The sequence below is a fragment of the Salminus brasiliensis genome, chromosome 13 (genome assembly GCF_030463535.1).
Source record: "Salminus brasiliensis chromosome 13, fSalBra1.hap2, whole genome shotgun sequence".
In the NCBI taxonomy this organism is placed as follows: domain Eukaryota; kingdom Metazoa; phylum Chordata; class Actinopteri; order Characiformes; family Bryconidae; genus Salminus; species Salminus brasiliensis.
Window position 1 is genome coordinate 25,380,754 of NC_132890.1, and position 72,089 is coordinate 25,452,842.

Sequence of the window (72,089 nt, forward strand, 5' to 3'; positions counted from 1 at the left end):
CCCATTAATTATCAACGTTTTCCAGTGTTACTGTTTGTCCTTCCTTGGGAGTCTTCCAAAATTTCAACATTTTAAATTGTATTTTAAAATATTGCTGCAAATGTTACAAAATGTCTGTAAAATCATTGCTGACACAGCTGTGCAAATGTACACACACACACAGCTTACTGCCAATAGAATAGGACTCCCTGGAGCAGATGAACATGAACGTATTGACACCTTGCATTGCCTAACGCCAAGCACACACTAGATGGGTATAAAGCTCTCCAGCACTGAGCTGTGGAGCAGTGGAAATGTGTTCTCTTGAATGATGGTGCTCCATCCAATACTTTCAGAATGAGTTGGGATTAGGTGGGGTGGTGATCATCCAACATCCTGACCTCACTAACACACTTGTTGCTGCATGCAATTAAATTCTCATAGCAGTGCTCCAAAATAGAATAGGGAACAGGGGAGTGAGTTACTTCAATGAAAGCAAGATATTTTTATACACTTGATTTTGAAATAAAAAAAAATCGAATTAAATGAGCAGATGTCCCAATACCTTTGTCCCTTTCGTGTATATTAAGCACTATCTGCTCCAGTGTTTCTCAGTCAAGCACTTCACAGTTTTGTTTTCCCAACTCAAACTGACCCAGCCAACTTGTTGGGCTCATATGGCGGAAACGTGCGCTAAGTGGATTCCAGGTGGGTATGGGCTCTGAGTGGGTTTGTACATGTGTTGTTACTGGGAATGTTCTGAACTTATGAACTAAATGAGCTTATTGAAGATCAAAAAGCAATGTGTTAATTCTGCTGGATTTAAATGGGTGTTTCTGTTTAACTTGTGTGTAAATTTGAAGAATCTTCCATAGCTTTCAGCCAAGTCAAGTTTGTTTATATAATTCTTTTATCAACAGCCATTTTTACAAACATATTGCTCCACATATGCACTGCAGAGACTCAAGACTGTACTTGGACTCGTATAAAAAACATTGTTCATGTGAACTTGTCTGCACTGATTATCTAAAAATGTAAAGCTGTACATTTCTTTAGCACACAGCGGAAATTATGAGAAGTGAAAGTTCTCTCTTTGAACAGTTTTTGATGAGTTCAGAAAAAAACAATAACTCTTGTCCTGTTTTCGTCTTCTTCGGTTTGATGTAGACTATATTCATGGTCAACATTTCATCACTAATTTATCAACTCACCCTTGACATGTTCCATCTGTAACCTTACGTCAGCAGTGTGGTGGTTCTCTTCACTAATTTACCAAACATGGTCAGTCTCCAGTCATCACTCCCACAGTCTGAGTGATAACAGCAAGGACAAACTCATGCCTTTCTTCTGAATCAGAAAGAAAAACCTGGCCGTCACTTCTGAGACTCTGCTCTGGCCTTTGTTTTACATAGCTGTAGATATCAGATATCTCTTAGTGGAGTGGGAATTTTTTGGCCGTTTCATGCTCATTCATGAAACCACACAATTATAGCTCATAACCACCTAATATCCATAATGGAAAAAGTGGATAAAACCCATTGTAAGTATCGTCCAAATAAGCTTTTGCAATCATATTCTATCTGAGCTTCTAGGCACCAGATAAAAGAAGAATGCAACAAGCAAAAACTGAAGCCAACCAAAATCACCAAGGATTCTCTTGATCAACAACTGATCCTTTGAAAATCTGCTGAAATATGCAGAAACCATCTTCATCATCTCTCTGTCTGAAGTGTTTAAAAACCCATGTGCCATCTACTGAAGTCATTAAATTACCCATGAGGCCAAGTTTCCCAGACGGTCTCCACATGGTGTAGCAGTGAGTCACCAGGTTTACTGTATGCTCTCCCACAAATTGGCCTCAACCGTGTCTTCATTGCACTTCCACAAAGCTGTAGGAGAGCCACAATGAGAAGTAATGGTCATGGTTTTTCACCAGTCTTGCTATTTGTTTAATCCCACAGGTGCAGTTTAAGATACTGTTATACTTCTACCACTTTAGACACAAGGAAAATCCATTTAATTCAGTTTAATCCAGTTTAGTTCAGTTTAATTCACAAGGAGAATGGTTTAGCCTGAGGTTCCCAAGCCAGATATACAAGCGAAAAGCAAGTTTTCTACCATCGACTGTGAATATTAAAAATCTATATTATCCGAAAGATCTTTGACTTATTGATAAATTATTAGACAGGCAGAGTCTGACATCTGCCTAAAAAAAATGCTTGGACTTTAAGTCAAGACAGACTCTCAATTTTTGAGATATTTATAACAGATAAATTTACATTCAACTGGGAGACACATGGTTTGAGGTTATCCACATCTTCCAATACAGTCCATCCCAACTCAAATGCAACAGCAGAAACAGAAAAGGGCAAGAATCTATTAATCAAAATGACCAACACTGTCCTTTATTTAACAGACAATAGTACATTTAGCTAATGTACTAACGTTCTAATGCTAATGTCTACAGAAAAGAAATGCTGACAACTTCTTTTAGCTAATTTTGGAAACAAAAATGTGTCACTTCCCCTTTTTTTAAAAACTTTTGTTTCATTTAACACACTTGGTGTATCAGATTCTGAAGCTGAGGTCAGCCACATAAGAGTATGTAGTTACTGAATGTGGGGTTTTTTTAAAGCTTTGCTTGTGTCTGTAGTAAATCAATGAGTAAGCTGTTGTGTATTCAGTGGCTCCACAGCAAATACAGTCCAATGCTGTTGTGACATTAGTCACAAGCTGTTATAGTCACCACTATGTGTCAGCCATGTAGACAGGCTGACAATCCAACACCACATGAAGTAAATCTCTAGTTTACTTGCTTATTTAACTGCCTATGACATTTTCCCAAGCGGATTCACTGAGGACAGGCTGTGAATATAGGGAAATACGGCAGCTGTAAGCAAATTAAGAAAAGCTATCCAAGAGGACATGACTAATGATGTTGTGACATTACCTCCAGTTTGTTGACTAGGCCTCAAAGCTACAGCTAGAGGTTCTGACAGTTACAGGCTTTGCTGGCTGTTTTAACTGTCACACTATAGAGCAGAATTTAAGAATGACTGCAAATCTGCCCAGATAATAAGCATAGTTTCTGGCAAGGTACTGCACATATGGCAGTGACTTTCTTAGCACCAACTGGCTTTAAAGGGCTTCAGAACATGGAAACTGACATACCGTGAACCTCAAAGAATGTTGTCTCCTTCTTCAAAAGAAAATCTGGCATAACCAATATAGGGCAGGACAAATGGGTCAGTCCCAAACCCCCAAAACTGTTACATGACAATCTTGACTTGTTATATTTACCTGCAAAAAAGAATACATAAACACCACCCACTGCCAATTTCCACAGTCAAAGCGGGCAAAATAGTAAAATGCAATGGTGACATCTGGAGAACATGGGGTTAAAAATACTGGAGCACAGCACATCACCTCCAGACTTGTTATGGGAATATGCTGCTTTGCCTGTATCAGCTGAAGGGGAGCTCAGACTCAGCACATGGCAAAGCAAAAGCTGCAGGGTCAAAAGGGGATCCATGCTAGACTAAAAGCTGACAATAGCCTTTTAATGTCTCTTCTCTCTATTGTCCATTTGCTTGAGCCAAACACACATCAGAAGGGAAAATACTGGCTTGTGTTGTTTACTGGTAAGACCTGAGGAAAGCCAAACCTGGGAAGTGAGTAGGTGCAAGACTAAAGGCTAACTGGCTACAATTTCTTCAGCTTGCTAACACCACATTGCATGGAAAGGACACAACGAGAGGATAGCAACAATATCCGGTAAGACTCCTGGAATAATTACAGTGTTTTTGTTACAGAGTTAAAACTATGCTATAAAATGTGGGTTCTGTGAGCCATCGCAGTGCTGTAAACCAGCCAATAAAAGCAGAACTTTTTTTCCCACAAGCCCTCTGTAAAAAGAGAAATAAGCTTGTTTCATTCTAAGGCAAAATAACAGGGTTGTAAATAGATGTGTAACATTAAAGAACAGCTTAAAATGCTAAATAAATGCATTCTTTGGCGACTTTGATAAGTCCATGTAGGCTTTACAGCATAGCATTAGCCTTTGCAGCATGCTATGTACAAAGAGTGTGAGATACTGTTCCTTTAAACTTCGGCATCACTTCATGTGAAACCCGAACAGTGAATTAACAGATTGTGGGGGTGGTGGTTGAAAGAGCTAAGGCTCCTATGACAAGGAAATGACATACAGATGAGGGTTTGGACATGTCTTTGAGGCCTACGATTAAAAAAAAAGCTCTATTACACTGCAAAGGCAGAAATACGAATAGTCATTGCTTAAATTTAAATAAACACTGTATTTAGTTTCATTGTTGACTTCCCTCTGTACTGCAGATTATGATTTATGTGTGACAGTCACACTTTTTGGACATGGGAAAGTATTGGGACACCTACACATGACATCCCATTCTAAACACATAGGCATTCATTTGGAACAACTCTGCTTGTAAAAGCAGACTGCATAAATTCAATGATTAATTTTCCAATACTTTTGTCTATATGGTGTGTCATGAAGTTTAATGTTTGTGAACACCAGCAGGAACAGTAGTATGGTGTTACTATCAACCCTTGCTGTCTAGCTATCTGTCAGATTCTGTTACACCCCTAAAGCTTGATGTCTTGATCTCCATCATAGACCCGTCTGGACCCTCCTCTTTCCACTTAGTCACTCATTCCATATTTTCATCCTAAGAGAGTCTGTTCATATGTATATTCATTTATGTCATGTGCTCTATCTTGCCATTTTATCCTAATTTTCAGATCTAATGAATTCTAGGTATTTATTTTATAAATGTATTATTAATTCTCAATGTTACAAACCTGACACCATAAGGGACAATTGGACCCCTAGTTGGCATATTATGCCCCCTTCAGCTATTTTGTCCTGAAATGCCTTGTCTTAACAGCAAGTCATGCAGGCAACCAACAACGGTGGAGTTAAGCTGTTCATACCAGCTGTGAGCAACAGAGCACAGCAAGCTGAGCACAGTTTAGGACGAATGAGTTGAGTCGCATGGCTGGAGGCTCAAAGCAGAGTTTTTTGGGGGGACCCCCATCTGACAGTCTCTTACAGTAACTGCATCCCTTTTTTAGGCACAATGTAATCCTCTGATTTATCCACCAAGAGTTGAAAAACGCAGATGACTGCACTATGGTGTAGATCAGCAACTTTTAGTCCATTCCATGATTCTGTTGCATCATTCTGGACACATCTACCATACCTTTCTATTTATTTATAGCCCTCTAATATCCAATCAAATATTTTAATTCTGAGACATTGCACAGAAATGATAATAAAATCTGATGTGATGAGATTTTATTATAGTTTAATACATAAACTAAAATATTGATATATTATATAATATTTAAATATTATATATAATATTTAAATATTATATATATATAATGTGAAGAGCTACACGTTCTAGCTCTAGACAAATCAAAGGCGTCCAGCAAATGGGGGAGGGTGGCTACAAGTTTGTGATGAGGCCAGACACAGAGGAAAGGAATGCCTCTGCCCGAGAAAGGGTAGAAAGAGTGAAAGGAGGAAGGAGAGGAGGAGACATGGGTAGAGAGGAGGAGGAGGGAGCAGATGTTGCATGTGTGTGTGTGTGTCCCGTGTGTACGCGTGGCTGTGGTTCAGACTGTTGAATGAGAGGGCCTTGTGCAGCTTCAGTCTGGTTGCTTGCTTTCTCTCCAGTGGAGCACATGTCCAACAAGAGTGTGTGTGCACACGTGTGAAAGCGTTGACAACCGGCCAAGGCACCCCGCAGCTTGCTGAGCGGCCGGGGCAGAACACACACCAAAAGGCATTCGTTATAGTCGGTAAAAGCCCCCTTTGTCGCCAGGGACGCTTGCTTTACTTTTCTTTACTGCAATGAGTTTCTGGAGGCTCTGGAGAGCCTGGCGTCTCCATTCCCTCTGCCAGCTTCTCCTGCTGCTGCTGCTGGTGCTGCTGCTGTGGCTGAGCCCCCAGCAGGTAGATGCCCACCCACAATGCTTAGACTACAAGCCTCCGTTCCAGCCTCAGGAGCCGCTGGTCTTCTGTAAGGAGTATGCCAAGTTTGGCTGCTGCGACTTGGACAGGGACAACCAGATTTCCCAGCAATTCTACCACATTATGGAATACTTTGATCACTCCGGATACATGGCCTGTGGGAAGTACATCCGAAGCATTCTGTGCCAGGTAAGAAGCCTTGGAACCAGCCTGTCAGTGCTGTCATTAAACAGAAGCACATGACTGCTCATGCTGGATTTTTTTGGCACCAAGTGATTTGAGTGTTGAGTCCAGTGGGTTGGTCCTCCTAAAGCAAAAGCTGTGCCATGTGTAAAGATACTGAGGTTTTAGGAGATGAGTTCAGCCAAAGACTTTTACCAAATATTAAAATACTTATTAATACTGTTCTTATAGTCATATGCCCAAAAATAATGGCATGTTAAATGCGTGTTATGCTCTTATTTTATTGCATGCCAATAGCAATAGCTTGATACCTTGTGTGTTTCACTCGAGGTGATGTTTACAATGAAGAGGTTACATCATATAAGTATGAGGGAGGTGCCTATGTGTGCTGCTCAAATGGTGGAACATTTCAGGTCATGGTTTTCGTATTAGGTTGACCAATCAGGACGTTGGTCTTTATCTTATACACACTGGAAGGAATGTTCTTGGTTATGCATTATCTTGCTTAAGCATACGATAAAGGGCATGGTCACCTAAAAGTCTAAAAGACTAAATATGCCTTGCTTTGTCTACTCAGGCAGAACAAGACTGGGTCAAACTAATTTGCTGCACAAGGACAGTTAATATCTTAATTCTAAGGTATGCACGACTGATATGTGATTCATGATATTGTTTATAGAGAAGTCAGGCTCTTGGCAAATAAATGCATGAACATTTAGAACCAAAGTGTATCATTATGTGAAACCACAAGCTTTCTGTGAACATTGAGTCATGGCTGTCTCATACCTACACTGCCTTGGAAAGTTTAGATCCAAACTATATAGGACCAAAATGACTATTGCAATGGCACATGTTAATTAGCTTTACTTTACTCCTAGACTTATCTGGTGTTGAATGCCCTGAAACTAGATTGTGTGGTTGGGCAAGGGAAAGCCTGCATCCCTCCACCACTTGGAAAGGAAGCTTTGCTCAATGATAGCCTTTGTTTGGACATCTATCTCAGCTACAGAGAGCTGCTTGTGGACCTGGGGAGAAGAAAAACATCCTTTTCCCTTCCAATCAGGGACAGGATATTCCATATTCCCAGAGAGAGATTGTGGCACCGAGCAAAAGAAATAATTAAATACATGAATTACAAAAAAAATCAAAAGTGAAATAGGACATAGACATCAAGAAAAACTGGAACAGTGAATATGCTCTAATGAGATAGCAGCTATGAGTTAATAATGGATTTGAGCAACTGGGGCAGTGTTGAATTCCATATCCCTACTATCTTCTGCAAGATGCTGAAAATTTCTCAGATAACTTTTACCAAGGTCTCAGACCTGGATTAGCTTGTATGGACTAAAGCTCCTCAGGATGATAACTCCTCAAACCTTGGCCCAGCAATAAGCAGCAATAGCAGTTGCCTAGCTCTGATCATTTACATAATGGATCCCCACAAAGCAGGCTATAAGAAGTGTTTTTTAAGGAACTGTTTCCTCGGGTCATAATTTGCAGTTAACAGGAATGTGGAACCAAGACAATTATCTGAAAGAGCAAGAAAAGCTAATCAAAACAGTTGACTGCAGAGGACCTTTCAGTTTAGCAGACTCTGGTGTGGTGATGCACTGCTCTACTGTGCAACAATACCTACACAGATTTGACCTTAATGGACATTAACAAACAATTATATAATGTATAACAAACAAGTATACAAGCAAGTATATAATGAATGAATAAGAATGAATAAGAATATAAATTATTTTTTAATAAAATAGTTATTAGTAGTTATTATATAGTAATTATATAGTGTTATTAGTTATTATATAGTACATGTTAAAACATTGTTTACTGTTTTTGTTATTCCTGTTTAGCCTGCAGCAGTATAGTCCCATCCACTCACCCTGAAGTTATACTGTAAGTAGCACTTCAGCCTGGACTGCTTTTTAAATGAGGCGTAACCTAGGCAGCAAATTAGAAGAGGCTCTTTGAATAATCTTGAATAATATTCTTACAGCAATCTCATAATAGGAAGTACTTGATATTGAGTAGATTTAATATGCGTTCACTTGCCAATACATCATTTCTGCAGATGCCAGGCCAGTGTGTAGAGGCAACTATACATACGTCACTGTGGTGGGCCGGTATACTCTGTGTCAGTCAACAGAAAGTAGCTGATGGGTTTTAGAGCCCCAGTGGAATGCGCCAAATGGGGTGCCTGAGTGTTTGGGGCAAGAACCATCTGTTTTCAATCTGAGCTGAAGCCAAGTGGATTCTGACAGATCAGAAATCTCAATTACCTCCAGAGCTTCTCAATTACAGACTGTCTGTGAAATCTAAACACACAAGATAGAAAGAAAAGAGAGAGAGGGACCTGTGGAGGTTAAAACTGAAGAAAAAAAACAGGGGAATAAACAGAGAGATTGAAGAGAACACAGTATTGAGAAGTCGGAGATGGGCCGTTGATTAGATGATTGTCTGGTCTCTCAGATAGCACTGAAGGCCATTTTAAAACAGTGGTGTTAGTTGAAATGAGGGCAATGCTCTGGTTTCATCGCCCTTCAAGTGCCTCTTTCTGTTTATTCCAGCTAACTGAATTACAGAGCTGTAGAACAATGGATTTGGAAAAGAAGGGGGTCAGAAAGTATATAGTTGCTTTGTGGAAAACGTTGTGGAAACTTTACATTCTTTCACCAAGGTTTTAGCTCTTACGTTTTTCCACATGAAATCAAGGTGTCATTTATTCCTCAGCAGAACCTCAGCAGCTCAACTAGTCTGACTGTGAAAACAGGCCAAACACTACTACCGTCTGGCAGATCTTTGAGCAGAAAAGTCATTCAGTTCAGTCCAGTTCTTTAACACTTCTTCCCTCTTCAATATTTTCACCCAAATGTACTAAGGCCAAGACATTACATAACTCCCCATATGAGTTGTGGCTCAACAAGCGCCAGACGTTTATGTACACCTCAAATAAGCCTCTTAATGGGTTCATGTTTAGTTTGAATTGTGTTCAGAAGAAAGCAGACCAGCATTATTCCACTATAAACTGGCCATGTATCAAACTGTTTAAAATACTGCCAACTTGGGCACCAGCACATCCAAACTGCTTCAATTTTCTTTTATTTGTACAAAGTCATTATAGTAGTCATTTGGGATGATTTCCGGCCTGGGCAGCAGATGTACTGAGACTGTCGCGGAGAACAGCCCAGTGTAAATGGGTGTAGAGTTGTGGTTGAGAGGTAATAAAGGCTTGGACCAGCCAAAGTGCCCAAGAGCTGCTGTATTTTTAGCCCCAAATATCCTTCACCAGCTGCTGGACTAAATGCTGGGAACTTGACTTGAAAGAGAACGTGCAGAATAGCACGTTTACTGAAGGAAGGAGGGAGAAAAAAAAGCTTTCAGAGAGAGAGAGAGAGAGAGAGAGCGTGCGAGAGAGAAAAAGTGAATGTATTTTATATATATCAAAGGCATCATAATCTGTATTAAGAGGTGGAAATGTTCTCCAGAAATTCAGTGGATTCTGCCCACCTGTGTGTCTAAAGCCAAATGCCAAGGTGGCGATGTTGTGACAGACCCTGTCCTTTCAAAGGGGTTATGCTTACAAAGTGGTCTCGAGCGTGTCTCCTGGAGAGCTACATCGCTGCAGGTTTCAACTTAACCCAAATCTAACATACCTCTTTCAGCTAATCAAGAACTAACCAAGAAGTTCCTGACTTTCTGAGTTCTATCATATGGGGTGGATAAAAAGATAAGAAGGGTCTTCGAGGGTCTTAGAGTTGGAGGCCACTGTTTTATGCCAATTTATGGGTTCTTCCTACAGCCTTAACCTTATGTATGTGGAGGTTATGTAAACTTCTTATGTCATTTTCTTTATAGGTTCTTTATAGAACGAATACGTGCACCTTTATCCTTTATCCTTTAGAATACGGCTCTCCAGGAGCAGGGTTGGAAACAACTAAAGAGCTATAACGTGTGGATAAAATGTGGTAAAAGGTGCAAAAAGGCTTTTTAGACAATAGACGAATCATGTTTCGTTCCTGAAAGGTCCTGGAGATGAAAGGTTCTTTAAAGAACTATTTTTTCATGAGATGTGTGAGTCTGAAGAACATATTTAAATTGTCAGTATGTACTTTTCCCCTTGAACTGTACATCCAAGCCTTATTTCAAACACAAGTTGTTATGTGGATGACATTAAAATTGCAACCGATGTCATGAAAGTCTTATATGTGGGCGCCATGCAGTCTTACGAATGCTGCCCCACATTAAAATAGCCAATGTTCTCTCCTGCAGGAATGTTCTCCGTATGCAGCTCACCTGTACGATGCTGAGGACGCCAACACCCCCATGCGGGAGCTCCCTGGACTGTGTCGCGGCTACTGCAACGATTTCTGGCATCAGTGTCGGTATAGCCTCAGCCTGCTGACCAACAACAACATCACTGAAACAATTGAGGAAAACCGAGAAAAGTTCTGCGACTACCTGGAACTAAAAGATCCAGAATACTGCTATCCAAATGTCCTGGCCAGTGATGAGCTGAACGCAAACCTGGGTAACGTTCAAGCTGATCCTAAAGGCTGCCTTCAGCTTTGTCTACAGGAGGTAGCTAATGGTCTTCGTAACCCTGTAGCGATGATACATGCAGACGATGGCACACACCGGTTCTTTGTAGCAGAGCAGCTGGGGTACGTGTGGGTATACCTGTCGAATGGCTCCAGGGTTGACAGGCCCTTCCTGAACCTTACCAAGGCTGTGCTGACCTCACCCTGGGCTGGGGATGAGAGAGGCTTTCTCTGTATTGCTCTTCACCCCAGGTTCAGTGTGGTAAAGAAGGCCTACGTCTATTACTCAGTGTCCGTCAACAAACAGGAGAGGATAAGGATCAGCGAGTTTACTCTGTCCGACATGGACATGAACATGCTGGATCACTCTTCCGAGAGGTGAGCTTGTGGGATTTTGCCATTTATTAACATGAAGAAAAGTACAAAAATGGGGTACCTAAATGATGCAAAAGTCTAAGCTAAGCCCAAGAGAGCATATCTGGCCCTCTACCCTCTCCCATCAATCAGGGCAGTTCTAGACTTTGCGGGACATCAGAGTTAGAATTTCCTTTCAAGAATTTTAAGCTGTCAGTCAATGACGCTGAATTAGCAACAGATCTAAGAGATGCATTTAAGCACATTGGGGTGGTCGTAGCTTTGGTCGTAACTAAATTGAGGAGTAAACTGGGTAAAAAAAAAGATGTCTGCTACTATTGTACATTTTATAGACAACAGAATGTCATGGAGTGTCAGAAGTCCCCTCAAAAGTCAATTTGAGGTTAGACCTGCTTAAAACCTGCCATGGTACCATATGTAATTATATAGGCATACAGTTTGCCTGGTGCTAATTGTTTAACATTAGCCCTGTAGCTTCAGTGCAAAACTAAAGAAGTAGACCTTTGACACCCAACGTATCTTGTTACTAATGAAGGTACTGTATCTACACCCAGCGCAAGGCATGCCATGATGCTCATTGCTATCTTACACCCCGTCAACAGTCTATTTAAATGCATTCTGCCTATGTCGTTCAAATAGCAACGGTGCTTGCGAAAGCAGGGTCTTTGGTGTTTTTGTTAGGTGTTTATTCAGTCAAGGATAAGCTGCTTTCTTACTGTTGATAGCAATTCAATGATAAAGTGTTTGTTTTGGGTAACAGGACACTTTTGGAAGTTGTGGAACCAGCATCAAACCACAATGGAGGCCAGCTGCTGTTTGGATTGGACGGATACCTTTACATCTTTATAGGAGATGGAGGCAGAGCAGGAGATCCATTTGGCCAGTTTGGGAATTCTCAAAATAAGTAGGTAAAACTATCTTCAACAGCTGTAGAAAAGACCAACTTTTCTAATGAATAAATAAACAAAGAAAAACATGTGGGCTGAGACAGTCACGCTAATAAACAGTGTTTTAGACTCATAGTCCTACACAGATCTATGCGTGACCAATGCTCATTAGTCAAATTAGGCTTAAATGGCTGTCAAAAAGTAGAGAGGACAGTGCCTAATGTCTTAGAAAATGAGTCGGCTGGTTGATGATGACCTTAGATAATGAGTGGAACTGGAGTTTAAGCAGCTCCATCCATTTTAATAGCATCAGCCACATCCTTCTGTGTGTACCATATTGTTGTGTGTCGCACAAAAACTGTATCTCCAAAATAGTAACTTTACATGAGTAGGAACAAGCCTTCTTAACTTCCAATTGAAGCAAATGTAAAATGCTCCCTTTAGAGCATTTCTATTAGTCTATTCATCATGAAATTAGAACACAACATAAAAACTGCCAGATTCAAAGTATGTCAAAAAAAAGAAGCATACCATTGGCACAAAAATAAGCTATGTATTACTCTAGCTGGTTGGCTTCTATGGCATTTTGAAAACATTTACCCTTAGGAACCAGCGTAGGTTCACTCAGACAGAGGCTCAGCATCAAAATATTAGCATTGGCTGTATTACCTCACCTTTCCTTTCTGGCAGGGACAAACCTAGCAGCGCCCAGCGAATCTACAGAGGGGCACAGTGCCACTCTGAAACTCACAACAGCTCACAGTTCTGACTTAACAGTTCAGACGTAGAAGTAGGCCCTCCATACCCACACATTATAGGCTATGGCTTTAGAGCCTTAGTGCCAGGATAGAGAAGTAAATGACCAGCCCACTGGATGAAGTCCAGGACTGTTATATGGAGACTACATGTTAAATGTCTCATTGTGGCGCACAGTGACTGCTTCAAGGATACAACAAGGTATTGAAGTCACAATGTGCTCCTATGGAAAGATATAGCTAGAGATCCTAGAAGTCCTAGAGATTCATTTTCTATGGCTTATTACAGTGCATGATGTGCAAAAGGGGAAATTCATTAAATAATAAGTAATAATTTCTTACAAATTATATATATATACTATATTAACCATGTTTACATGACTTGACCCCAGCCCATTCATGGTTCTTTCAAAGGTCTGTGATTTAAAAAAAAAAAGTATATAAGGTATTACTGTCTTAATACAGTAAATATACTGTAAGTCCACCCGCCGTCATAGTTTTGCCAAAGCAAAAAGGGGGTCTTTGTCATTTTTGAGGTAATTCACATGCACAACTGGTCAAAAGTTTCAGGACACCCTCTAATTTTCCAGTTTTTATTGGCATTTAAGCACTTCAAGTCCAGTGAATAACCTAAAATGGCGAGTCTACTGGCCTCAAATTGTTTAAAGGTAAGCTAAGTAAACTGTCATGGTCTCTGAGGAAATAAAATAAATAAAATAAACTAAAAACTGAAAACTAATGTACATTATTTTAAAAAAGGAGCATTTGAGTCATTGGTTAACAACATACAGCTGGTCTGTAGCAATGGAAGTAAATTAAGCTTTGAAAATTGATGCAAACAATTTGTATGAAAGCAATGTTGGAACAGCACTCTCTACCGCAGCATTTACACAAGATTGCACATTCAGACTGCTCTCATCACATCTGGAAAAGGACACTTATAACTTATAAGTGTAGCCTTTTCCTTTAGAGAGAAATAAGGCCAGAGTGTGGCGAGTACAGTTTCCTACACCATCGAAAGACTCGTGGAAACTGGAGAAAACTAAAGAGGTCTGGTACAGGAAGAGGTCTGACAGACTCAAATCCATCATAGTATCAGAAGACCAGTTTAAGATTGCTTGTGTGAAAGGCAGCTCACGTGACAACATCTTGTAGCACAGCTGAACACTAGACTAAGTCTGAGTTTCAACTGAGAAAAGAAGTTGGAGCTGCAGGTTTGGCAGGAGGAGTGGCAGTAAGAAAATCATTGCTAAGATGGGAAAACAAAAAAGCATGCTTGCTTGGGCCGTGCAAAACTGCCAGTGGACTACTGACAAAACTGGCGATGTTCTAAAACTTTTGACCATTAGTGTATACTGCAGTAAAGGAAAACATTTGTGGTTGTAAATCATGTGAACCTTATTCCTGTGTCTCAGGTTATTGTCTTGCTGCATCTAGAGATTTTTGTAGGTATTTGAATGTGAGCCCTTAAGATGCTCCAGTTCACTTAAGAATCCATCCTGCCGTGTCTGGTTGTGGTCAGCGTAGGTCATTCCCCAGCTTTTTTATGACAGCAGCAACCGCACTGATAACAGGAACAGTAAAAGCCTGTACGGCTAGAGGAAAGGTCAATAAGAACACAACAGCATACAGTGATGTGAAAACGTTTTCACGCCAGATGTACCAGGCCTTCCAAAGATTCTACCTTCGACTCATCAGTCCACAGAATATTACCCCAAAATTCTAGATGCTTTTTGGCAAACCCATGGATGCCACTGTTGTCCAGTGCCTTTCCTTTTGTAGAATCGTGTACATTGTCGATGCATTGTCGTGCATTGGTGAATTTTTGGTAGGCCGGCCACTCTTGGGAAGGTTCACCACTGTTCCAAGTGTTCTCCTTTTGTGGATAATGACTCTCACTGTGGTTAGCTGGAGCCCCAGAGTCTTAGCAATGGCTTTGTAACTCTTTCCAGACTGGTAGATTTCATTTGTATTCAATCTGTAGCTGCATCATGTGCTCCCTTTTGAGACCTTCGAGCCTACCTCACATTGCCAAAAAGGTTCTATTTAAGTGCTGTTTAGATTCAACAAGTCTGTCAGTAATCATGCCTGAGTGTGGTTAAGCCATGGGTAGACTACAGAACTTTGATTATAAAATGACTGGGTATCTCACACTTCCTGACTGAGGTTTGCTGATTTTTACAATAATGCCCTTGCGCACACTAAACGACTAGTGATCATCAATGACCTGACTTTAACCAGTTGCTGGACCAAATCAAACATGCCCCAAAACGTGTGTGCTTCGCGTTACCTAGGAGATGCAGATTCATGCCACCATTTGCACTGACCCAAAACGAAAGACAGGTAAAAATGCCTTAGGGTGAGGTTGTGGATGGGAGGATGGAGTTAGCATGGTCTAAACAGACTGAACATGGAGTTGGAGATGAGTAGCACAGCACATATTGGAGGCTACCCTACTTGCACTTGCAAACCTGCCTCCGAACCCCAATCGTTACAGCATCCCTCACACACAGAGATGTATAGAAAGGAAGTAGAAGTCTTCTACTACTGTACTTAAGTGATAAAATGCTGTATCTGTATCTACTGGAGTATTATTGTTTTCTCGTACGTCCACTTTTTTCACTACATATTTTGGATGAGTTTAATACTTTTCTCTGTTACATTTTTAATGTGCTGCATCGTTACTCCTTTTATGAAGCCGCCTCAACATTAAGCAGATCAAACACTTCAAGCCGCTGCTAGAGTGAGAACACTAACACTAAAGCTTTGTTAGTTTATTTAGAGATTGAAAGAACCACCAGAAGAAACACCATCTTCACCACCTTCAAATACTCGTATGTGGCCTAATGGCCTGAGATCTTTTAGCTGTAGTTTAGTTTACCGAGAGTTAAGCTCAGTATTTTAAGCTGCTCTCCTCACATGTGAAATACTTGTATGTGGCAGGTTGAGTAAATTCTGTTTAGTCTTTCTTTTGGGCAAGTTTGTTTAGAGAAATAATTGAAGACTCCATGTTCAAGTACTCTGTCTTGTAGATTCCTGTCCTTGTACTACAGCCAAAGGAATTCAAACTTTTGATGGCTTTCTGTAATGACTACATAACACAATACTTGTACCTTTACTTGCAATACTTTTAGTACTACTCAAGTCTGGGTGTCTAGTACTTTATACATGTCTGCTCACACACTCCGAATACTGGAACATCTGCAGACTACAGCCAACCAGCTCAGACTCTGCGAATCAGGGCTAAAATTGCATAGTGTAACCTTGACTTCAGTGAAATTGAACCCAGTTCATCTTCAATAAAAGTTCAATTGTGTTTACTGGTGTTGCCTTTGTCTTGGATGATCTGAAACCTTTAATTGTGTAAAAATTGCATGCTGTGTGTTTTTCTCCCTTTCACAAACCATCACTGCGTGGTCATTCCCCCTAGGCTACTTCCCTATGGGTGTTCACTTCAGTGAAATTGAACCCAGTTCATCTTCAATAAATGTTCAATTGTGTTTACTTGAGTTGCCTTTGTCTTGGATAATCTGAAACCTTTAATTGTGTAAAAATTGAAGAAATTTGGAAGGTGGAAAATACTTTTTAACCTGGCAGAAATTTGACATTTTACTCTTTTGTAATTTGTGTCCTGATCACGACATTTGGTTCTGGGCACAGGCATGGAATGCCATTTGTTTTTATAAGTATAAACAACTGAAAAAAGAAAAGGCAAGATACAAGTTTGAGAGGCCTCTTCAGAGAGTGCACTCATACCATGGTTAATATTGACATAGGGCATTGTGGGCTGTAAGCAAGCATGTGTGATGAGCGAGTGAAAGAGAGAAGGGAGAGAGAGGTGCGATTTGAATAATTTCAATGCTAAAGCTCGCAACCATTGTATTTCCCTTGCATTCATGGTTCGTCTTTGTATTATAGATGGGTTTTAATGCCTGGTTATGTTTTGCAGGTCTACTCTACTAGGAAAAGTTCTACGAGTTGATGTGAATGACAATGAAGACAGTGTGCCCTACTCCATTCCACCGGATAACCCTTTCATCGCAGAGAAAGACGCAAGGCCAGAGGTCTACGCCTATGGAGTCAGAAACATGTGGCGGTGCTCCATCGACAGAGGAGATCCAATCACCGGTGTGGGGCGGGGTCGCATGTTCTGTGGTGATGTCGGTCAGAACAAGTTTGAGGAAGTTGACCTCATTGAAAAAGGTGGCAACTATGGATGGAGGGCAAAAGAGGGGTTCTCTTGTTACGACAAGAAACTCTGTCTAAACTCTTCGCTCGGTAAGCCAGCCTTTCCAGCTCTGCTTCTACAGCAGATGTTCTTAACTGTGTGTGTTTGGTGTTTCTGGGTTCTGCTGAGTGAGTTCCAGAGCTTCAGCTGTTCCAGATTTAGTAGCTGAACAGGTACAGGAGCTGTAGCTTGACATGTATACCCTTACGTACCTCCAGTAGAACTATGAGTATTAGAGCTAGCCCTTCAGTACAGTAGAGTACTGTACAGCTCTATGATAATTTCTGCCAGCATTCCCATTGTCACATACTCTAGAGACGTGTAGTGTTGACTTTAGAGTTACTTTCTCAATGCTGTTAGTGTTAGAAAGTAACAGTGACCGGTATTGATGATGATTTTAATTAGTTTAGGTTCCACCCACACCCCTCTCACCTTTCCCATTGGCTGCTGTCAACACCTATTTGCATGCTGGGTGTGTCTTTCTCCCTCTCACTAACCATCACTGTGTGGTCATTCCCCCTAGGCTACTTCCCTATGGGTGTTCATATAAGCAAGGTACCACTTTCCCTGTAGGCTGCATGCAAGTGTCTATCCAGGTGTCACTATTTCAGGGTTAAACCATCAACTTCATTCATTTGAAATCAAAACATTTTTTAATGGTTCAGCATTGCATCAGGACATTATAAGCACCGGCTGTATTTCAAATGCTGTACTTAGACAATATTACACAAACATTATACTATATTCTGTATTTGATACCCCTTAGTTAGTAGCTAATTTCGTGCCTTAGGTCTTCTGTCCAGCTCCTGGAGTCCTAATCAATAGTAAAGGTCACTTGGCTGTATCTACCTACAGTGGATATCACAGGAAAACATAATTCTGGTTGGACAAAATTCCTTGAGCTTTCTTTTTAGATGTGTATTCATTAGTTTCCAGAAACTTTTAGTGCTAAAGAAATCATAACTGCCTAGTTTAGTAAGGCCCTATGTGTCTTGAGTCCACATTAAGATGTTTGCCATCTTTACCCTTTTTCCCAGATGATGTCCTGCCCATTTTCGCTTATCCACATAAGCTGGGGAAATCAGTAACAGGTGGCTACATCTACAGGGGCTGTGAGATGCCAAATCTTAATGGTCTCTACATCTTTGGAGATTTCATGAGCGGGTAGAGTGGCCACATTTACTTTATTACATTTCTTTTTCATTTTCTATAATGATAAACAAATGATGAACTATACATCAAGAGTCCAGCCCTGGAGGGTCAAAGTACACCAAAACTTCAATTAAAATTCAATTCAGCAGTTAATTACCAGATGTCGGTATGTTTAATGAGGGCTTTGTATGGTTAACTCTGGCCTTACAGGACTGAAACTGATGACTCCTGGCAATGTTATGACAATATTGGACCAATCCAGTTGTATGTTGGTCTTAAAATGTTTCTCTTACAACTTTCTGATCCACAGGCGACTCATGTCTCTAAAAGAGGACCCAGACACTGGAAATTGGGACTACACAGAGATTTGCATGGGAAAAGACAAGACCTGCCGCTTTCCCAGGCTAATTAACAGCTACTACAAGTATATTATATCCTTTGGTGAAGACGAGGCAGGTAACCTTGAGAAGTAGCTGTGTGTGTCTAGGTGAAAACCGATTCCTGAACTAAAACCGAATCACTGAATCTGAATCTTTTTGTTTAAGAAGATGTCCCCATACCTACATTACCTCACTTTCTTCCCATACATTAAAATGTCTTAATGAAAATGGCATAATTAATTTTTAATTAGTGCTTTTATTATTGTAGTAAGATGGTAATGACAAGAAAGTAATAGTTAAACAGTCATGATTTAGTGGTAAGCATAGATGACTTCCAAACAGTTGACATGGGTTTGAACCCTAGTCAACACATTCCCTATGGGGGCAGCTATGGCCTAGAGAAGTTTAGAGAAGCAACTTTAGGACCAAAAGGTCAGCGGTTTGATCTCATCTGGCAGGAAGTGGGAACGAGGGGAGTGAAGGAACAGTGCTTTCTTGTTTCTCAACATTTCTTGTTCCACCACATGGCCGTGGTGCTGAGGTGGCTGCCCTGTGCAATGGCAACATAGTGAGATCTTAACTCTTGGACTTCTGGTCCATTAAATATTTACAAGAATCATGCACACATCAACAGCAAACCTCATCATAACTCCTCTTTCATTATGCCTCTTCCTCTGTTTTCTGTCTCTGGTTTAGGTGAGTTGTACTTTCTAGCTACGGGAGTGCCGAGTGCATCCGCCAGAGCAGGAGTGATGTATAAAATAGTGGATCCATCCAGGTACCTACAAACCTACAGCTGTTAGCAGCAACATGCCTTCTGGAACAATAATGCTAATCATGGTGTGCATAATGTGTCACAGTCTTCCTAAGAGCAAGTTTTTTTGCATAAAATGTGATTAGATTTCAGACATGTTCTGCTTTTAGAGGTGTTAATGCTTGTGGGGTGCATACACAACCAATACTCAGAGGACTGGAGCAGTTTTAACCAGCAAGCAGTTTAATATTGCATGATAAGTGCCATCAGCCTCATTTTTATAATGGTGATGTAATAACAAGAGTGTTTGCAAAGCTAACTTTAGCGACTATTGAACAAGTGGCATCTTTGACACAGCTTTTCGTGTCATTTAGGAGAGCACCTCCAGGCAAATGCAGCAAAAAGCCCTCCCCGGTTCAAGTCAAAGGCAAACTGATTCATTTCTACCCTAGGGAGGGTAAGAGATACTGTAAACAAACACAAACCACATCCTCTTCTCATAGGCAACTTTGGTGTTACATGAGTGGTATGAATGCTGCTATGGAATTCATGTGTTGGTCTTTCTTTCCCAGAGTTTGTGATTAACAAGAAGCCCACAACGACTGCTCCTCCAAAAACCAAGGCAACCACTAAACCTGGTTTAACCACAAGTCAAGCCAAAGCAAGAGCCACACGAAAGCCTCCCACCGCAGCTCCAAGGACCCCTACGCAAACACCAAACTCAAGAGCCCATACACCTACTCCAAAGCCCAAGGCATCTAATCCAAAGCCTCAGATTCCAACACCAAAGCCAACCTCCAGACCAGGAACAACAAACCCTGCGGTTCCCAGGAGACTGCAGACACCAGCTGCTACTGTGCATCCACATCTGGGCCAGACCACAACCACAAGGCCAGGATATGTCACCACTTTGCGGATAAAATCAAGCCAGACTCCTGCCCCATCCCACATGACTAGACCCCCAACCACACCTCGCAGGGCCACTCCACCAAACACGTTCCGGCCATCCACCAACAGGCCCCGCGGCCCAAGCAACACCCATCTGGACTGGGCTCACTCAGTGACCACCCCCAGGCCGGTATTCTGGACCACAGCTTCTAAGCCCACCTCAAAGACACAGCAACCCAATTTCACGCTCCCTAAATCTGATGATAAGCCTCAAGAAGTCACAGAGGGCAAGTCTGACCAGCCAGGGGACAACTCCCCTAAAAAGGAGCGAGGCAAGGGCAGGAAAAGAGTGAAAGGGGGCCGGAGAAGATCCAGGGCTGGGCAGGTTAGGCTTGTCAGCGCTGATAACCGTTCGGATCGCGGTCGAGTAGAAATCTTTTTTAAAGGCGAGTGGGGCACAGTGTGTGACGACCTGTTCAACCTTAAAGCGGCAGCTGTTGTCTGTCGGCAGCTAGGCTTCCCCAGAGCCGTTCGCGTGGCCAAGCGGGCCGAAATGGGCCCAGGGGCCAGCAACCTCAGCATCCTGCTGGACGATGTGGAATGTGAGGGGACGGAAAGGACACTACTGCACTGCAAACATGCTAAAATAGGCAAGCATAACTGCTTGCATGAAGAGGACGTTGGGGTTGAGTGCGGCCAAGAGGAGAGCGTTGTTGAGTGACAATTCTGCCAGAGCTGCATTTTTATACACTCTTAAAAATTTAGGTGCTTCCTCAATTCCTTGTGTGATCCCATAATAGAACCACTTTTAGTTCCATAAACCAAAATCCAAAAATGTTTGTATTAGAAATGTGTGAGGGTGAAGAACCTTTTAAACATATAAAGAATCACTCATATATTAACACTTTATGGAACCAAAAGTGGTTCTTCGATGGCATCACTCAAAGAACCGCTTGAAGCACCTATATTTTTAAGAGTGTAACTGGAAAATCTGAGGCAATGACAGAATAAGAAGAGCACCAATCAATGCTATTTCTGACTCTTCTGCTTTGTTAATCAATGATGACATAATTCAGCACCATCCGTCTCTATTTTGCTGGAAGCTGTTGGCTTCAGGGCTTCAGTTTTCAGCAATTTAAAGGGACAAAGTTAGATAGTATTACTGAGGAAGAGCAGTAATCCAGTTGTAATGCTGTTGATAGATCACAGTTCTAGGGGAGACGTTGATCGTCTCGGACTAAGACAACGCTCACATGTCTTGGGCTTTAGTGAACCTCAAGCAAAATTGCTTTTTCAGAAAAATCAGTTTATTAAGTTTGCAAAATGTTTGAACTTTCAGTGTTGTCTTTTGGGTAACGGGTAACTTCTCTATTGGTTTGTGGATACCTCAGCTATACCTACACTCCTTCCACACTCACATACAGACTTGTGCAATAGTTTGGGCAGCCCTGTTGGAGCAGAGTGCAAATCAATCTTCATGGTCAAAAGACACGAGTTGACTGATGTCCAAAAGGTATGAGGGTAGTGTCCTGGGTGAAACCTTGGGGGATGTTCTAGAGACGACATAGTGAAGATGCACTGAGATTGGCCTAGTCTCATCTCTTCCAACTGCATACCACTGATGCCCCACGGGCCACTGATGCCAGAGAGGAACGACAACTCTGGTGAGTGATACAGAGAATATGATGTGCCACAGAGGACCAGTTAACCTTTATAATTAACACCTTCCATCACCTAATACAGTCCGTGCAATGTTTAGTTAGTGTCTTTCAATTACATGAACTATGTAAACTGAAAAAGAACTGTTGGTCACATCCTCTACAGAGACACACTTCTGCAGGTTCTAAAGCATTACTGTTTATTAACTCTTTATTAGCTTAATATAGCATATTGCAAAAACCAATATTAAATGTGAGTGTGAGCGAAAGTAACGACACATTAAATACAATATATATATTTTTTTGTCTTATACATGTTAAGTATTCTGAAGAGGATTTGTTCACTTATTTACATAAAAAATCAACATTAATTGTGTCATTTGACCAGAGGCACCTAAACTTTTGCATAATGCTGTACACACAATACAACACATCTTACACATATACTACCTTTCCTCAAATGTTTTCTCACATGCTTTCTAAGCCTATGCCAGTATGTTGAAAGAATTGCTTGTAATGAAATTCTTGCATGATTTCCATGAAGATTATATTTACAAATCAATATTTATAGGTTTAGCTTCAGAAATGTAGCATATGAAGATACTAATTACAAACAGGAAAGAATTTCACTTGATATGTCTATAATTTTTTATTATGTTTTCTACATCGTGTCACAATTTCATGATGAACGGACCAATAGAAATGCTCCAAAATCTTTTCACATTAACTTATATTGAAAGTTTTAAAGGCAATCTGGTGCAAGTCACTTTCAGAAAAACCCTTCAGATCTATAGATTTCTGGCGATTCTCCTTTATGTTGTGCTCACAATTTTATAATGAATAGAATAGCTGGAACAAATGATCCCTATGTTGACCTTCACTGAAAGTTAAGAAGGTTTTTTTCTGCTCCTGTAAAGCTGCCACTTTGGAGATGGAGAAGTTTTTTTGCGTGACAGTGATGACAGAACACAGAACCTATAGCATTGAAAAAGAACCTAAAATGAAGATGTTTACCACCATTAATGACACTGACACAGAGGGTGGAAAACACTTGAGTAATTATACTTCGCCACTGTATTATTTTAAAAGTATTGTTGTGGAAGATTTTACATAATTTATTGTTTAAATTATTGGCAAATATAAAAAAAAAACAAGGTTTTTACTCTGTACATTTTGTAGACATTCAAAGTAGTCCTACATCATACAAATGATAATAGAATCTGTTAAGTTCCTGCACTATTATAGGTATTCCTACCTTGTGCCCAGGGATTCAGGCTAGGTTCTGGACCCAGTGTGACTCTGATCTGGAAGAAGAGGATGAGATGAATAGATGGATATTATTATCAGTGCTAACTGAAGATGTCTTTGTGGGCTAACTGGCTCAGCTCATAAGTAATAATAGTAGTAATAATAATAATAATAATAATAATAATAATAACTCAGTACATTTACATACCACATTTCCTTTTTACTTTTACCTACTTGATACTTTTTTACTTTCACTTCAGTCTGTTTTTACAGTGTCCAAGAAGGGCAAAACACAGTAATCTTAGAAAACACAATTACTAAAAAAAAAAATGACCAGCATTGAAACAAATTTACAACCAGCGTACCAGACGGAAATGGTAGGCATAGTGCACTGGAAGTGCGTGTAGCCTTTGTGTCAGTCAAACTGTTTTGCGGGTGTAAAGTTAATAGAGCTTATGGAAATTGTTTTGGCCGGTTGGTGTGCTTTTGTTTGTCATGTGTAGAAGTCTATTTTAAAAAGAGCTGTTGCACCAACTCACTCCACTCAAACAGTCTTCAGTGTGTTAAATAAAATGCAGCTCATGCCTTCGGAGATGCTCTGATGTTTGCTGTGAAGTAAAATTCAAGAGTACTAGATATTCATAAAAATAAAATAAAAAATCTGAAGACTTCTCACATGACAAACAAAGTGTGCCAATCAGCTAAAATGATTTCCAGGGAATGGATAAAGCATGGTTTAACACTACCATTACAAACTCTCATTCACTTGAACTCCTGGAAGTATTTAGTGCTGTTAAAAGTGCTGAATTATGTTTTTGGTGCTGATAAAAATGTTTTTCCTTTTGGAATTTCGTTTTCTAAGATGTTAATGTGTTTCGCTCTTCTCAGCCATTATAGTTTTTGGCTTTATACTTTTTATTGCATAGAATTTTGACACAGTGCCCATACATTTACTCACGTCTCCACCCCTGTTTTCCACCCCTGCTGATGTTTTTTTTTCATGTCATTAATTAAAAGCAGATCTAAACTATATATCCAGGCAGGTTCATAAAAAGCCCTGAAGTTAAGCCTGAAGAGTCTCCAGAGGTTCTGTCTGGCATTACCTCTACATCAGTGTCAATGAGGCTTTTGTACAATGCTGCCATCTTCTGTTCTGCAACATTGTGCACATGTTCATACACAGTACAGAGTACTAGTTCCTCTAGAGTAGAACTAGCAGAGTTTTACACCGCTTTTGGTCTTTCAGTTTTCCATTTCTACAGAACTCTGTATGCAGCTTGGGTGGACACTGAAGCCACCCATAATACTGTAATGCTGTAATGTTATGATATGTAGGCAGAGGTTGGTCAATGATTAATAAGTCGAGGGACTTTGACAGCCCCACCCATAAGTAAGATGAGTATGCATTGCTACTTGTATTATCGATATTTTTGGAATTAATATTGGATGTTTATAATTGTAATAATTAATTTGTTTTGGGTTTATATATGGAATGAAAATAATGATATTGCTCAAATGCTGGCCATTCTTTGTTATAATGTAAAAACTGAAAGTTTCAATAAAGGGAAGACTTTAATTGTGTGAACATTTGTATATTAGAATTGTTTATTTATAATATATATATATATATATATATATATATATATATATATATATATATATATATATATATATATATTAACTGTTCCTAATCTTGCTCTTGGAATCCCTGGATTGCACGTTAGGGATCTGGATCAGGAATCCATGGCCTAATAATATAAATAGTTATAATCAGGAAACTTTTAATAAGGTTAAAATGGGTGTGAAAGCACAGAATACTGAACAGTTCGAATAAACAACCCGTGATCACTGATATGAGTATTATAAATAACTATAACTGTAAAGCTCTAGCTGAGGTTAAAAGGGGAAAGTCTGCCATATGAGAGGCGCAGGATATACGCCCTTCTGCTCCGTTAATGGAACGCCCAGTTTCGTCTTCTGATTGGTCAGAGCGTCCCCTAGACCCGCCTCTTTTGCAATTCTGCGTTTTGTGATTGGCTACGTTGCCGGCATACGTGTGCGTAAGCGGTGTTCACTTGGTGTAGAGGAATCAGAGCCGGTAGCTGCGCGAAAATAGTCTCCGCAGATCTGCGGGAATTTTTATTAGATTCCCAGAGTCGTCCCGAGAAAGTTTAGTGTACATTTGGTGAGGATGGAGTACTCGAATCAGAGTGGGTTCAGACAGCGTAAGTTACGTACGTCATTCTGTTATTTGTGGTCAACACTTTCGGTTCAGCCTTGGTGAATAGCTGCCGCTAATGGAGCTGCTAGTGTTAGCTAGCTAGCATGTTGCTAACGGGCTAGCGGGGCACACAAGGAGCAGGGTGGGCTCTCATCAGACCAGGCTGCATGACTGGAATAGTGTCAAATAAACCCTTTAAAGCTTGTGACCTCCATACTGACCTGTAAACGCTGTAGCACTAGCTATAGCTAAACTGGACCTAGAACGTGGTTCTAATAAGTGCTGGTCCAGTGCTGATGATTAGCTCAGTTAAGCTCTTTATTAGCTAGCTAGCTAACTGCCAGCTGGCTGACAACCTAGCTAGCTGACTACATTAACTAACCAGCTTACTGTCTACCTAACCCCACATACCCTATGTCCAAAAGTATTCAGACACCCCTAGTCATTAGTAACGTGTCACATTTTGTTCACTTGTGTACACACAACTGTAATCTCCATAGAAAGGCACTTCCAAACCAAAGGGCCTTTCTGGAGTGGAAGTACATAACTCTTAAGTTGACCATGCCTAGGACCAAGTGCCATCTAGATGGTCATCTGAGATGAAAATCCAGTACCTCTGGGATGAGCTGGAGGATGGGTATAAAGCATTGGGCTGGGGAACTGCCTTCTCTGAGGTGATGGAGCTCCATTCGGTATCTCTTGAATGAGCTGGAGGATGAGTGGAAAGCATCAGGCTATAGAACCATGTTTTCTGAAGTGATGGAGATACATCCAGTACCTCTGGGATGAGCTGGAGGATGGGTATAAAGCATTGGGCAATGGAACTGCCTTCCCTTGAGGTGATGGGTGTGCCATCCAGTACGTCTAGGATGAGTTGGAAAGCATCGGGCTGTAGAACCATATTGTCTGAAGTGATGGAGATACATCCAGTACCTCTTGGATGAGTTGGTGGATGGGTATAAAGCATCGGCTATGGGCATCGGGAACCATTGGGCAATGGAACTGCCTTCTCTTGAGGTGATGGGCGTGCCATCCTGTACCTCTAGGATGAGCTGGAGGATGAGTGTAAAGCATCAGGCTATAGAACCATGTTTTCTGAAGTGATGGAGATACATCCAGTACCTCTAAGATGAGTTGGAGGATGAGTGTAAAGCATCAGGCTATAGAACCATATTATCTGAAGTGATGGAGATACATCCAGTACCTCTTGGATGAGTTGGTGGATGGGTATAAAGCATTGGGCAATGGAACTGCCTTCCCTTGAGGTGATGGGCGTGCCATCCTGTACCTCTAGGATGAGTTGGAGGATGAGTATAAAGCATCAGGCTATAGAACTGTGTTGTCTGATATGATGGAGATACATCCAGTACCTCTAAGATGAGTTGGAGGATGAGTGTAAAGCATCAGGCTATAGAACCATATTGTCTGAAGTGATGGAGATACATCCAGTACCTCTTGGATTAGTTGGTGAATGGGTATAAAGCATTGGGCTATGGAACTGCCTTCTCTTGATGGGATGCAGCCCTGCCCAGTACCTCTGGGATGAACCGGAGGGGCTATTCATCCAGCATCAGTACCTGACCTCACGATTGCTTTTGTGATTCACTACAGTCAGATCCTCACAGTTATGTTTGGAAAAAAGGGACAGAAAAGGAGGGACAAACTCTAAACGCTAAAATTTTATTAGCCTTGATTTCAGAAGAAACATTGGATGAGCAGGTGTCTACAAACTTTTGGACATGTGTACCTAACTGCCTACTAACTAAGTAAAGAGGCTGTTATTGAGTCTCTCAGATGTAGAGTTACTGTTGGCTGCAGATGCTACTAACTACTGTCATTATAGCTTAGCCTTGTTCTTGCATCAACTTGTATTAGCTAGTAGGTTAATGTTAGAGATGTTACGTCTTCATATCGGCCGCCTGTATTATTGTTGTTCTTGTTGTTTTGTGCATTTTTGAGTTATGTTTGAGCTTGTAAGCTCAGAGCATATTTGCTGTATACATATTTGTCCCCCCAAAAAGGGTCTGAGCTAAGTAGTGATGTTATTTACTAGCAGCTTGAAGAACTTCAGTTTGAAGCTCAGTTGAACTGATCCATGGGGTGTTGGGTTCAAAGTGATGGTCAGGTCTTTTAGACCATGATTCTGTCTTAGGTAGGAATTTGTTTGATAGACTGTGACTAACAGTATTTGACTTTACACTGATCAATTGCTTTACAGAACCCAGTGTCCGGATGAGGGGCAATGCTATGGACTCCAGTGAACCCGGTCAGCTCTTTGATGACACTAGTGCAGGACATAACTCTGGGCATGGTGGTGTGGACAAAGGACCAACAGCCTATGCAGGACAGACCCTCCTTTCAGACCCCATGTCCAACCTTGCCATGGCCTACGGGAGCAGTCTTGCCAGCCAGGGCAAAGAAATGATGGATAAAAATGTAAGTGGCCTTTCTTAAGCAAAAAGGCAGAGAGTGTTAAAGCAGCATTTTCCAACTCTTATCTGTAGGCTACCATCAATTTGCACACATACAGTTTCAGCATCTGCACATTGGTTCCAATTGTAAGTGTGTTTGGACTCCTTTAAGAGGCACACGATTGTAGCACATCATCAAAGTACATGTGATTTCCATGCCTGTTAGTCAAAGGAGCTGTTTTGAGCTTTATTTTTGCTAGAGGCAAGTCCTTGTCACATTTGTTTGGGACTACTCTTGTAATGCCGATGCAACACACAGTTTTTCTATCTTGGAAAGAAATCTTGTAACTAAGGACAGACATGATCATCAGATTTTTTTTGTACTAAATCTGTGTCTGAATTCACAGCTTGACCGCTTCATCCCAATCTCCAAACTGAAGTATTACTTTGCTGTGGACACGGTTTACGTTGGCAAGAAACTTGGACTGCTTGTATTCCCCTATATGCATGAGGTAAGAATACTAGTTGCTACTTAAATTATGGATGCCTTTTCCTTTAGTTACGTCTACACTCCGCTATAAAAACATACAGTGTTCCCTGGAATTCTTATGTGTCTCTTTATCCTCTACATCGTTTGTTCTGTGGTAATACAGAAACCAGGGCTTGAACTTTCTGAGGATCAAATAGATTCATTACCACTCTGTATTGAAATATTATTTAACACTTTGTAAAAATTCTTTATGCACCTTATCCCTTCTCCTTTATGTGCTTTCTGTTCTCATGGAGTATATGGTACTTTTTTGTTCTGGGAATGCCCAAGGTACACAATCACCCCCTTTCTTTTTCTTGTTTTATATTATATTGTATGTTCTTGCTAATAATGATAAATAAATAAATAAATAAATAAATCCTTCCGGTTGGGCTCTTCTGGCTGGGCTCTTCCAACACAGCTTACTTGGTGTGTCTTTGTGAATTGCAGTTTCTAGGTTGATAATTGCCTCATATCTTACTTTCGCTTTGTGTTGTCACAGAACTGGGAGGTGAGCTACCAGCAGGACACTCCAGTAGCTCCACGCTTTGATGTCAATGCTCCAGACCTGTACATTCCTGGTATGCAAAGTCAAGTATGATAGTGGTTTGAGACATACCTAATGGTTGTTGTACTGTTGGCTACTATTGAGTCATTCTTAGAAATTGGTGCCTTTTGTAAAGATAAAAAACTAAAAAAGCAATTCAAGCTTATAACAGATGGTATGGAGTTGAATGTAACTGTTGAATATTTTATGTGGAAAAATTATTAACTAATAATTTTAGGAAGGGAGTGATTGGAATTATTGACGTTGAGATTGATCTGAAGGTAAAATATTTTAATATGTAGAGAAGATAATTTTACCTCTATTCAAACAATGCGTTTCATTTCTCAAAGTGATGTCCTAAAGATCAAAGGTCAACTTTTTTAAAACTTCTACAAGTCTACTTACCTCAGTACCTTAGGGACTTAAAGGGCACCAAGTCCTGAAAACTACCACCCTACTACTACTACCAACTGTAGTAATAATAATAATAATCATAATCTTGATGTTTACAAATTATTTATTTACTATTTATTTTAAACCTTATGCATGTTTAGCTGAGGGTAGTGTATTTGTCAGTATGTCCAGCCTGCTCTACACTAGCGTGTACAGAATGTATGGAATGTATTCCCCTTTCTGCTACCCAACCGTTTTCCCTATTTGTGTCTTCAAGCTATGGCTTTTATCACATATATCCTGGTGGCAGGATTGGCCTTGGGCACACAGAACCGGTAAGATGGGTGTTCTGCTGTCTCCTGCACTCCTGTGTTAGCTGCTTGTGTACAATATCTGTCTAGAGTCTAGCAGCTCAGTTCTAAAACCCTACTATAGCACAAGATGCTTTTTTTTTTTGCTTAGACTCACATTTTTAATATATATTTTAATTTGCTACAAAACAATATTTTTGCCTGTAAATTTGCATGATATGAGTTTAAATAATCCACATAATGGGCTAGTGGTGTGACAGCTACTTCTGCATACACAAGTGGTTTTGTAGTGGTGTTGGTAGGTTTGATTTGTTAACTAACAAAGTCCTTACCTAGCATTCAAACTGTCTCTATGTCTACTTGCCTCTGTGTCCAGGTTTTCTCCAGAGATCTTAGGCATGCAAGCTAGTTCGGCGCTGGTGTGGCTCATTATTGAAGTTCTTGCTGTACTCCTGAGCCTTTACCTGGTCACAGTAAACACAGACCTCACCACTATTGACCTGGTGGCCATTTCTGGATACAAATATGTTGGGTAAGTTGGTAAAATGACCAGTTGCCTCCTGTGTTCAAAACTGATGCACACCGAACCCATAAGGACCTTTTTCAATAACTTTTTAGTTCCCAGTCCTGTGCAAACTATTTCTGATCTGTCTATTTATTCTTTTAAATGGTTTAACTCTAATTTCTGTAGGAATTCTGTAATGCATTGACTCTGTTTGAGGAGGCCATTTCTTATATCTTCCTCTTTATCCACAGGATGATAGTTGGAGTGCTGGCAGGGCTTCTATTCGGAAAGACGGGATATTATCTATCACTACTCTGGTGCTGTGCCTCCATCTTCGTCTTTATGGTGAGTTCAGATTGATCCATGGAGGCAATGAAGGTCTATGCAAATACAAGTTAGGTTTTACTTCCATCAGTCAACATGGTTACATTTACCCTGCAGACTTCTTTTCTAAACCATGGAGATCACAAAGTAGTGTAGTGCTTTCTCTGAGTCAGGGCTGCTGACGTGAAGTTGCGCTGTGTTGGAACATGTGTATGATGGAATTACAGCAGCTTTGGTCTGTTCATTGCCTTTGGCTATGGAAGTGAGCTGTAAGAGAGCTGATATTACACCATTGTTAACTTATGCTGGGACCCAGTTGTGCTGGAAAACTAGGTGTTCCTTGTATCAGTTACTCTGCAGTTACTCTGGTTGTGTCTAGGACTGTTAACTGGACAAGTATCAGAAACAAAACCAAAACGGTTTGTTTTTTTGTTTGTTTAAGTTGTGCAGCTCTAAAGTTCAGAACTGCATGTAGTGACTTGTTGCAGTATTTAAGCAAGCAGCATGTTCTCTTTTTTTGCAACTAAGCCTGTGAATATTATTGTGGTAATCAGTGGTGTGATACAGACATAGCAGATAGAAATTAGGCTAAAATGCTACATTTGTCAGCCAGAAAACTAATCAATTCATTTACCAATCAGTGTTTATTTTAACTCTAAAATACATTGTGGGTGACCTTCATTTGGAGTGTAACTGAGCATGTAAATACAGTTACCAGTAATTTCAAATAAATAAATAATTTAATAAGAACATTTAGAAAACACAGCATAAACTAAATATAATAAATAAACTAATATAATTATTAAATATAAATTATTAAATATAATTCATATCTAATTATAATCATGTCTATACAGTGGGGAGAACAAGTATTTGATACACTGCTGATTTTTCAGGTTTTCCCACTTGCAAAGCATGTAGAAGACTGTAATTTTTATCATAGGTACTCTTCAACTGTGAGTGATGGAATCTAAAACAAAAATCCAGAAAAATACATTGTATGATTTTTAAATAATTAATTTCCATTTTATTGGGGGAAATAAGTATTTGATCATCTATCAACCAGTAAGAATTTTGGCTCTCACAGACATGTTACTTCTTCTTTAAGAAGCCCTCCTGTTCTCCACTCATTACCTGTATTAACTGCACCTGTTTGAACTCGTTACCTGTATAAAAGACACCTGTCCACACACTCAATCAGTCAGACTCCAGCATCTCCACAATGCCCAAGACCAGAGAGCTTTGTAAGGACATCAGGGATAAAATTGTAGACCTGCACAAGGCTGGGATGGGCTACAGGACAATAGGCAAGCAGCTTGGTGAGAAGGCAACAACTGTTGGTGCAATTATTAGAAAATGGAAGAAATGCAAAATAACGGATAATCTCCCTCGGTCTGGGGCGCCATGCAAGATCTCACCTCGTGGAGCATCAATGATCTTGAGGAAGGTGAGGAATGAGCCCAGAATTACACGGCAGAATTAATCCTGCAGTGCACGCAAGGTGCCCTCCCTCAAGCCAACGCATGTCAAAGCCCGTCTGAAGTTTGCAAATGACCATCTGAATGATCCAGAGGAGGAATGGGAGAAGGTCATGTGGTCTGATGAGACAAAAATAGAACTTTTTGGTTTAAACTCCACTCGTCATGTTTGGAGGAAGAAGAATGATGAGTACAACCCCAAGAACACCATCCCAACCGTGAAGCATGGCGGTGGAAACATCATTCTTTGGGGATGCTTTTCTGCAAAGGGGACAGGACGACTGCACCGTATTGTGGGAAGGATGGATGGGGCCATGTATCGTGAGATTTTGGCCAACAACCTCCTTCCCTCAGTAAGAGCACTGAAGATGGGTCGTGGCTGGGTCTTCCAGCATGATAACGACCCAAAACACACAGCCAGGGCAACTAAAGAGTGGCTCCGTAGGAAACATCTTAAGGTCCTGGAGTGGCCTAGCCAGTCTCCAGACCTGAATCCAATAGAAAATCTTTGGAGGGAGCTTAAAGTCTGTGTGGCCCAGCGACAGCCACGAAACCTGAAGGCTCTGGAGGAGATCTGTATGGAGGAGTGGGCCAAAATCCCTGCTGCAGTGTGTGCAAACCTTGTCAAGAACTACAGGAAACGTCTCATCTCTGTAATTGCAAACAAAGGTTTATGTACCAAATATGAAGTTTCTTTTTCTGGTGTATCAAATACTTATTTCCCCCAATAAAATGGAAATTAATTATTTAAAAATCATACATGTATTTTTCTGGATTTTTGTTTTAGATTCCATCACTCACAGTTGAAGAGTACCTATGATAAAAATTACAGTCTTCTACATGCTTTGCAAGTGGGAAAACCTGAAAAATCAGCAGTGTATCAAATACTTGTTCTCCCCACTGTATATGCATATCTAAACTAGTCATTTGAATGAAGTAAAGGTGTAGCACTTTAAGCTTCAGGTCAGGGCTGCAAATGCCACAAGAAGTCATGGACATTTCTGTTGAACACTTTGTCCTCACTTTGGGTTTCAGTTACTCAGATTAGTGAGAAAGCTTGCTGTGTGAAATGCCTCGTCAGGAGCATTTGTGTGAAGATGTGTGTGCAAAAAAATGGCAACTTGTCATTCACATCGGAAGTGTATATTCATATTTTGAGGAGGAACAGGAACTAGTGACTACTAGTGGAACAGAGAGGTAGTGCAACCTGTTCATGAATACTCCCAAGAAAAGCACATTTTGTTCAGGTTAGAAGCCAAATATATTTTTGTTACTGGGTAGAAAAATGTTGTTTATTTAAAAATATTCTCAGATATAAGAATAATCGTCAAAAGAATTACAGTTATGTGAGATTTGATTTAGTCGTGCCTCCATGGTGATTCCACTCCCTTAAACAATCAAGAGCAACCAAAACTAAATGTCTGAGGTTTAAGAATGACAAGTAAGACAGCCTCCTCCAAAATTCTCTCTAATGATGTTCTAATCATCTGCAGCTGATGTGCTGCCCCTGATACTAATTTTAGGCATTTTAGGTATTAATGAATAATGGGTGTCATTACTTTATGTAATTGTTGTTATTATTATTATTATTAATAATAATAATAATAATAATAATATTGTTATTATATATTTTTAATTATTTCTTTAAGACCTTTCTTGTTCAAATTTACATACATATACACATGTCTGAATATGTTAAATAATAGTTAAATGGGATGTTCCATTATTATTATTATTATTATTATTATTATTATAACTAAATAAGTAAAAACAGTACTGCTTGTGATTTAAATGGTCGGTGTGACATTTGTCTCTGTCCGCTGCAGATCCGAACGCTGAGGTTAAAGATTCTCTCCGAGGCGGCTGCAGAGGGAGTTCTGGTCCGAGGGGCGAAGAATCAGCTGCGCATGTACCTGACCATGGCGATCGCTGCTGCCCAGCCTGTGTTCATGTACTGGTTAACCTTCCACCTGGTTAGATAAGATCAGGATCAGCCATCCCGAAACCAAAACTACAGTGACAACTCAGACACTCTCCGTCTTACTTGAAAGAGAGAGACGAGGCAGTTTGCACAGATGCAATAAAAGAAAAAAACAACAACAACAAAAGGATGAGCATAGCAAAGTCTCACAGCACAACAGTTAACGTCATTGTCCAGCTGTCTTTTGTATGGCAAGCCTTGTTTATTTTTTATGTACATTTCTAGGAATGACTATTGGCTTTTTTTGTGTTTTTGTATGATGTACAGTGCAATTGTTTGATTTCTATTTTAAACCTATGTGAACATGTGCATAATATGTACAAAATGTGGTATGGACGAGTCTCTCTGAATATCTCGGAAGCTTTATTTGAGCCAGTCTGCACAGTTTAACACGGTGTCCAGTTTATGTTTGACACAAAACGCCAGCCATATCTCTGTTTTTGGCTCTGGATTGTGTGTGTGTGTGTGTGTATATGTATACATTTCTCTGCAACTGATTTTAAACAAGTAAAATGCTTCTGTTTTTGTAACCACTCTGTCAAATGCTTTATAGTTTGAAGAAGGAAGGTCACGGCTGAGTTTTTGCAATTAAAATGTGAAAACAGTATCTGCTCCTGTGTCCCTTAAAAATAAGGATTGTGACTTCATAGCTTTATAGTAACAAAAAAAATAATAACATGTCAAATAGGACTAGTAATAGAGTTGCTGTTGCTAAAAGATTTGACTTCTATGCAATTGATTTAAAGATTTATTGAATCAATTTCATATTTCTTAGCTAGATTAGCTAAATTTCTATACCCGCTGTCATGTAAAACCTTTTAAATTTTTTGTTGTTTTTCACCTTTTGACGAAACCTGGATTACTTCTGTTGCCATCACTTTTTAACCACATTTACTGAATAAATAGTGTAAATGGAAGTAAAAAGGGTGCAACTGGTTAGGTGTTAACAAAAGGGATAATGTACAATTATCTTATCGAAGACAAAAACAACAGTAATGTTGTAAGCAGGCAGAGTGTACCGTCAACCACCAGCAGGGGGCCTGGCCAGCACAGTAGGAACGCTGGTGGAGCTGGAGAAAGGACTACAAGCCCCAGAATCCCAAGCGGTAATCAACACTGACCAGACCCACCTGTGTGGCACGGTATAAATACACCCAGCCAAAAACAATTCCCGTCACACCTTTGTAGAGTGGATTTAAATTGGAACAGTCAGAAAAATAAATAAATAAATAAATAAAAAATGCAAGTGCTGAAAAAGAAAAGAGTTCATGCTACAAGTAGTGAAAAAAAGCAAGAGCTAAAAAGAAAGAGTTTAAGTTGTGAACAGTGAAGAAAAGCTGAAGTTAAAAGAGACTAAGTTGTGAACAGTGAAGAAAAGCTGAAGTTAAAAAGAAAGAGTTTATGTTGTGAACAGTGAAGAAAAGCTGAAGTTAAAAAGAAAGAGTTTATGTTGTGAACAGTGAAGAAAAGCTGAAGTTAAAAAGAAAGAGTTTATGTTGTGAACAGTGAAGAAAAGCTGAAGTTAAAAAGAAAGAGTTTATGTTGTGAACAGTGAAGAAAAGCTGAAGTTAAAAAGAGAGTTTAAGTTGTGAACAGCTGAAAAGAAAGAGTTTGTTGTAATCAGTGGCAAAAAGGAAAACTAGAAAACAGAAAATAGTTTTAGTTGAAAAAGGGTTTAGCTTGTCTGTTGTTTGAGTACACACCACTCCTGGTGTTTCCTGTTTGTTTTCCCGCCCTTTTTTCTATATAGCTCCTAAGCAGTGTTCATACTACCACCTCTCACAGCTGTGGTGGTGCAGTGGAAACGCACTGGGCTCCCATTAGCAGGATTGGGAGTTTGAGCCCCACCACATTCTCACCAAGCACCAATCTTGTATTGACTTGACATGATGATATTTTATTGTATTGTGATAAATTTTGTTATCTTGATGCACAATATGCTTTTCTAAGCATATCGAGGATACTCTTAGCGCTTAATTAACACTGATGTACCAACAGTGTGATTAGTCTGCTATAATTAGATTTAGCAGCAGATGTTGAATAAAAATCACTCAGTACAGGAGAGTCTCTGAACAGTAGTTTTTAAGAATCTGTCCCTATTGATGTTTTTAGTACGTTTATCGTGATAAATATTGTTTTGTGTTTCGTGATATAGTATTTTTACCATATTGCCCAGCCCTAATGTCAGCCAACATTTTAAGAGTCCTTTTGTTATGCCAATGCATTTTGTCTTCTCACTCCCACAATTTATACTAAAACACAACCATAAAATTACAAAAGTGTGCAAAATGAGCGATTTTCTTCTGTGAACTCTCTCCATATTTCTCAGAGTGATACAGTGCTGCATAGCTTAGCTTAGCACTGAATTAAGAACAATTCATATTTTATAATGCTTCCAGAGTCTTACTGGATAGTGTTGCTGTCCTCTCTGGGTCTTTTCCACAAGTGTTTGGTTAGCTAGCTAGAGACCGGGTTGCAATTGGGGCGCTAACAAAAAACATGAAGCTAACACTAGGCCCTGCTTTGGTCCTTGCATGTACTGAACTCGCTTTATTTAACCATATCAAGATTAATACAGTTTGGTAAACCCAGTAGCAGGTAATGACAACTGTGTCAAGGACGTTGATTCCTCCATTCTTACATCTTATCCTTGCACCTCTTCCTCAATCCCTCATTACTCATGTAATGTAAAGGTTCTAGAGATTCATTAAACTTTAAGAAGGTACTAAACACCCAAACATCTCATTCAATGGAAGGTTATTTGGAACACTGAAAGTGGTCACTACTCCACAGTACCATTTAGACATTTTAACAGTGTTAGTGTCAGCCCCAAACTAATTCAGCTGACTAACAGGTGCACCTGAACACGCTCATACCTAGATGATGTGTTCGCTTAGGGCTGAGACTGTCCTCTGTGGGGCTCTGTGGGGCAGGAGTGCTCCAGGAACAGATTTGGGCCTTCTTGGCACAGGGCATAGCATGGTAAAAAAAAAAAGGGATTCATTATTGTTTACTTTGAGACTACTGAGCTTTTTTCTTCTACAGGAAACATGGAAACCTACTGCCAAATGCTCAAGACTGTGGAGCTGATAGTGAAGCCCACGCATTGTGGCTTTCATCTGCTGATGAAAGGCTTGCAGACACTGTAAGGGGTTTGATGTGGCAAGTGTTGCTGCTCTGCCACACTGATATGCTCTTACCATGTTTCTAGAACTCTGAATGGCTCTGTTGTATGCTCAACACCACAAAACATACCTTCTGTTTCCTATGAGACCTTTTCCCCATGCCCATCTCCTTCCTATTACTCAGTAATATCTCTGTTCAGTCCAGACCTGGGGGGTCTAGACTTTTAGCTTCTAAGAGAGTTCTAGCAGAGTTTTCGCCCATCCTACTGTCATACAGTGTCTTCTCATACTACAACCAGATGTTCATTGCAGAGCAATGTTGCTCACAGGAATGGGCTGTTGCAATGCCTATAGTTATATTCCTATATGTGTTTATATTGATATTTATATTGATAATGATAATCAGTAATAAGCCTGTGTCAGAAACAGGTGCAGATTAAAGTAGCTGAATTCCAGAACTAGGGTGAAAAAACTCTGAAAATATGAAAGGTACCATGTAAAATGTGTGTGTCGTGTTTCCTTTTGGGGAGGTTACCCTATTTGATATTCAATATAATAGTTTTTGTGACAATTAAACATCTTTAGTTAGGTTTTTCATTGCCACCATAGTAACCACTAAGTGTAACCAATTAGTATAGTACATCTAGGGCCCTTTCTTACACCCAGCAAACAGTCCATTTACACACATTCTGCCTGTGTCATTTAAATAGCAACAGTGCGAACTTGCGAATATATCTATGCTGATGGGCGTGGTGGTCTAAATATGAGAGTTCAGGTACATTTCTGGCATATTGCTGTCTTGGCACCAGAAAACACAGGTGCGCAACAACCTAGGCAGATGTCAACAGTCAGACGTTCATTGCTATCTTGGCAGTGTATTGTCAACACAGGTGTGTACACCCCCGCTTGTTACTCACACATGGACACGAAGCAGTGCACAAACCCAAAGGCAGAAAATAATATATCTAAAATAACATTATTCTAGAGGTGAGCCGCTCCACCGCTTCAGCAAGCCCTCCCAGACTGTGAGCAATGTGCCATTGAAATAGCAATCCGCCAAAGTCCGACCGCACCTGGCTCTTAAAGGGAAAGGCAAGTGACACACTAATTGGTTTATTGCATGTCATGCCCAAAACACACCCATGATTAATTAAGAGACTTCAGGCCACGCAAGACGTACTTTTTCTGTTGTTACAATAACAAAGACACACTGACACGCCCCAATCAAGCTGCGCATGGTTTATGGCTTGCCTAAAGGGCCCTTAGTTTTTAAGTGTTATTTTTATTTAGTTTTTATCTGATGTGTTTTATTTTCTGTGTCTTTAGGTTGAATCAACAGCATTTGATTTTATTTATTGATTTATTTATTATGCTTTGCTTTGCAATGCGCAACTATACTAATATCCAATTTATATTCTTTTTTTTCTGCTGGATTTCCATCCCCGCAGTTCTCGAGATATCAGCATCTTTCCAACTCCAGTTGTTCGGGCTGATTGTGTAATGTAGCCTTGTGTACAGCTTGTATGAGGATTGGACGCATGGTTTCCACGTAGCGACAGATTTTAACGGACTGTCTAACAGACAGTTTTCCCATAAGAATGACTAGGGGCTGAAGGCTTTGGCACACTCCACATCACCCACGCTCCACACCACACACACCACAAACACAACACCACACTACGACCTAGCACCACCTTAACAGCCACCTAGGATACCATAGCAACTGCCTAGCAACCACTTAGCAACACCATAGCAACCACCTAGGATATCATAAACCCCCCCATGTACCACCATAGCACTACTAAGAAAACCCCAGTGTAACCAACAAGGATAGTACAGAAACCATCTAGCATCTATGCAAAGCAACCACCCTTACATCCCACACACTTACCTGTTCTAGTCTACTTTTTTCTATTTGATTAATTGTACCTGTTTTTGCTTTGCAAGCACTGGTATTTCCTTCTGTAAATGCATACCTAGTTTTTAAGTGTTATTTTTATTTAGTTTTGTATAGTGTGTGTTTTATTTTCCAAATGTCATTAAGCAAAAAAAACAGAATAATCTTATAGTAATTTAAATTATGACATCCTATGACAGGCATGTGACAACTGCTCAGTGCTTCATTCATTAGCTGTTTGCTCAGCCTGCTTCCTGCAAGCAAGATAGGGACTGCCAAGTAAGATATCTAAAATTACAATTAGTTTGCTCCTGCCATATCATTATATGCTGTACGTGGACATAGAATAAGCCAGATGAGCCCAACAGATGGCAGAGGCACTACACTGATATCAGGGCACTGGTGGGTGCCCCACAATGTACACGGTCAATGATCATGAACACTTCTTGCTCAATCAAATTATCCAGCCGGAACTAGAAGATGGGCTAGTGCCAGGGTGGCTGTTGGGAAATCTTTCTAAAAACATCTAGTAAAGATGACTGCATTGATGGGGAAAGTGCAATGTTTCTGTACAAAACATGAAGACAGAGAATGTGTCCTGCAGCAGGTGTACAGAGCCAAAAAAGCACTCACACTACAGTTACCCCCTCAACTTGTGCCCTGTGGACCTGTCCACTTGTTAAGCCTGTGCAAAAAAAAGTGTGTTCGGTTGCCCCTGGGAGACAAGAATTTAGTCTCTGTACATAGTAGAATATTAAATATATTGATTTACATTCATATGTTATTGTGGGTCACAAGAGGACTGCAGATGTGGGCCACATTTGGGCCAAACGTTCATCGCTTATTGGGTCAGTGACCCAGGTCTATTGGCAGCTATACATGCCCATGCCATGACAGTGCCTCCATCATGTTTGACAGATTATGTGGTTTGCTGTGGATCATGAACCTTTCCTCAAGGTAATCTTGGAATCTCGTTCCAGAACTGGGATCAACTGAGCTCTTGATTATAGCCTTTCACTATGATATGTCTAATTCTACATTCTTGAGAGTGTGGGTGGCTCGATGGCTGAATGGATGGACGGATGGATGGATCGCTAGATAGCTATCTAGATAGATAGATAGATAGATAGATAGTATTACAATACAATGATTACTGGCCTTTCAGTCGACTGTCCAGTTACTTTTGAACCTGTGGAAATGAAGGGCCCTTCGTTAATTTATTTTAACATGCCAAGCAGAACTTCAGAGCACTTTAATCCAGTGTCTATTGGATTGCAGTCCCATTGAGATTTATCATTCAAATGAACCTGTCCTCCATTTGGACACACTAGAGCTACTAGACTGTATGGGTCTCTCATGTTCATTTGTTCATATCTGTATTCTTAAACAGTATAATAAGGAGATCCATGTGTATAGTATATAAATATATCATGCACATTTACTCTAATGTTATAGAGGAAAATGAAAATGCAAAGCTATAATGTAAAAACAACTGTCTGTAATTAATTCACTGCTTAGCTTTAAATATGTGATTATTATGCTAAGTGCATCCGTATATTTGAATAATGCACCTAAATAAAGATGCTTATGTTGGTAAATTAAACACACTCAAGCATTTCACTAATTAACTATTTGATCTGCCTTCAAGAATGATCAGCATCCTTACTGAAGGAGGGCTGAGCGGTGGGACAGAATTACTTACATGTAATTAAAAAAAGGCTAAAATCAAAGATCAACATCAATTCTCTGAGTTTTCATTTAAACTGTTCTCAGCCAGGTTTGGTTCAAACCCTTGACAAACAGATCCCATTAATAGGGCATCTATTGTGTCAGTCTGAAATTTCGATGAAATGATTATGATTAGCTGAATGCTGTATGATTACCAGCATGATTAGCTGTATGATTACCAGAATGATTACCTGTATGATTAGCTGACTGCTGTTTGATTACCAGCACGATTAGCTGTATAATTACCAGAATGATTACCTGTATGATTAGCTGACTGCTGTTTGATTAGCTGTATAATTACCAGAATGATTACCTGTATGATTAGCTGACTGCTGTTTGATTAGCTGTATGATTAACTGTATGATTACCTGTATGATTAGCTGACTGCTATATGATTAGCTGTATGATTAGCTGTATGATTACCTGTATGATTAGCTAACTGCTGTATGATTAGCTGTATTATTAGCAGAATGATTACATATATGATTAGCTGACTGCTGTCTGATTAACTGAATGATTACCAGCATGATTCTATAATTGCAAAAAAAAAAAAAAAATTTTTACTGGACAGTGGCGATAAAATACATGATATCATGTTATACATTAAATGTTATTACATCAATTGAAGCACCTACAAGTAACCAAATAACAGATACAGTATATGTATGTACAGTAACCCTCTATTGGGGCAGTGTTACAACTCTTTGGAGAAGAAGAATGAAACTCTGATTTCCTCGTGTGGCCAACACTGAGAATTACAACATGAGCCTTCACGAGAGATTTAGATTCAGAAGTGTTATACTAAAATACAGTATATATATATATATATATATATATATATATATATATATAGCTTACAGTAAGCAATTACCCAAAGGTGAAGATGTGACAGTAAGTAATACTATTAATAATAATAAGGGGAGTTCATAGACTTATGATTTTAGGTTTTGCCTGACTTTACATTTTTTTACAGTATACTTTTTTAACTCATGATTGAAATGTACAAACTGGACTCTATTAGAAGCTATTAGCTCAGCAGATTGATTGACTTTTATTAGCACCTCCTGCAGATATGTAAATATAGAATTAGGAGTCTTGCCCAGTGACTCATATTAGTCTAGTGTAGGAAAGGTTTCCTGCATTATGCTGCACAAACCAAAAGTGATTGCAATCAAAATGATTCAACCCCTATTGCAAATTAGATTTATTGGCAGACTGGATAAAGTTTCAGCTGTTTGCAATAAAACCAAGAACAGTTTAAATAGCTCAACACAACAAATCTGTGTTTTCTCCTAATTTAACACAAATGTCATTTTTAAATGACCACTGCAGTCTCTGATTATTCAACCCGTAATGACTCAAGCCTCTTTAGTATTTAGTAGAGCCTCTTTTTGCTGTTATGACCTGCTGTAGACATGACGCACCAGCATGTGGCAGCGTTCCTGGAGTAACCTAGCTCATTACTCATGGGCAATGTCCTCCAGTTCACTATTTCATATTCTTGGGTTTGCATGCTGCAACTGCCGCCTTCAAACAGATTTCCTGTGTGGTTCAAGTCAGATTCTTTCAGGACTTTTTCTGAAACCAGCCTTGGTGGACTGTGAGGTATGTTCGTTGTCCTGTTGGAAGGTAAAATGATACCCAAGCTTCTGCTTCCTCACAGAAAGCATGACATTTTCTCCTTGGATTTCTCCTGATACTTCCATGCAGCTCGCTCTGCACACTCTGCAGATTTCCAGTGCCAGAGGAACAGAAGCAGACCCACCGCCGTGCTTCACTGTAAGCAGGGTGTTATTGTCATACCGCTGACATACCGCTGATCCACAGGCCAGAAAAGTTCCAAAAAATTTTGTTTCATCGCTCCACAGAAAAGAATCCTAAAACATCTGTGGTTTATTTGTAAGATTTAGAGCAGATTGGAGGTGATTTATCTTGGGCTTTTGGGTCAGCAGAGGTGTACAAGCATGGAGATCCTCAGCTTTTAGTATGCGCCTTACTTTGCAAACTGTGGCCACCAAATCCTACTGCAGTTCTTTTTTGCATGGATGTGGTGGCAGCCATGCAGTGATCTCTTCTCTAAACTTCCAGGAGCACTCTCCTGACTTATCTCCATATTTCTAGCATGCAATCAGACAAACAAACCCTTAGTCAGTCCAGGTATTTAATGTGTTTTATCTGATGCACATCTAATGCACCTAATGAGGCCCTTGATTTGCAACCTGATCGGCAAATGTGTTCTCTTATGATGGATTCTATTCAGGGATTGAATAATTCTGAGACTGCTGTCGTCATTACAAGAAAACACTTGTTCTGTTAGTTGTGTTTATCTATTTAAATTGCTCATGTTTGATTGGTTTATTGCGACGTTTGTACATTTTGCTAATAAGCTTCATTTGCAATGGGGGGTGAATCATTTCAATTGCAACTGCATTTGCCTAAAAATTCAACAGTATTCAGTTGAGGTCAGCAGGTTCTTTTACTCAAGGTGGGGTCCCTAGCTGTAGAGCATTTAAGAGCCCCTGCTGTAGGCAAACTGGGGATATGGACCTCTACTTTACTTGGTACTTGAAAGTGATTGAATGCTAGAAATGCTACAACAGCAGGGGGCGCCAACTAGAATCCCAATATCTTAAAACTGCATATTTGATCTTTTCCAGACATAAAAAGAGCATCAGATTCTGAAGCCACTGCCCTGCTGTAGGATGACCAGCTGGTGTCCAATGTAAAAGAATATGTCTGCAGGCCAACAGAGACGTAAATACAGTTATAAATATATTGACGTTTTTAAGTTAAGCTGGAAAAGACCCAGCAAGCACCTCACCTACTATTATCTTTTTTTCTTACATTTTTACATGAATCTGGAGAAGGTCACTTCACCAAATGGTAGTAATATGGGATGAAAGTGATCCATGGCATTGTGTGCCATGAGCAGCTCAATCATTTCACCTCAGTGGCTCTTTTCTAAGTGAGCCACAAGGTGTCTCTCCTGGTCTAGAGTATGCTGAATGCTGTCCATTCAGTCTTTGTAGAATGTGCTCTATCAAACAAGCGTATTATTATTGCTGTGATAGTCTAAAGACAAGGAAAAGGGCCTTGATCTCAGTCAAAATGGCAAACACCAATTTCAGATCTTCAGCAGCTGATCCCTACAGAAGAAAATTGCTCTGCAGTCTTAAATATGAATGTACTGCACATGTTTCCTTGAGCACTACCACAGAAGAACCATCTTTTTGACTCCTACATCTCTGGAACAAGCATGGCTAATGGAACCAAACATGGTTCTTTTGTGGCATTTCGCAAAGAGCCATTTAAAGCATCTTTATTCTTAAGAGTGTAGTTGAGTAGCATGCAGTGGGTTTTATAGTCTCAAGTCCACCCTTCATTCATAACAATTGCTAGATGCCTTCACTGGGCTGGGGCTTCTTTCCTCCTCTCTTTTTATTGTGTAGTAATTGCTTTGTAATCATTTACTTAGATATTGCCATAGTCATCCATTTTTTTAGGTGTCCTATGCTGGTGAAATTTGATTTGTGTTGCCAGGTGTTGCTAATTTAGTTGATATTTCTGCTTCTTCTATGGGTGTTGATATGACCATATGGCTAAAGTAATTATTCACTCTAAAATTAAAGGTGCTTCAAAGGGTTCTTTGAGTGAAGACAGCAATGGAAGTGAAGAACCACTTTGGATTCCACAAAGAACCATGATGGTAATAGAGATGTGTGATTGTTGAAGTGAGTGGGATCACCATGGCAAGATCCAAAGAGCTCTCTGAGGCCTTCAGAAGAAGGTTGTAGATTCATTTGGATCTCAGATCTCATGGCAATCACAAATCAGTTGTTTCCAAGTCCGCAAAATAATTGACATGTGGACATTGTTTAAAAAACAACTGCCAACATGGCCAGATCAGCCCAAGAGCAGAATGCAAGAATCCTTGAATGTCATCACGGGACCTACTGGTAGCTTTTGCCACAGTTGATGTCTACCTTCAAAAAAGAGACTACATGGTCAGCTGCTTGTTTCAGACCAATAGATTGATTGAGGCCAATTATTATAGGCAGCCTGTAAGCTGTTTACATGTTTAACTGCATTTGATTGGCTGTTATTTCATTCATTTGTTTTCCCAATAAACGTTTTTCTGGTTTTGTTTCATTGTTAAAGAAGCCAAAATCATCTCAGAGTGTCTGAGAATCAGATGTTCTGAAGTCTACTGCCCACCCTTGGCTACTTCTTTCTCATTCACCTTCAGTCCTCTGCCATAGTTGTTAGTAACCTCCCCAGCAATCTGCAGTCTGGCCTGAGGACCACCGTTCTCTCCAATAGACTTGCAAATCACCCTTCCCTTCTGTTGTGGCATTTGCATACAGATGTTGTTAAGAAAGAGAGAGAGAGTGGCCTCACAAAGGAGGAGCCATGTGGAGAGAAGTGCCCCTCTGTTTCAGTTTTATCTTCTTCCCAACAACCCCCCAACCAACCCCCACCACCCCACCCAGCCCCCTTCTGAAGGCCAAAGAAAGGCCTGAGCTATTGTTGGGGGCCGGCTGACAGTGGGACGTTTCTTAGTCTGCTGTGCACAAAGAGTTTGGACAAAGAGAGAGACAACTCACAAAAGCTCTCATCTGTTCACTTGTCTTGCCGTTTGCATGTGTGTGTGTGTGTGTGTGTGTGTGTGTGTGTGTGTGTGTTTCCAGCTTAAATTAGTGACAGAGGTGTCACAAGTGTTGTCAGCTTAGGGGTGAGCTGAGTGAAAGTGTGAACTGTTGCCTTATGTGTAAATGGCACTAATTGCGACTATATGTAAAACTTTCCTATATACATACATGCATGTATCCACTATATGATGCTTATGTATACAATACAATTTTACTGGTTAAACATATTTTTGTTACTGGTTTTACTGGTTATCCACTGCATGGGTTTAAAGAACCAAAACAAAAGTTTTGCATGTAAAGTTGTTTCTGAAAGTTTATTTCAAAATGATCACCAATATATTATAATAAAAGCGGGGTCCCAACCCCTCAAGGAATGTAAACAGTCTGGTTTTAAATTATATATAAAACAACACAATATAAAAATCACAGCACATTATACTGTTTTTTCTCTTTCGCTGAAAAAACAACAACAAAATAAATAAGTTTAAGTTAACAAAAGGCAAAAGCTTACATTTGCATCGCAGTTAAGGCAGGAAAAAAAAAAACTAAAAGAGAACCTCACAGTACCTTTCCGTAACAGGGGGTCTGCTGTGGTGTAAGCGTTTTGCGATTTTTAATCACACGGTAATGGAGAATGCACTTTTTCATCGATGTATCCATTGCAATTAGCATCTTCCTTCTCTTCATTAAAAGCTGAGAGTGTAAGAGACTATCTTAATACATTGTCACACTGCCACTTAACGTACACACACACACACATGCATGCACCCATACATACTCACATACACACACACACACACATATTTGTTTGCAGTGATTGAGCCTGAAACACTGATCTCACTGAGGGCGATAGATAGAAAAGTGGTTGCGTTCTACCAGATACAATCCTGAGATTCCTACATTCAGTCTGTACTGCTGGTGTCACTTAAAGCTAAGGGACAGCTCAAACAAGGCAAACACGGGCGAAAAACACAGTAAAGCATGATCTTCCCACATGAACAGAAATGCATAACAAATCAGAACAGAACTCGATCGCTTTATAATAACAAGGGTAATAAATAGTTTCATAAACGAGAACCAAGGTTAGACTACGTAATACTGTCAAATTCATAAATGCCTTCACTAAAGGCTACATTTTGCTTACAGTATGCTTGGGCACAGGGTTAACAGTGGACCTACAGCTAAAATGTACAGACTAACTGGCTTTGCTTTGGTTAGACTACGGACAGGTGCATGGTTTGCGCCACCAGACTTTACAAACAGGCCGTTAGTGGCTAAAGGACTCATCTGCTCTGCTATAGGGGTTAATTCTACACGCTTTCCAAATATGATGGGTACAGAAAGGTTCTCACATAGAACTTTCCTTGCATCCAGGAGACCACCCAAAGTGTGAATCTAGAAGTGGAGTACCCAGTACAGCATCAAACCGGTATACAACAGTATACATTGCCATTACATTATCTTGTATTCTTCCAGATGCGTAAATAATAATAATATTAATTAAAAAAAAGTCAAAAAGTTTGTCTATATAACTTTACAAGTCAAAAGCAGACACACGTCTGCTTGGGTTGTGGATGCAATATGCACAGATACACTTCTCTAATCGTCTGAGACAGACAGGCGGCTGAAGATGGGCAGGCGGCGGCCCTCCAGGCCAGGGGACTCGCTTCCGCTCAGGCTGCCTGAGCTGGAGCTGGAGTAGCCCTCCTGATCGGAGAGAGAGTCTGCGGACCCAGTGCGCTGCAGAGCGGCTAACCCAGTGAAGGTGAAGTTGTTGTGGTGGCTGGAGACGTTCTGGGAACACTCGACTTGATCTTTGGGGTCACCCAGGGAGAAGAAGCGAGGGCCTTCGCTGCCTAAGTCTGCAGAGAAGCGGTAGCTGTGCTTGAGGGTTCCAGGCTCAGAAAACATGGGGGATAGCAGGTCAGGACTACCAGTAGAAGGTGGTGGAGAGACTGAAGCAGCCCTGGTAAAGGCCAAGGGATCTGGAAGGGCCTGGAAACCAGTCATGGCTTGAGAGGAGAAGCCAGCAAAGCTGACACTCTGACGGAGCAGCTGGGGACGTTCCCTTGACTTCTGTTGCCGGACACTCTCTTGCTGGATATGTTGCTCATCTGCGTTGTGGATGAAATGGCAGCGTGCCCCGTATGGGCAGAAGCCGATGGTGTGGAAAGTGCGGCAGGGCTCCGTCTTGTATTTGGGGTGCCTGTTCAGGCCTCGGAGCTCTTCCATCCCATGAGCAAACTGGCACTTGGCCCCATACTTGCAAGTGCCGCTTTCTTCGTAAGTACGGCAAAGCTCGGTCTTGTAGCGGGTGGACACTGGCGGGGTGGTTGCGAGGGTTTTGGCAGAGGACAGAGAGCTGTTGCTGAGGCTCAGGCCCGGTGGAGGGGGAAGGGATGAAAGTGGCGAATCACTGCCTCCCATGCCACCCACGTGTCCCTCGATCATGCTAATGGAGCGGTCCACTCTAAATGGGATGTGGTTGAGAGAAGAGCGAGGCAGCTGCTGGCCGATGATGCCGCCCAAGGGCCAGAGGCACGAGTCGCCTGCCGGCTCTGAACTGCCACAGTTGAACTTTGAATTTGGCAGAGTTACTGGACATAAGGAATGCCTGCGCTGGAATCCTGCCACACGCTGCTTCTGACCAGCAGGGGGGGCGACGTCTGCCATATCCAAACTGCGAAAGTTCTACAGAAGAAAAAAGAAAGATAGGGTTTACTATAAGAGACCTTTTTTGGTAAGTTTGAGGGAACTTTAAGAAGCTCCAAGAAATGGCATAAGGAAACATCTACAGCATTAATGAGTTGTTATTGTTCCACCAAAAAAAGTGGACCACAGTGTTTCACGTGGTTGCAGACAGGTTTTGTACCCAAGTAACAACACCAGCAAGGCTAAAGCCATCTTAATCTCAACAACCACAGATATTTACCTATTTTACTTGCAACAAGCCAAAGCAAAGTGAAGTCCTGACTTCATCAGCTTGTGTTTCATGTTATGTTTCAAATGTAGACCACAAAGTCAGATCCACATGAAGTCTTACTTCTAGATTTTACACTGGAGAGCACTGAAAAAAACAATCAAAAGAAAGCGCTTACCTTGCAAAACTCGTCGTCCAGTTCCAGAAAGGGCGTCAGAAAGTTGGAGGGCATTGTGAAGATGCCTCAGAGGAGTGTGTTGATGCACAGCCAAGAAAGTGAAAGAAGTTGGGTGGACGCTCTTGGTGTCGTGCTCTCCTACACTACACCCTCCATCTGTTGGAATCCTCCTTTATACGCACAAACTTCTAACCCCACCCACATCTTGGCAAAGGGGTGTTTCACTGCAGAGCTATTTTCACGCCCCCCCTAAAGGGTGAGGAAAGAGCCATTCACACTCCTCTCCCAGTCCAACTGAGTCATTGTATTCCATTTAAACCCAAGAGCTAAAGCAGCCTTTGGCAGATTGCAGCTACTGCTGCATAAACATATGGGATTTATGCACTGTATACAGGCAGAGATCATTCTTGACCTGAGCATACTCCTAATGGCTATCGAAACACAGAGCTGTAGATGCTTTGAATTCCACTTAAACTAGCCTACATATACCATAATGTATTCAAGTAGCATATAAACTAGAAAGTGGCTGTAAAAACACGTTTCCTCATGTTTGTATCAGAGCTGTTTCACAAACTTGCATCTCCAATCCTCTAACTGTGTAAAAAAAAGAGAGAGAAGTGTGTAACCTAAATGTAGGTTAATGTAACACGATGTCTGGGTTAGTACGTAAAGTTACTCATACTCAGGGAGTTTTTATGCAATGTTTGTTTGGTACACACGCAACAGTATTCTGCATTGAGAAGTGTCCTGCAGGGTATAGTCCTCCGAAACATTTGTGCTCGCATATGAGGTGATTAAGCCCTTAAATGATAGGGTCTTTCAACACCCTTTGGCACATTAGGGTGTTAGTAATCTGGCGCTTAAATCCTATTCAAATTGATCTGCAAATTACAGCGTAACAGTAAAAACACTGTAAAAAAAGACAAATAACCTAAAGTATGACCTCATTTAAAGGATTTTATTGTATATGTCATGGCTGTTTGAATAAAACCTCCACAACTATAATGTTACAGCAGAAGGAACGCATTTTAGTTTTTTCCAACTTTATTTAAGGCAAAGTTTATTATATAGTACCAGTCAAATGTTTTGAATGGCTGAATATGTGCTGATCATTATCTTAAAAACATCTGAATGACCATATTTGTCAAAAAAGAATACACTGGGGACACACAGTATCCACCATAGTTAGGATGTAGTGACTGGCTGGGGGGTTTCAAGGAGGCCTAGTTGAAGTGAAAGGGAGTTAATTGGTCATATAGGCTATTAAGGCTATTTACTGGTCTTGCTACATGGTAAATGCATATGTATTAATGTACATTAATATACTGTAGCTGCATGGTTTGAGAGGTATTTCCACCCTCACATATGCACAGTGCCGCAGTCCTACAATTTAGGCCTGCGTGAAACCCCCCAGCCAGCCAAGACTTCCTAACTATGGTGTATACCTGTGTGACCCCAGTGTTCTCTTTTTCTGAAAACAAAAATATGTTCACCCTAGCATCTGGAGATTCTTCATTCTTTCTTAAAAATGAGAAATTCTTCTTACGTTTTACTGTATTTTTGTTTGTATTTATGTTTTCTTGTATCTGCTGTAATGAGGTATGGTGTTTACATATGCATGAACCCTACATGTTTGTGCAAAAGCCTCTGATGAGATCAGGTCCACCCAAGCGTCGGCCAAACACAAGCTTCAGTGGAAGAGATAAGACTCAAAACACATTTTACCTTTTCTGTGTCCAAGCCTTAACATGGTTCTCAATGTTCTAAAGTTCGAAAACCATCTGTTGTTTATTTCCAGATATAAATGAATGAAAAACCCAGTTCTCAGCCTTTTGGACGCCCACTGTTTGTGAAGCTTGAACACACACAGCAACTCTTCTGAGCCCCACTTCACCAAATGCACCAAAAGCTCAGTCCTACACATGCTGTCTAAACAGCACCCATGGCATTTGCTTTAAAGTGTGTGGTCATTTCTGTACGAAAGTGTTCATCTCTCAGGGGCCTTCTGTGGTTCGGCCTGTTCAGTCAGTCTGAAGCTGTTATGTCTTCCACTTATACATTGCATTTCTTTACTGCCACCACCTTGCCACCACTGGGCCTTTTACAGTACTTGATGGGGCCGTTCTACTGGGCAATCTCAGTTTCATATTATAGTCATCACAGAAATGGGAGTCCATAAGCACCCTGGCTTGGTCCTGATAAGGTAAAGTGCATAATAATTCATCACAGCGCACTGTTAAGCACCATGACCCCTTGACAGGGGTTTATTATTCAGCCATAATATTGTAGAGTCATGACTGCGGGCCTCCGCTTCCTGCTATATGATTTGATATTATGGTGACGATTTCATAACACCCTCATGATCCATGTATTATATATACATGTCACTTTTCAATTTGATACTGTATTTTATTTGATAATAAAATTGCCTATTTTACTACAGGTATTGTCACAAAGCAGCTTTTTACCAAGATTCAATGGCCTTTGCTTTAACGCCAGGTTAGCATGCATGTATTATTTGTCTTATTACTCTTTTCTGATTGTTTTTGGTCTTTTTAATTTGTTTTTTAGATATGATCTATTTTCAAGCAGATCATATTAGTATATTGTGATGTTTATGATGTTACCTCCATATTTATGATGATTCTAAGGAAAGTTATACATACAGTATATCACTTTCCTAGCCAACTGTCAGCTAAGAAACTGTTCTCTTTCTTCTCTTTATTGTATTTGCTAAAAGTACACTCATATATGATCTCTCCCCACTGTTCCTAGGGTAAAAAAACACTGCAAATATTAGCATAGTGGACCTCTAGTCAATGAATGACACTGTCCCTTCAATACAATGAGGCCTTATCTTGGAGTAAAGTGTCAACACCTCTCACAATTCAGTTATAGGAGGGATGGGGCAGTGCAAATGGGCCACTATCCAGGGGAACACTTGTTGTTGTCCTGGGGCAGATAAAGCACAGGGATGTTTAAATTGGGCCGAGAGACAAGCGACCGAAATGCAGCAGTTGTGTTTGTGTTTGTTTTTGTTTGGTGGTAGAGGAGATTAAAATGCATTTGAATGGTGAGCAACAAAGAGGAAAAAAAGCAAATGCCATTGTCTTAGGTTACAAAAGTAGGAAAACAGTGACAGAAGCTTGATGGCCGTTTAAGGTACTGCTCCTTTCAGAGGTTTGGCCCTGCTTGTTTTCCGTATTCTCCCCTTCTCCCATTAAACACTCAGACTCAGGGTCTTTTTTTTGGAGAGGTGGGGGGTGGATTTAATTGCAGGTGTCCTATACTGTGTGGAACCTCTTGAAACTTGGTGTCAGAAGGCATGAGAAAGGAAAGATGGAGAGGATTGCACAATAACGTCTTCCAGAGTAGAAAGAGAAAGACACAGGGATGGCCAGGCTTAGAAAGAGACAATTATGAGCCACAAAGGCCTCCTGGAGGCCTGCTATGGCCGCAGTGATTCCGAGTGAGCCGCCGTAGCTCAACAATGGCATTATGCTGATGCTGTTTCACTCTTCATGGCCTTCCAAGTGTGAGACACACCAAAGAGCTTCAGTCCCAGAGCCCAGGCCCTGAATCTTTAATGAGACAGAGGAGGATTGAGGAGCGTTAATGATTAGCTCAGGCAGAGGGGGCCGAACTGAGCTACTATGACTAAGAAAAGGACACAGATGCTCCATAGGAATTTGCTGGTTGATCCTTAGTACCCAGGCATGTGAAGAAAAGCTTTCTTTTTAGAACCTTTTATGGCTGAGGTAGAGTCAAATACATGGAGCGTCTACTGGAAGATACACTGTGCATTGAATTTAGCTATTTTAAACACGTACATGTCTCATTATATATGTATGACACTTTTAAACTTAATGCCAGGCATAAATTATCATTTGTTTTATTCGTTTAAGATTTTTGTATTTATTTGTTTTAATTATACAAAGAAAATATCATCTATAGTCAAGCATATCATGTTATCATTTTATAACACTCTTTACCAACCGCTATATTTATCATGATACTAGTTATAAATTCTAGGGTATCTACTTTTTGAACCAACTTTGAGCAGCTATTCTACATTTCCACATATGTAACCTATATATGCCATTAAAATGAACAATACGTTGTACATGTACTGTGTAAAAGCACTCAGAAACATACCAAGACAATGTATAATCTAAAAGTAAACATGCTGACATACAAATATGACCATATACTGTACATAAAACACTTAAATGGTCCATTATTTCAGCTGTTATTAAATAGGAAATCCACCAATTGTTCAACATTTCTGCATAATTCAGTTCTTAAGATGTAAACAAAGCTATTTAGAGGGGTTTGGTGTGAACTGCTCTGTTCTTGGGAAACTAACCAAGTTTAAGTCACTGGTGAATGGAACCATGGAATGGTACTTTTACAAAATCTTTAATGCCTATAAATGCTACCTGAAGGTTTTTTATATGAAATATGAGATGTTTCAAACATTGTTTGATGCTAGTTTTGTGATGAGGTTTTGGCCTATTTTATAAAATAAACTACCTAAGTACCTAAATAAAGCTTCTTTTTTATTTATCTTATTTATTTATATTTTACTAATATAACCTAAATAAAACTAAAACAATGTAGGTTTACTAAGTGTTATGCATTGCTACATCAATACTTAGCTATTTATGCATTTATACATATTAGTTTTTTTTCAGTCACTTTAACCCTTTAAAACACCTAGTGTTATTACTTCTATTAACTTCTATTACCAAAGTACAGTAGTTATTACCAAGTAAAATAGTTAGTACTAGTTTGTACAGATGTCTCTGTAGCTGCTGAGTAATGCACCTTAGTGTGTAATAAGCCTTGCAGTGATAAGGGGTTAAACAAATGAAGAGTCTAAGATTAGTAGATACTAATGTACCATACCTGTAACATCTGTAAAAACACATAACACTGTGATGCACAGCTAACACACTGTACAGTAATAGCAGCTTTAAAATAGCCTTAAATATTGACATTGCAAAGAAATCCAAGTTAGTACATTTCTCTTAAAGCCACCATTTATTACCAAAATGCTAAATACAGCTCAGGCTTGAGGAGTTGATAGAATTCCCCTTTTTCATAATTTTCATATGTTTCATAGTAATATTGCGTGTGAAATCCAAAAACAGGCTCAATGCACTTTACTTTTAGCCTTGATTTATTAAATACCTGTGTTGAACATATTTAATATAACGTCTGAGCCCTGAGGTGAACGGATGTGGAGAATTTAGACTGTGGTTGTCAGGCGAAAGGCGAAACTCCAGGGTTGGGCTCAGTGTCTCGGAGATTTAGCTGCTCGCCGTTATGACTGGTGACAGTTTTTTTTTTCTTTCTTTCTTTTTTTCAGACAGGAAGGAATGTGGCTGTTGCCCCTGTCGCTTATGGGTCTCTTACATAACCCAGAAAAACAGCCTGGTTATCAGTGCACACACTGTGGCCGTTTGAGAGCTTTAACTGTAAGTATGAGGCTTGGACCAGCTCCCTGTGTTTTTTACACAGCCAGCTTTACTGTCTGATTGATGGAGGGTGCTGTTTACTTCTCACTCCCATTAATGCTGAACAGTTTTATTATAAGTGTAACGTCTCAATGGTCCAATGGACGAGAGCTGACAATGACCCACTCTGCCAGCATCTGCAAACTATGTATTTGATGTCATGTAGAAGCATAAAAGTTGCTGTTGTGATGAGTGTACTGAAGGTAATGCCGAATGTCAGCAATTGTGGGATTGACAAATAATTCAAATAAAGCAGCTGAATGAGGGCAAAGGAATACTGCAAAAGATAAACTGGAAATGTATAGACAAAGACTTTTAAACCAAGGCATTTTTCTTTGGTTGAACACAACACAGTCTTTCCCATATAAGACATGATTTCTGCCTCCTTGTAAAGACCAGGTTTGGTTTTATGATAAACAATTACAGATTATTACACTTTTCCTGTGTGTAAAGTCAACTCACTGCAGTTCAGTTCAATGAAGTGTCACATTTCTACATTAACACAGAGATAATTACATCTGCTTGACCTTCAGCTGTACAAAGGTGATTCAGGAAAGTTCAATTGAGGGCTCTTTTTACCATCTTAACTTTCGAGAAATAAAATGTTGTTTTAATTATGCCAAGACAATGTTTACATGTTTGACGTAAAGACTTCATGATGGTCAAGACTGAGCTTTTTAAATATTTTATATTTATTTGCAGAGTAGCAGAGTGCAAAAATCTAGGTAATTCCAAAGGGTTCGCATATTTTTTTTATTCTTTACACTTGTTCGGTATTAAGCTCTCTACTAAGGTCTTACAGCTATACTGACTGAAAAGTTTAGTTTGCATTTCACTTTAGTTTCTGAACCGTTAAAAAGATACTGATGTCATCACCGTCACCATTCCACACACTATTCAACAGCTAGCATAAGATGCACTTTAACACAGCAAGGCTTGTTACACAATAAGTGTAATACTACTCAGTAACTACAGGGACTTCTGTACAAACTGTTGGGGCTATTCTTTGATAATAGAAGTTTGGCGGCAGTTGGCCATGGGTTAAATAAGGGTTAAATACATTAAATAATTGTCTCATAATTGTCAGAATTTCATGTAACACAGTGTAAATAAATCTACTCAGTTATTAGGAAGAATACATGATCAAATTGTTCACTTTCCAGACTCTCAGAATCTCTCTTCTCTTATGGCTGTGTGCTCTTACGATGTGCTTGCAACATAAACTACCTTTAAAACAAATCCTTGCAGAAATGCACAGGCTGTTATGGTAATGTTGGGAACGTCAATATATTGTTCAAAAGCATGCACAAGTTATATGTAAAAAAAGGCATAATGTTGGGAACGTCAATATATTGTTCAAAAGCATGCACAAGTTATATGTAAAAAAAGGCATTCTGTGTCTATTATAAATAAATTGATCACTTTTTATCATTTTATTGGAACCGGGAATATAAGAATATAAGTCTGGATTGGGGACAAGTCCAAAGTACTGGCAACATTTTTTTTAAACATCCAGCGATTTATTCTGTAATAAAGTATTTCTAACATAAATAACATAAATTCATAACCTGGCAGCATAAAAATTCTCTAACTGAACAATGACCCATATAAAGCCATCAACAAGGCTAATCTATACATCCAACTCAATGCATCCCTGATATTTTCAGCAGGCCTGTTTTAGCATTTCACTGCAAGTTATACTGTGTATGACTATGTATGTGACAAATAAAATTTGATTTGAGCAGTAAACATCCTGCCCCGCCCCCTTTTTTCAGGACTCCTCCCACGCAGCCGCCCACTCCCACTGTTTGTTGTGCTTTGGTAGCAGCATGACTCCACCCCATTGTGGGAAATGGATCACTCTTCTTTGTGTTCCCCCTCACAAGAGTGCTTTTGTTGCGGGGCTCCATATGCCAGGCTGAGGAGTCAAAACCCCGCGCGGCCAGCCCGGGCCATAAAGACGTCTGTCTGGATGGTGTGTGTGTTGTGGGGGGGGTTGGTGGGGGTGAGGAGGAGGTGTATTTTTACCGGACAGGGCTTCAGTAGTATGAATGGGTTTAGGGTCAGTTGCTGGGCTGAAGTGTAAACTCCTCCCCATTGGCTCAATCAATATGAAGAGCAGAAGGCCTGCAGAGAAAGCTGTGTGTGTGTGTGTGTGTGCCCCCTCTGTTCTGGCAACAGGTTACGAAACAGTTCCCACACTCGCATACACATATACACACACACACACTGACCAATAGGCCTTAGAAACCCCCATTTAACATGACACAGCACAGAGAGCAATAGCCTAGTCAAAACACAACTGCCTCATTCACGACACTACACAGGAACACACACATACACACGCTATATCGACCACTATGTCTGACCACTTACAGACTTAAAGTACCATTTCAACTGAAACTATCTGTTTTTACTGGGGGAGCCACAGAAGATTTACACAGTTTAGTATATCTTTAGTCATCGTAAACAAAAAAAAAGACTTAAGTGATAGGTTAGGAGTTAGTTACATGCTGCTATCTGTAAAAATGGACGACATCATCCCAGCTCTGCACCAATGTCAACAGATGTGATTATCTGGTTAATTGTAAGTTGTGACCAAAATTCAATGTCAGAACAACATCTAATGCCAACGCTAATTTGACATAGGATAGTGGAGACAGCTGACGTTGATATTTTGTTGGTTAAAATGTTCAGTAACCAAAATCCACCATCTTGCCCACATCCATAAAATCCAAAATATTGTTGGTTTTAAGTAACCAAAGTTCAATGTCTGTCTAATGTTGGCACCTGATGTCAACCTAGCCCAAGGTTTTCGAATGATATGTAACTTTGATTTTCAACTAAATTCAATGTCTGTCTAATGTTGGCACCTGATGTCAAAACAGCCCAAAGTTTTTGATGGATATGTGGCTTTGATTTCCAACCAAAATTCACTGTCTCTTTATCAATGTCTTTCTATCATGTTGTTTTTCTGTCTAATATAGGCACTTAATGCCATCTCAACCCAAGGTTTTTGATAGATATGTGACTTTGATTTCCAAACAAAAATTCATCTTTCTGAAATGTTGTTGATTTTAAGTATCCAAAATTCAATATCTGTCTAATGTTGACATTTTGTTGAATACTAACCCAAGGTCTTGAGTGATGTGTGACTTTGATTTCCAACCAAAATTCCATGTCTGTGTTTTAAAGTTAAATGTTGATGTTTTAAAGTCAACTCTTATTTATTTTCAACTAAAATTCAACCTCTGTCCGACGTTAGAGTCCAATGTCTTTCTGACATCAAATTGACATCCAAGGGAATGTTTCACAACTACAGTACTTTTGTACAGCAGGAGCAATGACTATTTAGTACCTGTGTAACATTAATCCAAACACATTATAAGAATTCCTATGCAGACGAGAAATTAGCATTATTTTAGAGGTGTTTTTGACATCCAGGGCCTGAACTGAAGGCCTAGTTCTAACAGTCATGGTTTGCCACTGTGCAATATTTTTTGTCTATTTTCTTTATATGATTTTTTTGTTTATTTTTTATTTATACAACACCAGTCAAAACAGTTCTCAGCTAAGCATGTCAGTCACTGTGTTGGTCCTCTCCTAGCCTGGATGACTGCACTGTATTGTCAAATTTACATGACATTTTCTTAATATGATGTAAATGAGCTGCCTTTCACACCTTTTTCAAAGTTGCTCTCTCACTTCAGGGCAAATGTGTGATGGCTTAGGCTTGCAGTTCACACCACGCTGGCCAGAGGTCCATAAACTTGGTAAAGGCTATCTATACTTGTTAGCAACATTAGCCTTGTAGTGAATGTGGCTCCAGTGTAAAACTAAAGAAGCAATAAAACAACTGGATTGTTGTTGTTGGAACACAAATTTGTACCTCACTTTTTTGGATTCCAGTTTTAAACATAATTAAAAAGCTAACTTCCACCCTAGTCAATCAGCATTATGACTGGCTCTTTTAACCAGAGCAACTTGCATTCAGTCAAGTTACCTGAATATAGCTTTATGGGTTTTGCCCAAGGGCTTTTTATTAGTGTAGCATGATGTATTTGCCTAGCTGGGGAAGTGAATCCCAGTCTACTATGGGAAAAGTAGTGTTATAGTGTTACCCACATTGTGTAGCAGGGTGTTACCTACTATGCTACACCCACTGCATTGTCTGAGTGCTTCACATTGTAGGGATCACTATACATAGTTCAAAATGACTTCTGATCTTCTGTCTTTACCCTAAAAGTTAGAAATGTGCATGTGTATGCTTTTTTAAAATACCAATTTAGAGAATCTACAAAGCTTTTGGGCAGACACTGGTCATGTTTTAGCTGTCTGACTAGTTGACTAGTTTTTAGTCAAAATGATTCTTTTGTTAATTCCTTACAATTCCTCACAATACAAAGTGAAAGTAGCATCTTGGAATTTATTTATTAAACTGCTATAATATTTGGTATTGTTTCCCCCTGTTGCTTTAATGAAGGCTTCCACTGAAACTCACCTAAGAGACATGTAAACAATGAGTTTCAGTGGAGGAGAGGTGACTCAAAACTTCAATACAGATTAATTAAATTCAGATGGTTTTCTATAGAACTTTTCACAACAAATGTTGTCACAAAGCTGCTTTACAGAGATCCAGGCCCAAGCTTCCTTTTGAGCTAGCCAGTGACGACAGTGGCATAGAAAAACTCCCGCAAATCAAGACCTCCCTCTACCAAGACTTAAAAGGGGAGCCCATCCTCCTGATCTACAGCAGATAGCACCATAAAAAGCAAAACAGGAAAAGGTAACAAAAAAAAAACAAAACTGAATCAAGAGAAAATGGCACATGTGTCATTAAGCCGTAATAGACGAAAACATAAGGGAAAGGTGAAGGTTCATACTAGCAAACAGTCACAAGTACAGGCATGCAGTGAGGTGAGGATGAATCTGTGTGAGGACCCAGAGCAGGACAGCAGTTTTGCAGCAGTCTACTATTGATTGTTTACTTAGAGATAGGAAAGAGTCTTACATATACTTCTTATGCTTATGCTAACAGACTAGACTGAACTGAAGGCCTAGCTCTAACAGGCATGGCTTGGCTATAAAAAAAAAATATATATATATATATATATATATATATATATATATATATATGGGAATGTTGTATAAGAAATGTTCTAATAACGTTGTGATGAAAACCATTAATATGGTCATGTTTTCAGAACATTCCTGGAACCTTATTTCTGTTATGTTACAGACTAACCTTCCTAAAACCTGCTTCAGCTTGCTAAATGTAATTATAACATTTTCTGTTTGCTGACTTGGAGCAAGGAACTACAGTATGTGAGGAATGGGAAACACTGGAATATAGACCATCCACCATCAGCTATCATCCTTCCCTTATTCCCATGTGACTGCACCAACAAATACATATCGAAGAGGGTGAATCACCACTTGTGTGCAACCACAGTGGAAAATGCCTCTCTGTCAGTTCTTTTGGAAGAGACGTTGCATTTAAATAGAACACAGGATACCCTGCAGTCCCAGATCTGTTGTGATGCACATTTGCGATGTGTATGCATGCATGTGGTTCTGTATGCTGTTCCTAGCCCTGATGGCTCTGCTTTAACACACATTTCCTGGGTTGTCCCCATAGGGAACCATTCACACACACTCAAATACAATTAGCGCATTTCCATGTGTGAAGTGGCATGAATAGTTGTGAATGCTGGAGTGTTTGCATTGATACAGGCTGCTGTTGTCATGCTGCAGCAGGACAGTAGCCTAGAGGAGGGTACCTCTGTGCCTCTTCACATCCTTTGCAACTCTGCTAAAGTGTGTGTTTTAGCAGCCCTGGCAAAGGCCTTAGACTAATGTTGTGATAGGCAAAGTGTGGCAGGTCAGAACAGTGACTGGGGGGAAATGAGGTGGCAACCGGGGAGTCGAAGGTTGGCCTGCTGGCAGGAATGTAGTGATGTTTCGAGGTTTCATTTTATGGCTATTAAGGTTGGGTTTGCTAAATTTAATGCATTTGGCTTCATTTTAACTGTTCAATTGACAATTTTTTTTTTTTATTATTATTTAGACAATTTAAACAATATTGCCAATTATATCTCTTACTTCATGATTGTAAGTAGGTGATCAAACACATATCTGTAATTATCGTCTCCTTGCATCTTTATTATCACAAGCATTTGTGTGAAGCAAAAAATCTCAGAAATGTCAACTTTACAGGAAAGGGGGGGGGGGGCACTGTCCTAAGTTTCAGTGGACGTCAATGTATGTTGTATTCCATGTAACTTTGGAGCATTTATCATGAAATTTAGACACACTATGAAGAATAACAGCCAGATTTAAATAGTCAAAGTCGAAGGTCGGCCTGCTGGCAGGAATGCAGTGATGTTTCAAGGTTTCATTTTATGGCTATTAAAGTTGGATTTGGAGCTCCTGATGCTCAATTTGATGCATTTGGCTTTGTTTTAAGTGCTCAGTTGACAGTTAAAGATTGACAATATTGCCAATTAAACTCACATCATAGTTTTAAGTAGGTGATCAAACACAAATCTTTCATTATTGCCTTCTTGCGACTTTATTATCACAAGCATTTGTGTGAAGCAAAAGCCTAGTATCTCAAAAATGTCAAGAAAAAAAACCCTTCAACTTTCATTTGAAATCAATGTAAGTAATTTGGAGCATGACATTTAGACACTCTGTAAAAAAAAAAAACTGCCAGATTTAAATATTAATTTAAAAACTGAAACAGAAAAATGCAAAAATGGACTTACAAGTTTTTGGCTTGGTAGATAACAATACATTAAAAATTATGGGTCTAACATTACAACATATGTTTATATTATTCTATTGTAATAAGCATGTTAGCTTGTGGCCAAAGTCAACAGTTTTGTTTAAAGTATTGTATATTTTTTAAGTTAAATGCTGTAATAAATTGAAAGAACTAATATAATTAAGATTGAGATAAGGCACAATATCCGTTTATTGATCATAAACAAACCATTGTGTATTAAACTAATTTTGATGTAGTATATTGTCACTTTAAAAAGTATCATCAAAATGGTTACTTTACAGTCAAGCGCCAAAATGTTAACTGTTAAAATCAGCTTATCAGCTCCTATCCTAATCCATCCATCATGGAAAGGGACCCCCATAGGGGCGGTGGACCATTCACAGCAGTATGATAGTATGATAGTGTGTGTGCTGTGCTGGTACGACTAAACCATACTTCTTATGTTATTGAAGAAAAAAACAGAAGACAGAACTTTCATGAATGTTTTACTTTTTACTTTACATTATCACAAATAAAGGTTGTATACTTATGATATCTTGAATGCTGTAATAAACTGAAAGTCCTAGTATAATACTCAGTAAAAGGCCAAAATGTTCATCTTTAATAATGTAAAGAGATTAAATTCCAAATAATTGTAGTGCATTTCCATTGGTCCATTTGTTATTCAATATTTATATAAATGTATGTGACATAAAAATCGGGGGAGGTGGGGGGTTGAGATGCATGTATTTGATGATATGTTTTACAATGATATGTAAATGAAGTTAACCAATTAAAATAATGATAAAAATAATAATAATCAAATAATCAAAACAAGTAAGTTTTACTTTTACTTTCATTGTCTGGCCATCACAACATATACTACAAAAATAAACACACAAACAACAGTTTGAAAATGTGTCCTGTTCCCTAAAATATTTGATTTGATGCTAATATCAGCATAATTAGGGACTGTAGAATTTTATGAAACGCATACAATAGCCTGTAAAAGTTTGAGACCCCAGTTCAGATGACACATTCTGTTGGTTTTCTTAATGAAAATAAGCAAACAGATTTTCTACAGGAAACTTTTTCTGCACATTTTAAAGCACCATTCTTACTTTTTCCTGAATTTACCACACTGGAAAAAAAAACATCTGTAACCCCTTAACACTCCAAGGCTTATTGCACACTAAGGCGTATTACTTACAGTGAATTTAACAACAAGGACTTCTGTACAAACTTTTGGACTATTCTTTTTGTAATATAAGTGTGTGATATTTAATGAAGCATATAAACAGTAATTACGCAATAAATTGTGCAGATGTTGAAACTACATTACATCAAATACTTCACCTTCAACAGTTGGACAGTTATTGACAGTTATTGTCTTAGTGTTATTTAGTAGTGCAATTCATCCAGAATGCAGCAGCACCAGCTTCACTGGCTTCCTGTAGCTGCTGCCCGCATCAGATTCAAAATCCTGATGCTGGCCTATAAACATAATGGAAATGGTAAAAAGACGATCTGTACCAAGAGCCCTTCGAGCTTCAAGTACAGCTCAGCTTGACCAGCCACCCAGATCCATGGAGCACAAGCGCCCAGGCTTTTTTCTGTCATGGCACCAAAGTGGTGGAACGAACTTCCCCCGGGTGTCCGAACAGCAGAGTCGCTCGCTGTCTTCCAAAACCGACTGAAGACCCAGGAGTACTTGGGCGAAGTGCAGTGTTGAGTATTATGGTCTACATACTGACTTTTGTATTTAGTAATGTCTAAGCATAAATGTATCTTTTGGATAGCCTATGCAAACAAGCTAAGGGTATTTTCTGAGTGAACAGTGAAGCACTTTTGTAAGTCGCTCTGGATAAAAGGCTCTCCTAAATGCCTTAAATGTTACTGCACAGCTTATCAGCTCCCATTCTAACCCATCCATCATGGAACGGGACCCCCATAGGGGCGGTGGACCATTCACAGCAGTATGATAGCATGATAGTGTGTGTGCTGTGCTGGTACAGCTGAACCATGCTTCTTGTGTTATAGTAGGAAAAACAGAAGACAACTTTAACGAATGTTTTACTTTTTAGTTCTTTGAGTGATGCCATAGAAGAACCATGTATAGGTCTGTAAAGAACCATGTTTGTGAAAGAGATGTTTGAGTGTGAGGAACCTTTTGGTTTAAAGAATCTTCATGTGTTGTTCAGCTCTCTATTTGTAGCACCTTTATTTTTCGAGTGTATATTAAAGCAAAAGTTTAGACCTAAAGCCTGAAAATGAGGCATAAAGACATAAATAAAAGATTTTAATAAGGAACAATTAGTAAAGTTCAGAGTTACTCTGAACATAACTTTACAAAACAATACAGAGATCGACTTAAGGCACCAAACAAACTTCCCATAACTGAAGAACTATCCTTCTACACGTTTCATTTAAAGGCCACGAGAAGATCAGAACATTCATGCATAAAGGCAATCACACTAACGAACAGGTGTCCAGCTAGTGTGATCTCAGCTTAAGAAGTTTGGACACGGTAACATGTGTTGCAGTGGTTGCTATGGGAGTGAACTCTGGCCGGTGAAGGATGGCCACACTGACCACTGAGACGTGGATTTAGTAAAGCTGTGCAGGTTCCACACAATAACGGCCCCCCTGCCCCTCCCTTCTCTCAGCACATTATCATCTCTTTCTCTTATTCTCCTCTCCAGGCCTTAGCCCACTGATCCACAAAATCCTGAAATGAACACTGGCGAGAGGGGGAGGGGTGTTTAGCCTTACTAAAAATTCCTGGAAACCCCCTCCATCTAATTCTCTCCCACACACAAACACAGAATGTGTGAGTGAATTCCATTAAAACTGGGTTGTCAAAGTCATGAAGATAGGACAATAGTGTGTTGCATAGTTAAGCACAATAGTGGCATCCATCATGAAGCAGGGAATGTTCTAGTACTGCTGTCCGTGTTTATGTACTCTTAGCGAAAAGGGTTCTCTTTTAATAAGGGTAAATAGGGTTCTTTACATTTATACTATTTGGCTGGTGTTCTTATTTAGGTAGGATAATGTATTGTTAAGAGTCTCGCCCTTGGTGTGGTATGGTGTGCTTGCCAGGGACTCAAACCATGAGCAAGGTGGTGTTGTTGCTCACATGGAGTGTTTTTGTTGCGTGTTAGGACACCATTTCAACATTCAGATGGTTCTTTGGATTGCCAAGGTTCTGTACAGAACCCCTGCCCTTAGTAAATAACCTTGAATAACCTATTTTAAGGATATGGATAAGTGTTGGAAACCACACAAATTAGTTTTTGGGGTTATTTACTTGATGTGTAATAACACATCATACAATTACCTACAAGCCTCATTGCCCAATTCCGATTCTTTGCTCCCGACAGTAGATGGCAGGGTTGTGAGTTCGATACCCCAGCTCGGCAAGCTGTCCGGGCATGTGTGCTCACAATCACTGTGTGGATTTCACTGCATGGACGGGTTAGAGGCAGAAGTCTGACACAAATGGTGAATATGGTTGTCTGGTCTTGTCTTGTCCTCAGTTCCAACATTTCAAGTAGGCTTCCATATCCCCATTTGGTGTAAACGAACATGTGTCCTGGAATGACCCTTATGTGCAAATTCGAGCGTCGTCAGGAATGACAGCATCTACAAATCAAGAACAATCAAGAAGCTCAGGTCTGATCAACTCTTAGAGGAGAAAGTGAACAAGGCCAGATGTATTAATGAGGCCCTACTTTATTTGGAAAGATTTGAACAGATTAGCAGATTCTCACCAGGGTTGGGGTTGGAATTAGGACTAAAATTAAGTTTAGGAACAGTTTTTTTTTTATATGACCCATATCTGATATTGGTCTGAACAGTTCATGCTTCTAAACTTACGTGCATGAGCAAAAGTGCGATGCTTCATGTGAGGTTTTGGGTTAATCTTTGCCAGCTTCACAGGAGCTATCAAGGTCTTCCAGTAGCTGGGCTTGTCACCAAATGAGTTCAGACATCCTCCTGTGTCCGCATTCGGCCATTTATTTAGTTAATTCATTTTGTTGCAATAAGTGCATTGTAATTTAGTTTGATCTATGGCCTGTTATCTTACTACCCCATCACTGAAAACCTCCCTCACTACTGTCATCTGTTTTGTTGAGTTGAATTGATGTAAAGGTTGCATGAACTCCGATCTAGCTGTTCAGATTGAGCATTGTTGGGTATCACATATTGGATTTTATTATTATTATTTTATTATTGAGCCCGAAGTTGTATTGAAATGATCAGATTCAGTGTTTTTTTTGCCGTTCACATTGCCACACATCTGTAAACTATATAAATGATAAAATATATCATTTCATATGATGAAGAAGATCGAATTTGGACCTGCTGTGTGAACATAACCAAGATGTATGTATTAACTAATGTAACACTTTTGGAAGTTCAGTGATTCTGATCTTTTGAATGATAGTAAATGGACATTAAATACAAGGCTAACATCTGCAAAGCATTTTTAATGGGCTATCCTAATGAAGTGTTTCCATTATATGGACAGTTACCCAGTTAAGGGCAGTGGCTTAGTGATTTAGAACACTGGGTTATTGATTACAGGGTCCTGGGTTCCTGGGTTCTGTGGCTGACCCTACTCTCTGACCCTAGCTTTCTAAGCTGGGATATGTGAAGGGAAGGATTTGTCTGTACTGTGCAAGTAAGTACAAATGACAGAAAAGGCATGCAGCTCCAGCAATAAACTAAAGAAGCCAACGTCAGACATCCAACATGTCTGTGCTGATCAACCACATCAGGGTTACGAAGAGGAGAAGTGAGGGTGTAGGCCTTTCTGTAAGTAGTTGGACACAGTTAAAGAGCTGGAATGCTCGCAGGCCATAATGATGACAGCATTCAACCCATTTCCAGGAAATCCAAGTTCATCTAAACACAAAGAGACAGTGTTGTGCTCTGAAGTGCAGAGCACGCTCAAGTTACTTCTCCAAGAAGTGTTTTTTCTGCATATTTTTTATTATCTTTCTTTGTTTTTACTTCTCTGGGTTTTTGTGAAGAGGGTGCTCATGGCACTGAGTCGTGGAGGCCGTGGTTCTGAGTGTCACGCCGAGGAGTATCATTAAGCAAAGAGGTATCATTAAGCAAAGAAGTATCATTAAGCAAAAGTCCCTGAAGCTAAGAGTGAACAAAACTAACAACCATTAAATGAAGAAATGCAGTTTGGAGATACAAAAGCTTCAGCTGCAGTCTGGAAGTGCCTGGAATTCCTGTTTATGGTTTCCACCAAATGCTCCGCAACTGGTGTAGTGTTGGAGTGTTGGGGGTCGACGTGTCATGTGAATTACTGCAGTTAAATACTGCTGCAGGACTACCTCTAACTTAACACGAAGGACCCTTTTGGCCCATTTTAGCAATTTAATTAAAGAAAACAAAGAAATTTCTTTAATGAAGTCCAATTTAATGTCCCATGCACTTAATAGTATATTGTACTTCACTGCCAAGTTTTTTTGTTGCCATTGCCACTGCTCTATGTATATAGTACTACTGTATAGTCTTTATTTCTTCATAAACTACATTCCCACAGTCACATTTGCTTTACATAATGTGAATCTCTCAGTTGTTCTTCACATTGTGTCAAAATTGTATGATCAGCTGACCAATCAAAATGCCCCCGAAATGACTTGTACATTGACATCCATTAAAAGTTAGATAGCTTTCCTCCTTCCCCTGTAAGGTTGCCGTTTTGAAGATCAGTACAAATATTTATTTTGTCATTGTGGAACATTTCCAAAAAAAAAAAAAAAAGGGGTCACTTTTTAAAGGTTACCAGTATAAAACAGTACCTATGAACAGGTTATGTCAGTCCTTAAACACAAGATAACAAGATATTTAATGAGGTAAACAATTGTATTGACCTAATAAAGTGCCAGATATGTGATCCATTTAGAACACTGTTTTAGGTGTCATTCTCAGGAAATGGAGCTCATAAAGCAGAGGTCTAGTTAAGAGCACCACATATCAGCCCTGTGGAAAAGAATACATACTGAGAAAAACTGTGACATTAGAAGTAGATAAAGTGTTACTTGAGTAAGTGTCTATATTTGTTTTTAAGACTGGTTTAATGATCCTCGGTATCAGTGTTTGGGTTGCAGCAGGATAGCGTTGTTTGATATACCATGAAAAGTAATCACACTGTGTATGTTTGCTTAACTGGTATTGGACAAAAATCCCACCAATTTCTTAATATTTTAAGAGTTTAAAAACTAAACAATAAATCAACAATCACTTCATGGGGAAAAAAACAGCAGATTATAATGAAATAGTTCACATGCTTTTATTTATTTACAGGAAGACTTTACATATATTTTCAGTAATAAATAGTTTTTAGCTTATCCATAGCAAATATTTTATTTAACCAAAAAACCCTATTTACAACCCTGTAATGTCAATGTATAGTAATAATAATAATAATAATAATAATTATAATAATAAGTAGAAGAAGAAAAACAAGAGGAACATTTGTGAAATACTGTATACTGTGACTCCATAAAACATATTTTCGGCAAAAATTTCTGTGAAAATCTTTATACAAATGTATTTCCATTTCATGTAAAGGCTTCCTACAGTCCATATTTAATGAATAAACACTAAATTGAGATAAGAGGCCATAAACCAAGGAACTGGGCATTTGATTTATTAATAACAGTGTCACTAGTTAATTCCCAGGACATTATTATGATGAACAGGGGTCTGTAGCCGAAAAACAAGATAATCTTCCATATCTGTTGACAAACAGCTCTTTTTAACAGAAACTATGCTATTATACCTAGAGTCTGGTATAAGTACACTGAGCTGACATACAGTGTTCATAACAAGCCATCTACCTAAGCAGTATATGTATATATATATATATATATATATATATTTATTTATTTTTATTTCTTTATTTTTTTTAAGAAAAATGTGGTCTCCCTATTATTTGGAAATCGTTTAACAGGTACTGTATATATAGTAATGTAATGATCAGCGTCCAAAGGAGGTACAAGCTGCTACCATAAAGGCCTAAACTGCAGCCATATTAAAGCTGCTCTTTATATTATGTTATATGGACATTTCAGTATAAATGGACCCATAGGCCCTGTATTATCTGTAAATACTTGTATTTGTAAGCTTCACTGGAGTACGTATTGCTTTGGTTTCCTCAGGGAGAGCAGAATGAAGTTCACACAACTCAGAAAGACCCTTCACAAGAAGCACAATGTTCCCTCCAGCACACTAAATCCTTCAACAGCCTGGTTTGTTTTTTCAAAGTGTTATCTTAAGAAAGAAGGTGTGTGTTTGTCACTATCTGTGTGTATGTGTGTGTGTGTTCTTACACATTGATCATCTGCTGTTGGCACATTCACTTCCTGTTGTCCAGACAGTACAGGATGGAGCTTATGGTCAAATGGTCACATCCTGTTTCCTAAAAGTAGCCCCAACAACAAACTGGGCAAGACACCAAATTCTGCTGGAGTTCTTGGGGTGGGGGGTGGGGGGCAGGCAGACTGGGCAATCTGTTTGTTTACCAGTAAACAAGCTGTCTGGGAAGGGAACAAAAGGGAAAACAAATGTGAGGAAAATGATTGTGTCATATGATTATGACTAATGAGTCACAGGCACTGTAGACAAGTAAGGAAATAATAGGGAAATAATGAGGTTCCTATAAACACATACTGAGTATTGTACTGATGGGCTTACCGTCAGGGTTGTTTGTTGAGAAGTGGTGTATGCAGTTGCTTATAGCTAACTAACTAAAACACTAAATTCTGCTTCAGTTCGGTGGAGTGACCAGCCTGTTTGTTTGTCAGTAATCAAGTAAACCAGTTGCTAAAAACACTCAAAACACGCGAGAACGGTTCTATGTAGTACAAAGTTATTTGTCTCAGATGGAAGCCTAGTTGGTGCAGATATATAAAATCAAGTGAGTTGGTGAAATTTCTTCCTTCTTAGATATTCTACCATCAACTACCAATTCCATACCTTAATGCCCATGGATTTAGAATGGGATGCCTTAATAGCTTGCGTAGGTGTCCAAATATTTTAGTCCATATAGTGTATAACCAGTCCTATATCAAACCATCTGCAAAAGGATTTCCACTAAACTGAAGCACCTAAGAACCATTTAAACATTCAAACGGTTCCTTGGATGTTCATGGTCACATACACACACACACACACACACACACATATATATATATATATATATATATATATATATATATGCCTTATTGCTTAGGTCTGGTTGACTCTAAATCAAGGTAAAAATCCACCCTTTAATCTACTCTTCCTTAATGACATGATTTCTACTATTCTACTATATCAAACATATGAACATGACAATACTTCGCACCTTATTTACCATATAAGGGCAGCATGGAGCTTTTTCTATATAGTACTAAACACAGCAGCACACAGAAAAGCTCAAATTCCACATGTTCCACGTATTACTGTGACCATATGAACACGAGCATTCAGCAGCAACTACTTCGGAGGCAGCTTTCAACCAGTTAGGGACATCCCCAGATACGTAACGCATTGTTAGGCAAAATAAGCTGCGTATTTAGAACAGCAGGCTGAACAAATGTCTTGTTGCACCCAGGCAGTGGTGGCTTAGTGGTTAGAGCACTGGGATATTGATCACAGGGGTGGGGGTTTGATACCAGCTAAGCTGCCAATGTTGGGCCTCTAAGCGAGGCTGTCTCTGCAACCGCAAGCACTGTAGCATGGCTGGTTCTGGGGCGGATTTCCTAGGTCCGGGCAGTAGGATGAGAGGAATTTTGTTGTGGTGTATACATTGCAAAAGGTTGCGAGCTATGAGTTATGTTGTGGTGTTGCCTGCCTACATAAAGTCACTGTCTCACACATGATTTGAACATGTGATGTTGTCTTGCACGCAGATGTTTCTGGACAGCACTAATGCAACGTTATTTGTTTCATCCGCTGCTTTTTGTGAATTTTGGGCAGGCAACATGAGCTCCCTTGACCAATTGCCGCTTTCTATGTTGGCATAGAAACAGCCAAGCTGACCTTATGATAGTGTTCCAGCAAATCAGACTTTTGATATAACTGAGAAGCGATGGTTGGTCCTCTGCGTCACCATGTGTAGTGCTGCATCTCCAAAACTTTCAGCTCCTCAGTTGCTCAAATACGCTAGAAAGGGTTCATTGAGCGATGCCATAGAGGAAGGAACAATGTTTGTGGATGTGGAAAACCCTATATCAACTGAAGGTTTGTTAGACATTTAAAAGGCCTTTCACACTGAACATGGTTCTTTATTGAACCAAAGCTAGTCCTTCTATGGTATTGCTTAAAGAACCCTTTGTAGTGTCTTTATTTTTAAGAGTGTAATTTTACCAAAGTGGCCTACCCATTGTTATTAGTTACCAGATTAGTGAAAGGCAAAGGGTATCTTTGCCACTAAAAGTCCTTCTGGACAGTTGATCAATTATTTTTGCAGCAGGGTGTGTAGTTTTGGTGTGGAAAAAACACTTTCCTTCATTTCCATGTTGATTATTTGCATTGTATTTCACGTGTAACTGCCTACATTGTGGTAGCACTCAAATTAAAACCACAGAACATTTTTTTAGAATTAATGGAAACCATGTCCAGTTTATTGAGTGTCAAGGCATCTTTGTCTTCAATGTTCATAAATTCATCCATGTTACTACACTGCTGCACTCTTTTCACTGGCTTCCTGTAGCTGCCCGCATCAGATTCAAAACCCTGACACTGGCCTACAAAGCCAAGAATGGACCAGTCCCTCCGTACTTGATGGCAATGGTCAAAATCCGATCTGCACCAAGAGCCCTTCCAGCTTCAAGTATGGCTTGGCTCGACCCGCCATCCCTCAAAATCCACGGAAGACAAGCGTCCAGGCTCTTTTCTGTCCTGGCACCGAAATGGTGGAACGAACTTCCCCTGGGTGTCCGAACAGCAGAGTCGCTCGCTGTCTTCAAATGCAGACTGAAGACCCAACTCTTCAGAGATTACTTGGGCGAATATTAGAGTGGTCACCCTATTGACTTGTGTTTAGTAGTTTCTTAACTTAGAGGTATCTTTGAATTTTAGCCTTTTCAAACTAGGTTACTCATAAGTAAATAGCAAAGCACTTTTGTAAGTCGCTCCGGATAAGAGCGTCTGCTAAATGCCTAAAATGTAAAGGTAAATGTAAGGCGGCTCTTGATGGTTGTCCACCCTAATAGAGAACGATCTAAACATGATTACAGAGAAGGCCTCACTCCAATGACCTTCAGTACACATCTGCGGGTGAAACTGTGTTGTGTTCATGATATTGTGGTGTGATAAAGCCTCTCGGTGGACTGCAGTGTTTGTGTGAGTTCAGCAGTGTGCCAGTGGATCGCTCTGCGTATCTGTTTTGAACAGAGTGCTCAGCAAAGTGACGGTGCTGACTGTGCCGGCCTGATAAAGTGAGCCCCTCTCGCCACGTTCATGTTTTCAACCCTTTCCTCCTACGTGTTGCCTCCAGAAGCACTGTATCCTTCCTCAAGTCATAAACAGCTAGCATTTCCAATCTCCAATTCCAAAGGGCCAATTACGCTCTATTCTATTGTCCTTGCTCTGTTTTCCAGACGCTCGCCTCGCCTGTTCCCGGTGGATCCCCTGATCCACAGTCCCCTTAGATGCTAATCCCGCTATGGAATGCATTACTCCAGAAAGGCATCAGAAGTGAAACCTAATCATAACAGAAACCCATGTCGGCTCGTGTACTCTTTATGGAACAAAGAAAAGAAGCAAGGACGATTCATTTGTTTACATGAGCATAACAAAAAAAAGCTCACCGAAAAGTCTAGGACGTTCTAGGCGCCTTTGCTCTTTTCAAAGAGTCTTCGGCACTGAGGATTTGCATTCAGCTTTGCACTTCACAGGCACTGAAGAGGAGTAGAGAAATAATAGGGATATGTGAGGCATAATATTGATTATACGGACAAAATGGCCAAGCGTAGTCATGCACAGATTTAGAAAACGCTTGCACCAGCCAAAGCACCCACTGGCCTTGCCTCATAGCATAGCCTTTGGCTAAAATTGGATACAAGGGATTCTGTTGGGGTTTGTTGCTGCAGTACTGTTAACTACACTGTTAAAAATAAAGGTGCCAGAAAGAGTTCTTTAACCCCTTAACGTAGAAAGGCTTATTACACACTAAGGTGTATTACTCAGTAACTATAGGGACGTCTGTACAAACTGGTGGGACTTTTCTTTGGCAAAAGTTTGCAATAACACTCTTAGACTACCGGTGGTCCACTGGCTTTTTAAGAGGTTAAACAATGGTTAAAGAAAAAAAAATGCAGTAAAGTTTAGTTATTTTATTGGCAGCTGGTTTAAGATGACCTCAGCTGGACTTTGGTCATTAGCTAGGTTTTTGCTGGTGTGCTGGATGGATAGGAAAAAAGGCTGGTGCACTATGCAAGCTGATCCTTCTGATCAACAATTTTGGTCAAGCTGGAATTGAACAGTTGACCAGCTTGACAATCTGGACAAAACAGGTTAACCAGCTTGAAACTGGTCTTGCTGGCCAACTAGC

The 72,089-nt window shown here is 39.8% G+C and overlaps 3 protein-coding genes across 4 annotated transcripts; 2 read left to right on the top strand and 1 right to left on the bottom strand.

Annotated features, from left to right (window-relative positions):
- The first annotated feature begins 5,872 nt into the window (after positions 1 to 5,872).
- On the top strand, positions 5,873 to 20,856 carry LOC140575218 (HHIP-like protein 1). The gene is made up of 9 exons (XM_072695440.1): positions 5,873 to 6,181; positions 10,448 to 11,094; positions 11,852 to 11,995; positions 16,683 to 17,011; positions 17,999 to 18,125; positions 18,424 to 18,569; positions 19,190 to 19,271; positions 19,622 to 19,704; positions 19,820 to 20,856. The coding sequence occupies exons 1-9, from the start codon at positions 5,873 to 5,875 to the stop codon at positions 20,854 to 20,856; spliced, it is 2,904 nt and encodes a 967-aa protein (XP_072551541.1).
- Positions 20,857 to 25,129: 4,273 nt separating this feature from the next.
- On the top strand, positions 25,130 to 34,348 carry yif1b (Yip1 interacting factor homolog B (S. cerevisiae)). Of its 2 annotated transcripts, none has more exons than XM_072694944.1 (8): positions 25,130 to 25,275; positions 27,481 to 27,698; positions 28,081 to 28,185; positions 28,705 to 28,783; positions 29,420 to 29,477; positions 29,830 to 29,985; positions 30,210 to 30,303; positions 33,587 to 34,348. In XM_072694944.1, the coding sequence occupies exons 1-8, from the start codon at positions 25,233 to 25,235 to the stop codon at positions 33,740 to 33,742; spliced, it is 909 nt and encodes a 302-aa protein (XP_072551045.1). In that variant the 5' UTR covers positions 25,130 to 25,232; the 3' UTR covers positions 33,743 to 34,348. The 2 variants fall into 2 exon arrangements, with proteins under 2 accessions (XP_072551045.1, XP_072551046.1); XM_072694945.1 differs by having other exon boundaries at positions 25,130 to 25,266.
- An 11,093-nt stretch (positions 34,349 to 45,441) lies between these two features.
- Positions 45,442 to 48,370, bottom strand: LOC140575038 (mRNA decay activator protein ZFP36L1). The gene is made up of 2 exons (XM_072695169.1): positions 48,239 to 48,370; positions 45,442 to 47,831 (listed from the first exon to the last, which is right to left on the bottom strand). Exons 1-2 carry the CDS (start codon positions 48,290 to 48,292, stop codon positions 46,740 to 46,742), a joined length of 1,146 nt encoding a protein of 381 aa, XP_072551270.1. The 5' UTR covers positions 48,293 to 48,370; the 3' UTR covers positions 45,442 to 46,739.
- Between the last annotated feature and the right edge of the window lie 23,719 nt (positions 48,371 to 72,089).

Coding starts and splice junctions, on each gene's coding strand:
- LOC140575038 (XM_072695169.1), bottom strand. CDS start 48,292: ATGCCCTCCAACTTTCTGACGCCCTTTCTGGAACTGGACGACGAGTTT. Junction 47,832..48,238: donor TGGACGACGAGTTTTGCAAG/GTAAGCGCTTTC, acceptor TTTCTTCTGTAG/AACTTTCGCAGTTTGGATAT.
- yif1b (XM_072694944.1), top strand. CDS start 25,233: ATGGAGTACTCGAATCAGAGTGGGTTCAGACAGCGTAAGTTAC. Junction 27,699..28,080: donor AAGAAATGATGGATAAAAAT/GTAAGTGGCCTT, acceptor CTGAATTCACAG/CTTGACCGCTTCATCCCAAT. Junction 30,304..33,586: donor CCTCCATCTTCGTCTTTATG/GTGAGTTCAGAT, acceptor TGTCCGCTGCAG/ATCCGAACGCTGAGGTTAAA.
- LOC140575218 (XM_072695440.1), top strand. CDS start 5,873: ATGAGTTTCTGGAGGCTCTGGAGAGCCTGGCGTCTCCATTCCCTCTGC. Junction 6,182..10,447: donor TCCGAAGCATTCTGTGCCAG/GTAAGAAGCCTT, acceptor TCTCTCCTGCAG/GAATGTTCTCCGTATGCAGC. Junction 18,570..19,189: donor CTTTGGTGAAGACGAGGCAG/GTAACCTTGAGA, acceptor TCTCTGGTTTAG/GTGAGTTGTACTTTCTAGCT.